Source organism: Triturus cristatus, chromosome 4_1 (assembly GCF_964204655.1).
Source record: "Triturus cristatus chromosome 4_1, aTriCri1.1, whole genome shotgun sequence".
In the NCBI taxonomy this organism is placed as follows: Eukaryota; Metazoa; Chordata; class Amphibia; order Caudata; family Salamandridae; genus Triturus; species Triturus cristatus.
The window spans coordinates 209,717,971-209,790,059 of NC_140585.1; positions in this window are offsets into that span (position 1 = coordinate 209,717,971).

A 72,089-nucleotide genomic window follows, 5' to 3' on the forward strand; every position below is an offset into this window, starting at 1 on the left:
AAATACTTTTACATATGCACTTCCTTCCACTGGTGTTTTTTCTAAAGTGCTCTATGTGCCCATATTTCATAAAATTTAAATAAACAATAACACATCATATAAAGTGTGTACCAATTATTCATGGTACCTTTATGTGGTTGTCAATCTGTAGCATGGAATAGTACTTTCACTCTACTGTGCACATCACCTCAACTGACATTGAGTTGCACGTGTCTTCCTCCCTAGTGGGTTTGGGTAACCACTAATAATCCACCAATATAAACAGCGGGGAAGTACATGTATACAAATAAAACAAATAGATGTCAAGGCAGGCATAGGGAAAACGAGCAGGACATAAAGCTTATTATCATCAATGCTGAAGTGAATTCTTTCATATTGAGTCCAAGCCTATAAGCATTTCACTTCTGACACCGCTGGAACTCAGGGTTTCCTCTCACATCTCTGGTTTAATCATTTCAGGGCTACTCACCACTACCTCTTGACACATTGACTTTGCTCGTCTGAAGGTGAGGAGAGGTTTGTTTAGTACTGTCTGGCCTGTCACTGGATCACCTTTAATGAGAGGCCAATGTCTCGCTAGGACTTCCCTCATTTTCTGATGTTGTGTATTGAATCACAGGATCACTTTCTTGTCTCCTCTAGCAAACAACAATTGTTCCCTTTCTTTTTGACTGGCTTTCTTCTTGGCACTGTCAACTACCTCACAACTGGATAGAGACTAGCATGAACAATAGAATTCCCCGACGTATGCTTCCTAAATGTCATCACATGGATTTTTTTGGTGTTTCACAAATATGGCTAGATCTAAGAAATAAACATACAAAAAATCCGAAATCTTGGATAGAGGACCTAGTAGTAGGGGTTGATTTTCGCTCAGTTTGAGCTAGAAAATCTGGTACAAAAGGAAAGCTGTCCTTTCTTGAGTCCTTTCACTCCCCGGGGTTTCCCCGCAGTGACATGCTTCATCATTGGTGCCATTTCAACCCGCTGCGGCTTGAGGCGTGCTACGACTTGTGTAATACATAGGAGCACGTCAGTGAGGAACTATGGGCCATATGTAGGTAATTTCTATTCACCGATTCCTAAATACCGAATTTTACCGATTCGGTATTTAAGAATCGGTAAATAGAATGTAGGTAAAAAAATCGGTAAATTTTACCGATTCGGTAATATTTGTTACTACCGATTCGGTATTTACCGAATTGGTAATAAGGCATACCTTCCCATTCATTCCTATGGGCCTGGAGGCCCATAGGAATGAATGGGAAGCCATTCACTATTACCGATTCGGTAAATATCGAATCGGTAATAGGGGGAGCATATTCAAGGGGGGCAGGGTGTCACATTGACACCTTGTTGCACCCCTGAATCGTGCATGTGTGCACATGTGGCGCACATACATGCCCTAAGGGCATGTATGTCTGCCACATGGCACTTTTAAAAAAGCACAAAATTGCTTTTGAAAAGGTATTCGGTATTTACCATAAACTTGTAGTTGGTGGTAAGTAACGAATCCTTAAACCAAAAATGCACTCACTTGAGTGCTCCCTACATAGGATTTAAAGATTCGGTAATTTACTGATTCGGTATTTTACCGATTTCTTAAAATACCGATTCGGTAAATTACCGAATCCTTAAAACCTGCCTCCTACATTAGAAAGGGCTAAATACCGGTCGGTAACGGGAAAATTACCAATTTTTGGCCGTTACCGGCCGGTATTTAGCTATCTACATATGGCCCTTAGTGTGGTGCAGTGGAGTATGTGTAGTGGAGTGACTTTAAAAATATCTAACTAGTGGGTGAATTTACTTTATTCTTGCTCCTAGTTGATATGATATGAGTAAAGAGGCGCTGTGAATCTCTCACGCCCCCTCCATTGACCATGAGGCAAAGCTCTGCCTTTTAATAAGTATGTCATATATATTCTATGTTGTTTGTCATGTACGTCATAACCGACTACCAGGAGGCTTAAATTTGCTTTTAGAATAAGTGTGTTGGGTATGTCAAAGGTTGTATATTCTAATGTTATATGTCATTTGTCCTTCATGCACGCCACAGCACAGTCACGAGGATCGACTTTTTTACTTTTTTACTTTGATACAGTCACCGCGCACAGATTCACAGCGCCTCTTTACTCTATTCAGGTTCATAGGCAAGCGGTGTGTCAGAAATTCTTTTCTTTTCAGTCTAGCATGGCGCAAGACACGGCGTTGACAACTAGGCACGCACCGTGAGGAATGTCTTTATTTTGCAGTAAACCTAGTACCCACCGTATTACGGGCGTTTTTTTTTATCCATAACCCATGTTTTTTTCCATTATTCCAGAAACTACATGACCTATTAAGTGTCAGACTACATGACCTATTAAGTGTTGTATGTATTGTTTACCTTTTGCTTATTACTTAGCATCTTCAGTCACTTTTTCACTGCACTTTGGAGTGGTACACGCAGGGCTGGACCCTGTGTAGTCCTGAAGAAGAGCATTGGGGTAGCTCGAAACATGTTGACCTCTACTAGGGACCCCTGACTCATTGAAACCAGGTACCCTAGAGACCAACCCCGGTTTTAACATATCAACCAGGAGCAAGAATAAAGTTAATTCGCCCACTAGTTAGATATTTTTAAAGTCACTCCACTCCACATACTCCACTGCACCACACATAGTTCCTCACTGAAGTGCTCCTACCTATTACGCAAGTCGTAGCACGCCTCAACCCGCAGCGGGTTGAGATGGCCCCAATGATGAAGCATGTCACTGTGGGGAAACCGCGGTGAGTGAGGGGACTCAAGAAAGGACAGCTTTCCTTTTGTACAGGATTTTTTAGCTCAAACTGAGCGAAAATCTACCCCTACTACTAGGTCCTCTATCCGAGATTTCGGACTTTTTGTATGTTTATTACTTTTTTTAGATCTAAGAAATGTCAGCTGTGAATAGGAGATTCTAATTGTTGTTGTTTAACTTCTGAGCAAATACCTTTTCTGTCAAAGGCGTGCCCTACCACAAAATCTAAACAATCATCTATGAAACGCCTCCAAAGGACTACGTTCTCTGACCATTCCAAGGCATATACTCTACTGTGAGCACCTGCCCATGTGGAAATAAGATTAGCTGGGGCAAAGCAGATGGCCTATGGCCATACCTCTCAATTGCCATTGTTATGCAGACCCCACTATGTTATTTCTAAAAGCATCTCAGTGTACTGAGGCAGATGGATGAGTTGCATCCTTAGTAAGTGTTTCATCGCTGTCAGACCATCTTGGTGGGGAATGGAAGTTACATCCATGGTCATAAAGACATACAGGTCTTCTAAAAAATCCCCTGTGTCCTGTATGTTGAATGGCAGGTTAAAGACATATTTTTGTAAGAAATGATTTATGAAGCTTGACGTGCTTTCAAACAAAACTAATGGCATGCAATAGCAGGTGTTAGAATAGCGCAATGAGGAGAAGTACATTTATTTCTCCTCGTTTTAGATCTTACTATGTGTGCTGCAGAAAGAGAAAAACGCCATTAATGATTGTTTATGTGCAGAAAGGTTCCCCTTCATGCACATAAACAATCAAATAATGTTGATTTGTTACTTCTATACGTGCAGAGTTCTACGTTTTGGAAATGTTGGAGCTCAGATTTCCAAATTTGGTGCAATGGTGCAATGGTGCCTGCATTGCATGGAATGATTTTTTCTTTGAAGGAAGGTGTCCCTTCCTGCACATAAACAATCAATAACGTTGATTTGTTTCTTATATGGGGTTGATTCCGATCCGGGTTGGACAGCTCTCCGAGAGCTGTTCGTAGCCTTACCTTGCGACCGACATGTTCCGGGAGCCAGTGAGTCCGGGCAATGAAGTACAATGCGCATAACTGACACAATTCCGACCGACACGTAGGCTGCGTTTCCAGCAGCATTTCCTGTACGAGCTGTACCTCCGATCACCGATTCGAGTCGCCCGGAAGCAGTTCTTACAGCAGTTTCAGGCCACACAAGTACGATGCGCAACTCATACGTCCCAGACGGGTCGCCATGTGCAGCACGTAACAGCATCCAGGAAAGCAGCATATCAGGTACGATTTGCACCAGAACACAATCCACGGCTATGAGACAGACCAGCCAGCAACGGGTATGAGACAAAGCAACAAGCAGTGTGTGTGAGACGAACACATCCTGAGTCCCATCGCGCAGGTCATACCAGTACTGTACATCTAGGACCGGATCAGGAACAGACGCAGACGGCGCAGACGGTAAGTCAGACACCCACCACACAAACAAACGACAAGTACCCGCCAAATGTCACACACACCCAGGGGATCCATATCCTGTCCACTAGCAACAGGACACCATAGGGGTTGCATGGCTATCACTACTGCCACCCCCACTCATAGGGGCTATGTTGCCTATCACTACTGCCACTTCCACTCATATGGGGTATGTTGCCCATCACTACTGCCACCCCCACTCATAGGGGACCTGTTGCCATTGAATACTGTCACCCCCACTCATAGGGGGTATGTTGCCTATCACTACTGCCACCCCCACTCATATGGGGTATGTTGCACATCCCTACTGCCACCCCCACTCATAGGGGACATGTTGCCCATCACTACTGCCACCTCCACTCATAGGGGGTATGTTGTCCATCACTAGTGCCACCCCCACTCATAGGGGACTTATTGCCTATCACTACTGCAACCCCCACTCATAGGGGACCTGTTGCCCATGAATACTGCCACCTCCACTCATAGGGGGAATGTTGCCCATCACTACTGCCACCCCCACTCATAGGGGACATGTTGCCCATCACTACTGCCACCTCCACTCATAGGGGGTATGTTGCCCATCACCCCTGCCACCCCCGCTCATAGGGGGTATGTTGCCCATCACTACTGCCACCCCCACTCATAGGGGACCTGTTGCCCATGAATACTGCCATCTCCACTCATAGGGGGTATGTTGCCCATCACTACTGCCACCCCCACTCATATGGGACCTGTTGCCCATGAATACTGCCACCTCCACTCATAGAGGGTATGTTGCTCATCACTACTGCCACCCCCACTCATAGGGGACCTGTTGCCCATCACTACTACCACCTCCACTCATAGGGGTTATGTTGCTCATCACTACTGCCACCCCCACTCGTAGGGGACTTGTTGCCTATCACTACTGCCACTCCTACTCATAGGGGACTTGTTGCCTATCTCTACTGCAACCCCCACTCATAGGGGACCTGTAGCCCATGAATACTGCCACCTCCACTCATAGGGGGAATGTTGCCCATCACTACTGCCACCCCCACTCATAGGGGACTTGTTGCCTATCACTACTGTCCCCCCCAATCATAGGGGACCTGTTGCCCATGAATACTGCCACCTCCACTCATAGGGGGTATGTTGTCCATCACTACTGCCACCCCCACTCATAGGGGACCTGTTGCCCATGAATACTGCCACCTCCACTCATAGGGGGTATGTTGCCCATCACTACTGCCACCCCACTTATAGGGGACCTGTTGCCCATGAATACTGCCACCTCCACTCATAGGGGGTATGTTGCCCATCACTACTGCCACCCCCACTCATAGGGAACCTGTTGCCCATGAATATTACCACCTCCACTCATAGGGGGTATGTTGCCCATCACTACTGCCACCCCCACTCATAGGGTGCTGTGTGACTATCAATATCAACACCCACACACATAGGATGGGTGATGCACCACACATCCATCATACACCAACATTAGGTATGTCAGCAAAATACATCCCCCCTAACATCATCACAACAGTGTGTAGTCTGTGACAAATGCCCACAACAGTGAATATGACTTCGAACATACAATGTGACTCCCATCACACGTGCGACGAAAAACTGAGTGTGGCCTACACAAGTCAAGCATCCTAATAGCACTGTGTCAATGTGCACTAACCCCCCTCACTGTGTAGAACAAAAGTTAAGTGGGGTGTTCCAAACTGCAGCAAATGTTGAGCATTGTGGTAATGGGGTCTAAACCCACCATCATTACAGTGACCAAAAGGTAAGTGTCATCATGTTAAAAGCTGCAAATGCCAAACAGCATGTATGATCCTGGTCCCAACACATGAAACACTTTTGTGGCAAAGTAGTGGTTGTGTCCCATACCCACAGAAATGTGGTGTGGCTACCAGTGCTGTGAAAATCTAACATACTCTCGGCCATGTGCAGACAAGCACCACCCATGGTGGCTGACATTGCATACAGTGTACAATGACAAAAAAGCAGAAGTGACCATCATAATGCATACCCACATCTCGAAAATAGACACACAAATCAATACATCCTGTGTAGACTGCAGGTGTCAGGTCACAAACTCCCATTCCATGGCAGCAATGGGACCTAACAACCAGGATGAATGTGCAGAATGATGAGATATGACTCACAGGGACAGCAGGAAAACTCACGCAAACAACATTCAGCCAATGGCCCACTTCAGCAATACCAATGCACTGGTGCAGATGCACAAACACAAACAGGCAACTTCACACTGCACATCTGACACAACGTGTGTGTGTGTGTCTCAGTATCCCCAGGCAACTACACAACACTTGAGGGGGGCTGAACCACAATGACACAGATGTGGACACAGTACCATACAAAGTAACCCATCAATTGGACACCCCTTAGTGGGCAATCAAGCATTGTGAGATGAAAGGGATCCCAACAGACACATGTGACACAAGCTGGAATGAACAGCAACTAAAACAGCAAGAGACTGACACACAACAGCACCACCCCCAGGGACCATACATTAGGGTGACACAAGCATGCATGACACCTCCACTGTGATGACAAAGGTAGATGTCGTACAAACTGTGAAACTCAGACATGTTTCCTGTGTCACAAACGTACATCACACCTACACAAACACAAATCACTCAGCATGGCCTGTCATCCAGGGACAAACGTGAGGTAGGGGCTGAGCCATGCAAACATTCACATCTGTCCACCCTCAACACCACACACCCTGAACTGCACCAATGTGCATCAGTGAAGCCCACATGGACATGTGACATTGCACATTCACCCATGACAAACACAGTAATGTTGGGAGGATCTAAGGTACACAGACTCATCACACAAGGACAGTCTACAACCCTGGTGAATGACAGACATACTGCACAGTATGCGGTACATGGCCATGACGTCAACGGTCCCGTAACCTTCGGAATACCTGACACAGTCCCAGGACAATGCAGAAGCCAAGGAGAACCACAAGGCACACATGCTGACACCTGCCAACATTGCAGCTCTGAACCTGACAAGTGGGAGCAGTCACACACACATACACATGTCTCAATCACCGAAAGGTACTACCTACGGACAACTATATGATATTGCGAACAAACAAGTGAGTGCCATGGGGACCCCTGACTGTGTCCCATCTGCGTCTGACCACATCATCACCACTCAGAACTGACAAATCCCAATGATGACACACCAATGAACAGTAGTGTGTCATGCACCCACTTATCTGGTAGGCCAGGACAAAGATGTGGGAAGAACACAGGACAACTCAGCAAGCATCAACAACAGGAACATATCAAGCGAACAAAGCCTGTGTAGAAAAAGGGATGTGGACACACACACACATGCTCACACAACACACACCATGGGCCCAGGCAATGTCATGGAACAACACACTTACTTGAGGGGACTCAACTCCTGTGGAAGCTCACCTGTGCCAAACATAGTCCCAGCAGGTCTCAGTCATGTCAGCAGAACACTTGGTCAGTCAGCCATCAGTTACCACCCAATGAAGGCTCTGGTCACATCAGCCTGGGTACGGGAGTGTCCCTTAAGTCATCTGCACATACTCAATACATAAGTCTAGCAAGTTGCACAGAGGACCCAGTTGATCCTACACCAGTGATGTCCACACCTGCATTTCCAGTGGAGATGTGCCCACAGTCAGGGAAATAGACAAATTGGACAATGGGAAGCACATCAAATGTGCATGGGTGCAAGCCACAGATGTGACCGTGCAAATTAAATGTTTACAGAAATGTGCACAAATTGTTAATCATGACACACCCAGTTTGCTGCAAAGGATGACATGGATACCGACCAGAATAGGATACATATCTCATGGACCACATGGAGTACATCACATCAACACCTCAGAATTCAACATTAAAAATTCAGCATTTATAACAGCAAGGTCATGATAAACATCATCAACATAATGTACAGCCAAATCAAATTCACATGGATAACTACAAATGCTTTATTCAGCAAATTTGAAATTCAAATGCAAAGTCCATGCAAAACAAAGGCCAATGGCCAGTCCATATCCAAAGTCAAAATAGGGTGTGAGTGACAACTGTCACACGTTGCTTGCCTGCACTGCTAAGGACAGGGGACATCCACTCGGAGGGGCATACATGGGGGCAGGCCAGGCACCGCAGGGACAGGATCAAGGATCAGCAGAAGGAGGCAGTGAAGGGGTGGTGGGTGCAGGAGAGTCACTGGCAACTGCAGTGGAGGTGTCTGACATAGTGGGTGCAGTCACAACTGTGGGGCACAAGTCAGATGGTGTGGGTGCTGGCACAACTGCAGTGGGCAGGTCAGATGGAGTGGACTCCATGGGAGAGGAATGGGAATCAGGTGAGGTCGGCAGTACAGGGGGGCCACGGTCCCCACGCCAGTGGCAAACACAGGCTGACCGGGGGGGTGGGGGTGGAAGAGCAAGTGGTAGGGAGGGAGGGCCTGAGCATTTTGGGGATGGTGTATCTGTGGGTGGGGGAACCTGTGGCAGGGTGTGGCGGGGGAACCTGTGGAGTGGTGGCCTGAGGGATGGAGGACGGAGACTGTGTCGTGGAGCTGCGGGCGGGAGTGGGGTCTTGCTCTTTTGTGCCCGGGGGGACTTGCGGGTGGGGGCCTCAGTCTGCCTGCGCCTGGGGGAGGGTGTCCGGGTGTGAGGGGCAGTCCCCTCTGTGTGTGGGGACTTCCTTTTCCCTTTGTACACTGGATCTGCTGGATTGGTGGGGAAGAGGCCAAGGTCACAGAGAAAGAGCTTCTGGGGAGATGGGGTTTGCATGTGAGGTAAGGGATGGGGTCTTAGAGGGAGAGGTATCAGAGGACTGCGGAGTGGTTGTGAATGCCTGTTGATGTGTTTGCAAACCATCCCCTGTCAGTGTGGTATCAGTCCCCTGAGGTTGCTTGTGTGCACGTCTAGACATTGGTTTGGGTGTTTGTGTGCTGCCTGTGTCTGTGGGTTTGGGTGAATGTGGTGGTGTGTGTGTGCTTGGGACAGGTAGGGTGTTAGAAATTGTGGATGGGGCAGGGGTAGAAGGGGTGAGGGACTGTTGGAGGAGGGACACTGCTGCCGTCAGGGAGGAGGCCATGGACTGATTGGTCCTCTGTAGGGCAGACATGCCTGATGACATGCCCTCCATGAACGACACCAGTTGAGTCAACAGACTGGTGTGTGCATGGAGGACACTCAGCATTGATGTCTGCCCTACATGGATCTGTTGAAGCAAGTCCACATACTCCACACTCAGGGCAGCAGGGGACACAGGGGCAGGGGGTGCAGTGCCTGGCACAAAGGAGATAAGCTCCTGAACACGGGAGCCTCCACGGACCTCTGGGACGGGAGCCGATGGGAGGGTGGTGATGGTGGTGGTGGTGGCGGGGACAGCCTCACTAGCTGGGGTTTGTTGGCTGCTGACACCCGCCTCCACAAGGGAGTCATCCTCTGAGCTGCTGTGGTCCTCAGCAGGGGTGGATGGTGCCGAGGACTCCTTGGGGTGGCTCCACTCACCCTCTGTGCCACTAGGTCCCTCCAACTCCTCGCTTTCTGTCCCAGTCTGGCTCTGCGGCACCTCCTGGTCCGTGGTGCTGTCCACTCCTGTGGCCATGGATGCATCTGGAAAGAATTAGGAAAAACAGAACAACATCAGTCACCTGCACTGACTGCACACACCACAGTATGTACAGCACATCACAGGGCAAGCCCTGGCATCATCATCTGAACACTGCTCAAAGTGCTCACACTGTTTTGAATAAGCCAATTGTCAGTCTGACCATCAAACATGGCACTCATATCACTCATGGACTTGCACCCATATGTCTGTTACATGCTGGATGCTAATACCCCTATGTGCAGAAATGCACAGCCTACACAGTCGTTGGACATGTAAGTGAACATGTAGAAGTTTGTCAATATACACACATCACATCTCCTGCCACTGACTCAGTACAGGTGTCGTGGCGAAGGGATGGCCAGAGTCTCATTTCACATGCTTGTGATGCATACCAGCAACACACACTGTGATGTTCTCATGTCCTGATAGTCAATGCCACAATGGGGTGCATGGAGCACATTTGACTCCAATGCAGGATCCCTCTCAGCAAGTTAAATGCCATGGCACAGGCATGCCTGAAAAGTCAGTCATCACTGTCTCCTGTCACAGGGGCAGGACATCCAAACAACAACAGTATGCACTGTGTCACAATCCTAGGTCATGGGTAAAGAAAACTCTGCAGCTGACAAGTGCACATGTCCATCCCCTGCAAACAACATATCCCGGACTCAGATGACCCCACATCATACAAATCAGACATATGAGTGACTGCGAACACAGCTCCCTGAACATGAGCACCTCACAGTCTGCTGTGCATGAAACACAGCTGTCTGAACTTCACAGTTGCATACACCATTGTGCACTGTCAAGTGATCACACACCTATATGTCATACAGTTCTTGTCTCCTATAGTATGTCCTGCTGACCCTCAAACTCATGAACACCCCAGTTGTCCTGAAAAGGAAGCCACACCACAATGACACAGAGGCAGACACCTGAAGGCACATGTCACTAAGCACAGTCTGTAAGTTGATACATGGGAGTGGGAGTACAGAGTGTTTTAAAATGCCCTGGAGTAGGCATGACTGCCCAGGTCTACGTGAAACAGTGTATAGCCCTGGACAGTAGGCAGGTGGCTAAGCAAGTGTGACACACTTGATATACATACTCCTGAGGCCCAAAATTTGGAGTCACCTGCTGCCTGGGTGTGTTTGAAATACCCCAGGCACATGTGGCGAGTCAGACCAGCAATTGGAACACATATCAAGGACACACACAGATCACATGTTAGATCTCAGGCATTGTGTAAACAATTGACCCACCCATGAAACATACAACGGAGTCACAGCAACAGATGCTGTCCGCAACCTTAAGCATAGCTGACTGCAGGGACACAGTGCACTAGTGAAACAAGCCACAGACTATAGGGGCCACACCTGTGGATCAGATGAGGAGGGTGCATTACACAATTGAGGGACATGAGTCCTGGACTACAAGACTGATGTAATGTGGAAGTGTGACCAGGCCAAAAGACTGCAAATAGCATGTCAGACATAGTTCACAGATTAGGCATGGACTTACCCCCTCCTTGCTGCTGTCTGGCCTTCATCTGCCCATCCAGGTCCGGGAAGACCACCACCAGAATCCTGAGCATGTGGGGGGTCATGGTCCGGTGTCCGCCCCTCCTGTGAGGAGGTGACTGCTTCAGCTGGACCCTTGCGATCCTCCGGGTCCATCCCCGAAGGTCCTGCCACCTCTTCTGGCAGTTGCAGATCCGGTGCTTGTAGACCCCCACTGATCTAACTGCCCGGGTGATGGTCAGCCATATCTCATGCTTCAGGTGGGCATCAACCCGTGAGGATGACAAAGTGAAAAGGCCATTACCACACATGCCACATATTTGTGCTGCACACAGTTGGATATACATCTAGTCATCACAAAGAGAAAAGAGGTACACAGGTAGTGCACCCATGGAAATGGACAATTGCCCTGCATGTCTGACATGTTAACATTGCCTGGGAAGTTAAAGCTTGCACAAATGCACTTTTGCTGCAGAAGACCTGTTCATCACATATACCGGTTGAAAATACTCAGTGAGTACGCTTGCCACTGGTCTACACACTGCTAGTAGTGCTAGTCAGACAACATGCACCATTAGGAAGGCAGTGGACTGCACACTCTCCTGTTACCCTGGTTTCCCATACAGCTTGCAGTAATGTGGAAGGAGCCCGTCCAGCAGGGCCTGGTTCTCCTCTTCAGTGAAAGCTGTGGCTCTCTCCAGAATACGTGCCATAGCAATAGCTAGAGGATACAGAGACAGCAGCAGTGGTAGCAGAGATGGGGTACAGTAGCATGTAGTGCAGGCAAGTGAACTCCCTGGGGGTCAGTTAGCCTTATATTTGTGCTGCAGAGGCAGAATCTGTGCCATGTGTCCTAAGTGATAGGTCCAAAACAGTTTCATTCTATGAATCTGGCCAATCCATGGAATTGTACAACTCGTACGCGTCTTCCGCATCATTCAAATTTTCACCTTCATGACACCCTAGAAATTGCAACTCGTACAAGTTTTGAATACGCATCCGTCTCCATGACAGTCCAATGCCACGGCTCAGTCAACTAACTGTACAATGCGTAGTTTGAAAATCCACACGCACTCGTCTCAATATGATTCAACGGGCTATGCATGCGCATGGCTCGGTCCATTCCTGCATGACGCGTATGCATAATTGTCACACGCATCGGTTCACATTGCAGTCAATGGCCAAGGCGTGTGCACGGCTTGGTTCATGCCTGCGCGACGCGTATGCATAATAGTCACCCGCATCGGTTCACATTGCAGTCAATGGCCAAGGCGTGCGCACGGCTCGGTCCAGAACTGTGCAATGCGTCTCTGTAGAAGTCACCCGCGTCGGTTGACATTGGTGTGACTTGTTGACGGATTCCACACACAATTACTTGCCAGGGACTCAGGTACACACCAACCACACCACAGCATGTGCCACACTGTATCCCATGGCATGTAAGGCTGCATTAGCTGTGTGTGTGTGTGTGTGTAGGGGGCAACATTTGGTTTGCTGTGCGGTACTTTGGTGCAGCCACTCCCAGGCTGTGCACGTGTTCATGGGGACAGAATCCTTTGTGTGTTGTGCACATTACCACTGTGATGTGCAACTGTACAGTTATGGGCATAAGTCATGGACACAGTTGCAGGTTGGATATGGTTAGGACATGTCACATACACCCTGAGTCCTGGGTGGGATGGTATGTACGTCACAGTGAGACCCATAGCCACAATTCTGATGTACACCCGCAGTCTGTGTGCATGTTGTCTCTCGGATGTGTCTGATCCCATGTGCCCAATGGGAGACAGTCTCCACATCCTTGTGGTTTGTGCATCATCATTGATGTTGTGTGTTTGTCTCAGAGACATCCATGTATGGCCTGCAGAGACAACATGGACCACTACCTGTGGGACTCATGGTTGTTTTGTGGCATGTACATGATACGCCATGTCATGCCAGTGTCCATGTGGCAATACAGGGACTCGGGGTATCTGCCTGTCAAAGAGTTGTGATGCCTGGGAGACATTAGTCCTCACTTGTCACTGTGGTGTGTGTTTGGAATGTGACAGCAGTACATAGGGACTGTGACACAGCCTAATGATTGGCCATTGCACTACATGTAAGTTATGTAGACATGTGGACTTGAGATGTGAGATGAAGGGCAAGTAGGTGACATATGTGTCCATACCCAACAGCACAAACCTCAGTACATTGTGTATTGTCATGATGTATCATGTGATATTTTGCTTGGTCATAGCCACATGGGTGGATGAATCGACAATCTTCCTTTGTTCATCTCTGTACTGCAGGGCACCAGCTGTCCATAGACCGATCCCAGACCTTGAAACCATGCAGGAACGCGACTGCATCCGACGGAAATGCTTCTCCAGGCCACTGATTGAGGAGTTGGCAGAGCAGTTGGCGCCACATCTGCTACCTGGCCGAACATACCCTACACCACTGACCCCAGAGGTGAAGATGATGGCAGCCCTCCACTTCTTTGCTACCGCTACCTTTCAGTACACTGTGGCTACTGCTGGTGGTTTGTCGCAAACTATGTTCAGTCGTGTGCTACGCAATGTCTTGGAGGGGATGTTGCATTTCCTTGACCTGTACATCACGTTTCCTAGCCCAGGAGAAGTGTGGCTCAATGGTTAGAGTGGCAGACCCTGATGCAGAGATCTGGCCCGGGACCAGGGTTCATTTCCCGCCTCGGCGGGTCTTGGGCTCACTTTCCTCGGACCTGACAATTCTCATCTTGGTGCCTACTCTAATCATGGGTCCCACTCTGCAACTCTGGGCAATAGCTTGCTTAATCTCCACAACGGACCCAACAGCGCTGGGGATGCCTGGCTTCACCTTGGAGGTGCCCAGGAGTGGACATTTCACAGGGAAAGCCAGGAAGGGTTCCACAGCGGTATGAGTACAAGCGCCAGGACGCCCCGTCGCTGGGGCAGCAGTGCGCTATACAAGTACAAAATTTCATTTCATTTCAGGTAAACTCACTGACATAAAGGCTGCTTTTTATACACTGGGGAGGATGCCGAACGTCATTGGATCTATTGATGGTACATATGTGGCCCTGGTACCACCACGGGCACATGAGCAGACATACCGGAACAGGAAACATTTCCACTCCATCAATGCTATGGGGGTATGTCTAGCGGACATGTGTATCACACATGTGTGTGCACGTTTCCCCGGTTCTGCGCACGATGCATACATCATGAGGAGTAGTTGCATTGCAACGCTGATGTCACAGATGCCAAACCAGCGTGCCTGACTTGTCGGTGTGTACTGACTGTTTACCATTGTGTGTGTTTGGCAATGTTATATTCCACCCTCTTTCAAAACTCAGCTAATTGTTCAATTGTTTGTATGTTGGTGACTCTGGATACCCCAACATGCCGTGGTTGCCGACACCCCTCAGAAACACTGTGACACCAGCCGAGATGCGCTACAATGAGGCACATGGTCGGACCAGGAGGGTGATTGAGCGGACATTTGGTCTCCTGAAAAGCCACTGTAGACACTTGTGTCTACAGTGTCTATGACAGTGAGTGGTGTGTGGTGTTAAGGATGCATATGTTGCAGAATGATGTAGGAGTGGAATGCAGCTCACAACAGCACCTAGTGTGAATGAGACCATGCTACGGTGTCAGCTATATTGGTGTATCCATTCCATTTACTGTCAGATGTCCCCTGTCAATGATGTAAATGTGAGTTCCTGTGTGTTTTGTTCTATGTACTATATATGGATCTCCACACTTGTCATCTGTAAGACACACATCTACAGCCAGGCCAGGGAGCACCCCTGGACACTGCATCCCCAGACAGTGAGTTTGAACATACGTTGCAATGGCTGTGTGTGCGAACGTGTTTGGGTTGGCCAGTGCATATGTGTGATTTGCAGCCACATCATTTATCAGGCCCATGTGTCAGCCATCTTGCCCAGGCATTTACTTTGTGAGTGACTGGTACCACGTGTGCAATGTGTTTTAGCAGAGAAGGTGTGTATGGCCAGCATTGGTGTTATTTGTTTTCAAGTCAGGACCTCCTTCTCCCCCAAGGCCAGTTATCCCATCATGAATCGTGCCACCATTGCAGTGGGTGCAGGTTAACTTTCAGGATGTCAGTCAGTGCAGTCCTGTTGTTTGTTGGTGCCCAGTTCCCAGCAGGGCCTTGTGCTCCCTACAACAGAGGCCAGTGTCAGACATCTTGTCAGTCCATTTCCACACCCTGTGAGGTGAGCATCGTTCAGTGTGAACTTGCTGGGTCATGTAGGTGGGTGGGGATTGTCTGTGACTGCAACTCCCATCATGCTCTTGGCTACACCCCCCGTCCCAGCATGCCCATTCTTCCTTCCTTTTGACTCTGCTTCCCTGTGAGAGAGTGTGACAGAAATGGCAAAATGGCTGGCTGTGCAGTCCTGGTGTTTGTTGGTGCCCAGTTCCCAGCAGGGCCTTGTGTTCCCCACAACAGAGCCCAGTGTCAGACATCTTGTCAGTCCATTTCCACTCCCTGTGACGTGAGCATCGTTCAGTGTGAGCTTGCTGGGCCATGTAGGTGGGTGGGGATTGTCTGTGACTGCAACTCCCATCATGCTCTTGGCTACACCCCTCTTCCCTGAATGCCCATCCTTCCTTCCTTTTGACTCTGCTTCCCTGTGAGGGAGTGTGACAGCAATGGCAAGATGGCTGACAGTGCAGTCCTGGTGTTTGTTTGGCTACAAGTCCAAAGAGAGCCCCTGTGCTTCACACAGCAGTACCCAGTGTGGTGTATCTTTGGGTGATATTTCACTACAGTGTCAGTCAATGCATTATCCCAGGTGAGTTGTGTGGAGTGTGTGTTGAGGGGTGTGTGTGTCTAAACATGCTGGTAAGTATGGTCAGAGCTGTCAGTCCTCCTTCCCACCCAGCCAGACATCCCACCATGAAACGTGCTTCCGTTGCAGGGCGTGCAAGTTGGCTTTCAGGATGTCAGGCAGTGGTGTCCTGCTTCTGATTTGAGCACAACCCCTACCAGGGCCTTGTGCTCCCCACATCAGGACCCAGTGTCAGCCATCTTTTCAGTTATTTTCCACTCCCTGTGATGTGAGCATGGTTCAGAGAGGTCTTGATGGGCCAATTGGAAGGGGGACCATTATCTGTGACTACAAACTCCCTCATGCTTTTGGATACACTCACTTCACCAGCATACTCACTATTCCTTCCTGTCAGTCAGCTTCACTGTGAAGTAGTGTGTTTGTGGTGGCAAAATGTCTGACAGTCTTTATTTAGATTTGTGCCACTGCCTTGTGTAGGAGAGTAGGGTCTGCAATCCTATGATCACCCAGATTTTTTGCTTTTGCTTCATTGGTTTACGACTTTCCCTGGCTGTGGGCCTGCCAATCAGACCCACAGCCTAGCTGTTCTCTCTCGAAATTAACACACATGTACATAAGGTGCATCCACTAATTGGAACTGGGCCGCCGTATCAGTCCCTGTATCAGCATACCACAGGTATCCAGGGCATCGGTGTACCCAGGGCCTACCAGGGGCTGCAGCATGTATTATGCCACCCCTGGATGGCCGCCCAAATCTGACACAACTGGCTGCGCGACAGCTGGGGCAAGGTGGTGTAATCACCCGTTGCTATAGGTGTAGTATTCCTATGCCTAACCCTAAAATGGACACATGGATTCCTGTCAGTCACTCCTATGGCAGGCCTTATCAATCCTGAGGGCAGAGTGCTGGGAATCATGTGGGATGGGGCTCTGGCACGAGCTGAGCCCGTCGACGGCTTGCAGAACCAAGTCCTAGTAGCCGTTCCATGGTGACGCGTGCCGACTACCTTAAAATGCATTATAATCCTCGCGGTTATTTGCTGACCTTGGCATCGCATCACCCACACATATCGAGTAAGGTGTCATACGAATTGGAATACGAACCCCTCGCCAATTCTGGTGACGGGGTTAGCATTCCCCCCTTTTAGAGGGGCACGACATGGAAGTAACCTTGAACCCCGGTTAAAAGTTGACTCAAGCCTCAGCATCACAAAATGGATGCTGCCACCAGACACAAGTCTGACCTCCTGCTGCTGGGAGACCTTCCAGCGGAGGGAGCTTGGACAAAGGGTTTCCTGTCGAGGGCGGTGTTAGCACCATCCCAGACAGGGTTTGTGTATCCCAGGTAGGCAGGGCTGAAAGGAAGGTGATTGCAAGTGGCACCCCGGTGCTCACTGTGCATAGCCCGGCTCAAACCAGTTTCGGGGGCAACCCTGCCCCTGAGCTGGGGCGAAGCCGGACAAAGGATAGGGGTGTAACCACCCCCCTCCTGGCCCCACCCATAGGTAGGACCTAGTCACGGGCCAGCCCCTTTTCTTAGAATAAAGGTAGGAGCGAGTCCCCTTCCCAAATTGGATAATTCTGAATCTTGAACTACTTTCCACAAAAGGAACTCTTGACTTTTTCTGAAGACTCTCCCTTGTGGCTAAGGAGTAGCCACCCTGCACCAGCAGGCACCACCTAAGCGCTTGCGGTTTGCTGTACGTCTCTCCTATGGATCAAGACTGCCCAGCTCGACGAGACCCGAGTTCCCTGCCATCTCTGACCTCTACCTACATCGTCAGCCCAGCTGAGAGTCGTAGGTGTGACGAGACCTGCGGGACCGGCTATCTTCAGAACCTGCACGACGCTTATCTAGCACACCCACCGAGGGACCCTCGAGTGAGTGTACCTAGGGTTTGAGAAGCCCTAACCCTAAGCAGCTCCAGCACCGAAGTCTGCCTCCCCAGCATCCCCGAGATCTGCGTGGGGGCCCTTCCGCTCCTTGCTGTTCACCGCGTTGTCCGGCCACTCGCCGACCGGCTGTGGCCCCCTTCACGACGCACCACGATAGTTTTTCATCACTGGTCTGGTTGCTCCAGACTGGCTCTTGCACACCTTCAACAGAGGAGTACCACGGACCCTCCTGGTCCACTCCAGACGCCATCTTGACTCCACCGCGTGGGCTTGCCACTGCCAAGACCTGCTGCCCCACTCCTGGGCCCAGCCTCATCGACAGCAGACACCTGCGTGGGACAGCTCGCCCTCCATCCTGGTCGCCGCCGCTCCTCCTGGTCCGAGGAACAGCCGAGTCCGACGTCACCCACTCACCTGGTCGAGGTGACTTCAGCCGGTACCCGCCTGGTGCCCACACGATCGCTGGCTAGCAGTTGAGAACTGAGTCCCCTCTGCTTTCAGGTTTCCTTCATCACCGATCCAGGCTTGGATCTCGCTGAATATCGACACTGGTCGCCTGCCAGCAACTTCTTCTTTCAGGCTCCTGAGACTACAACGAGGACTCCCGACATCTTGCCGAACCTCACGCAGCCGCAGCCTCTGGGCTAGGTAACTCGAGCATTTCGGTGCTCCATCGCAGGTTCGCTCTCCAAGTGTCCAGCTCCTTTTTCGTTTAGTCCCACTGATCGGATCACTCCGGAATCAGTAACTCCAGACTCTAACCATTCGCATCCCACTGTTAGTGTAGATGGTTTTTCATGCCCCTCGGACATTTGTGTAAATTTTGCCACTTGATGTATTTTCATAAGAGTTTTGTAGTGTGCTTCGCTCCCTGACTCATAAAGAGCCAGGGTAGTCGTGTTATAAATAAATACCCTTTATTTTCATAACAACTTGTGTGGTGTCCTTTCACGCGGTGTTCAAGGGGTAAATGTGGTGGTAAAACAGCTGGCTGAACACGCCCTCTAGAGTTTAGCCTAAAGACTGCTCTTGTCCATGCTACTAGGATAGCTGGTCTATAAGGTTGACTTACAACCAATCATCAATAAGGGTCGTTTGGAATGATACACAGTGAATAGTGAGCACTACATATCAGGCCAACTTCTCACATTGGTGAGCAGCGGTTGGGATTTGAGCTTGCTGTTGTTTTACCACACACGTATCCTAAGAATATCGAAGTGAAAGATCACATAAGTACCCAGGTACATATAACTTAACTTAGAATACTCTGAGTTCTACTGAACCAGCTGTTGCAGTGTAACAGGGCTTAGCACACCCTGACTACAACTCTTAGCAAGGGATCAGTAGGTAAACACATAGTGTAGGTAGGTGCATCACTTACACCTCACTAGAAAGCATGTCGGTCCACGGAGAGTCTGCGGAGACTCCCTTAGTGGTCAGTGACCCTCCACAGGTCGTGTCACGATATGCAGCCCTTAGCTTCAAGGAGATGAGACAACTGTGTGCCTCCAGGAAGCTAAACCAGGGTTCTAACCCTACCATCACATTTCTGATAGGTCGCTTAGAGACTTACGATGCTAGGAGGTCCTCTATCACAGGTCCCCCCAATGCTGATGGGAACATGCCTCCCTTAGAGGGAACCCTTGGTGACCCCGACCTCGACCTCCATACAGAGGAGGAGGACGAGGAGGAGTTATCAGGAGACGAGGCAAACAAAGGTCCAGTGGTAGTCAGCAGGCTTACAAGGACCAACTTAAGCAGGCATGAGAATAGAACTGGGGGAGCCCCGGGCCCACGCTCAAGCAGGCCTAACCTTGGGAACGGACGAGCTAGGTCTCTCTCCAGAGGCTCTAACAGATCTGTTCGTACACATGTCTCTCAGGCATCTTCTCAGAGAGGAATGACGTCCCCTCAGAGAAGGGAGCATGAAGCGAAGATGAGGGAAGTCAATCTGAGGATCGAGCGGGAAGAACTTGCCCTCGCGAAAGAAAGACTTGCCTTGGCCCGAGAGCAGAAATGAAGTGGGTTAGATCCCACTGGTGGCAGCATTCTCATTAGAGAGAAAGACAGGGGTATAGACACTAGACACCTGAGTAAAATAGTGCCCCCCTTTAAACAAGGGGACGACATCCACAAGTGGATAACTGCTTTGGAGAGGGCCTGCACTGTCCAGTGCGTCCCCCCGAGTCAGTGGGCAGCTATACTGTGGCTCTCCTTTGAAGGTAAAGGGCGAGACAAGCTCCTCACTACTAGAGCTGAGGATGCAAACAACTACCAAGTCCTGAAGAATACACTGATTGATGGGTTTGGCTTAACCACGGAACAGTACAGGTTGCTGTTCAGGGACACCCAGAAAATTCAGTCTCAGGATTGGACTGACTTTGTCGATTGTGCCACTAAGGCTTTGGAAGGCTGGTTGCTGGGTAGCAAGGTTACTGATTACAAAGGATTGTACAATCTTATCATGAGAGAACAGATTTTAAACAACTGTCAGAACCAATTGTTGCATCAGCACCTTGTCGACTCGGATCTGACCTCTCCCCAAGAATTGGGAAAGAAGGCAGACAGATGGGTCAGAACAAGGGTCAAGCAGAACCAGAACCAGAACCAGGGTGGTCAGAAGAAAGCAGACCAAAAGGGTAGTAACAAGAACGAACAAAATGACCAGAAGTCTTCGACAGGTCCCCAACAAACCAAAGAGGGTGGGGGTCAGGCTTCACAGAAGAAGAAGACTCAAGAAGGCCAGTCAAAAAGGTGGTGCCAATACTGTAAAAGTAAGACTCACTGGTTTAGTGAGTGCACCAAGAAAGGAGGGCAAACTCCTGCCACTGCAGCCCCTAAGGCACCTGCACCCCCTAGTACAGTCAGCAGTGGTAGTGCACCTCCCAAGGCATTAGTTGGGTTAACCTTGGGAACCGAGGGGAGTAACGACTTAGTCAGCACGCTCACTCAGGCCGTCCTTGTCTGTACAGGGGATATGGATATGTCCCCTGATGCCAGTCCCAATACTTTGGGCAAATACAGACAGACACCTTTGATCAATGGAAAAGTGGCTCAGGCCTACAGGGACACTTGTGCCAGTGTCACCATGGTGACGCCTAACTTTGTGGACCCTGGACAGATCATGCTAGGTACCGATTACCTAGTGACCAATGCCAGCAACGTCACTACCAATCACAGTATGGCAGTTGTTGATTTCTCCTGGGGAGGGGTAAGTGGCCCGAAAAAGGTTGTGGTTAGTTCAGACCTCCCCGTAGAATGTCTGTTGGGCAATGATTTGGAAACGTCACAATGGTCAGAAGTGGAGCAGAGGACTCACATGGAAATGTTAGGCTTGCCAGCACATGTCCTTGCTGTGACCAGGTCACAGGCCAAAAGATGCCCCACTGAACAGGTGCTGGATCCTGGAAGAACGGACCAGACACCTTCCAAGAAAAGGAGCAGTAAGGGTAAGGCTTCGCCTTCCCCCTTGCCCCAGGTCGTGGATCAAGTCTCTGAGGAGGCTGACCTTAAAGAACTGAGGGAAACTGAGCCGAAAGAGCTTGAACCTGGTCAGGTTGAGTTTCTGGGCTCAGGGGGACCCTCCAGGGAAGACATGGGGAAGGCACAGTTAGACTGCCCCTCACTTGAACCCCTCAGACAGCAGGCTGCTGCTGAGGCTGCAGGGAACGCCACAGGTACCCACAAAGTGTACTGGGACGATGGACTCCTGTACTCCGAGGCAAGAGACCCCAAACCTGGCTCGACCAGGAGGCTGGTCATCCCCTTGTCTCTGAGAGGTTTCCTTCTTACATTGGCCCATGAGATTCCCCTTGCAGGTCACTTAGGCCAGAATAAGACTTGGGACAGAATTGTGCCACACTTTCACTGGCCCCACATGTCCGAAGATACGAAGGAGTTTTGCCGCTCCTGTGTCACTTGCCAAGCCAGTGGTAAGTCAGGTGGCACGACAAATGCCCCCCTAATACCACTGCCGGTGGTGGGGGTACCCTTTGAACGAGTGGGGATCGACATTGTCGGACCAATGGAACCCCAGACAGCATCAGGGCACAAGTTTATACTGGTGGTGGTGGACCACGCCACCAGGTATCCTGAAGCTATTCCCCTTAGGACCACTACAGCACCTGTGGTGGCACGGGCCCTAGTTGGAGTGTTCTCCAGAGTGGGCTTCCCTAAGGAGGTTGTCTCAGACAGAGGTGCAAACTTTATGTCGGGATATCTGACTGCAATGTGGAAGGAGTGTGGTGTCAACTACAAGTTCACCCCACCCTATCACCCACAATGCAATGGGCTTATTGAGAGATTCAACAGGACCCTAAAAGGGATGATTCACGGACTACCTGAAAAGCTTCGGCGGAGATGGGATGTCCTGATACCCTGCCTCTTGTTCGCCTACAGAGAGGTCCCGCAGAAGGGGGTTGGCTACAGACCTTTTGAGCTTCTGTTCGGACATCCTGTAAGGGGACCCCTTTGTTTGGTAAAGGAAGGATGGGAGAGACCTCTCAGAAAGCCGGCATCAAACATTGTGTACTATGTGCTCGGTCTCCGCTCGCGGATGGCGGAGTACATGGAAAAGGCATCTAAAAACCTTGAGGCGAGCCAAGAATTACAAAAAGCTTGGCACGACCAAAAGGCTGTCCTGACTGTGTACCAGCCTGGACAGAAGGTGTGGGTGCTGGAGCCAGTGGCCCCAGCAGCACTCAAAGACAAATGGTCTGGGCCCCACACGATCATTGAGCAAAAGGGAGAGGTCACCTACCTGGTAGACCTGGGAACTCCCCGGAGCCCCCACAGGGTGCTCCATGTAAACAGGCTCAAGGCATATGTCGACAGGGAGGGCATGGGCTTGCTCATGGCCACAGATGAGGGACAGGAGGAGGAGAGTGACCCTCTCCCGGACCTGCTCTCTCAGAACCCTGACGATGGGTCAGTAGATGGTGTTGTCTTTTGTGGCAGCCTCTCTGGACATCAACAAAGGGATTGTAAACAGGTTCTTCAATCCATTCGACATATGTTCTCTCTGACGCCCAGTCAGACCAATTGGTGTACCCATGAGGTCGACACTGGGGACAGTCTGCCCGTAAAGAGTAAAATCTATCGGCAGCCTGATCATGTCAGAGACTGCATCAAGACAGAGGTGCAGAAAATGTTGGAGCTGGGAGTCATTGAACCCTCGGACAGCCCCTGGGCTAGTCCCGTAGTTCTCGTGCCGAAACCTCACACCCAGGGCGGTAAGAAAGAGATGAGGTTTTGCGTGGACTACAGAGGTCTCAATGCAGTCACTAAGACTGACGCCCACCCGATACCAAGAGCAGACAAACTTATCGACCGGTTGGCTTCGGCCAACTACTTAAGTACGTTTGACCTGACAGCTGGGTATTGGCAAATCAGGTTAGCTGAGGAGGCCAAGCCCAAAACAGCATTTTCTACCCCGGGTGGGCATTATCAGTTTGTGGTAATGCCCTTTGGTTTGAAAAATGCACCTGCCACCTTCCAAAGGCTGGTGAATCGAGTTCTCACTGGGTTGGACGACTTCTGTGCGGCGTATCTGGACGATATCGCTGTCTTTAGCGCCACCTGGGAGGATCACCTGGTCCACCTGAGGAAAGTGTTAGAGGCCCTGCAAAAGGCAGGCCTCACTATCAAGGCCACTAAGTGCCAGATAGGGCAGACACAGGTTGTATACCTGGGCCACCTTGTAGGTGGAGGCCAGGTTCAGCCATTGGAGAGCAAAATACAGGCCATCCAGGACTGGGCTCCTCCAACCACCCAGACTCAGGTTCGAGCTTTCTTGGGCCTGACTGGTTATTACCGGAAATTTGACAGAAATTACGGATCCATTGTGACCCCGCTAAACGACCTGACAAGTAAAAAGATGCCAAAAAAAGTTCAGTGGACAGCGAGCTGTCAGAAGGCATTCGATGACCTAAAGCAGGCCATGTGCACAGCACCTATCCTAAAGAGTCCAGACTACTCCAAAACATTCATTGTCCAAACAGACGCTTCTGAGTTGGGTGTGGGAGCTGTTCTATCTCAACTGAATTTTGATGGTCATGACCAGCCCATAGCTTTTATTAGCAGGAGGCTGACCCCCAGAGAGAAGAACTGGTCAGCTATTGAGAGGGAGGCCTTTGCTGTGGTTTGGGCCCAGAAGAAGTTGAGGCCATACTTGTTTGGCACTCACTTCAAGATTCAGACCGACCATAAGCCCCTCTTGTGGCTAAATCAAATGAAGGGTGAAAACCCCAAACTACTTAGGTGGTCCATTTCCCTACAGGGGATGGACTTCACAGTGGAGCATAGACCTGGCACTGATCATGGCAATGCAGATGGGCTCTCCAGGTATTTCCACTTAGAGCAAGAAGACTCACCTGGTCAAGGTTAGCTTATTGTCCCAAAGTTTGGGGGGGGGTCATGTAGGAGAGTAGGGTCTGCAATCCTATGATCACCCAGATTTTTTGCTTTTGCTTCATTGGTTTACGACTTTCCCTGGCTGTGGGCCTGCCAATCAGACCCACAGCCTAGCTGTTCTCTCTCGAAATTAACACACATGTACATTAGGTGCATCCACTAATTGGAACTGGGCCGCCGTATCAGTCCCTGTATCAGCATACCACAGGTATCCAGGGCATCGGTGTACCCAGGGCCTACCAGGGGCTGCAGCATGTATTATGTAAGGGTGGGCGTAGTGGGCGTAGTGGGGCTACGTGAAGCAGCACGTAGTGTGCCCAAATCTACGCACACTACGCGCTTCGCGTAGCCCCACTACGTGCCACCCACCTCCCGCCCGCCCTCCTTTTAAATAATATCAGCAATGTAAAATAAATTAAAGTAAAGAGACTTACCTTAAGCGCGGCGTCTCCGGGGCTCCCTCTTCTTCGTTTCTAATTTCTTCTGACAAATGCGCATGCGCGGACGCCCGCGCATGCGCATTTTTCGCAAGAAATGCGCGGGTGTCCGCGCATGCGCATTTGCCAGAAGAAATTAGAAACGAGAAAGAGGGAGCCCCGGAGACGCCGCGCTTAAGTTAAGTCGCTTTACTTTAATTTATTTTTCATTGCTGATATTATTTAAAAGGAGGGCAGGCGGGAGGTGGGTGGCGGGTGGCAGGCAGCTACGCTTCGCCCTCGGCGTGTGCGTAGCGCTGCCCTGCTTCGCCTACTTCGGAAAGTGCGAAGCAGGCAGCGCTACGTACACTACGTGGGCGAAGCGTAGTGCTACGCCCGGGGTTAGTATTATGCCACCCCTGGATGGCCGCCCAAATCTGACACAACTGGCTGCGCGACAGCTGGGGCAAGGTGGTGTAATCACCCGTTGCTATAGGTGTAGTATTCCTATGCCTAACCCTAAAATGGACACATGGACTCCTGTCAGTCACTCCTATGGCAGGCCTTATCAATCCTGAGGGCAGAGTGCTGGGAATCATGTGGGATGGGGCTCTGGCGCGAGCTGAGCCCGTCGACGGCTTGCGGAACCAAGTCCTAGTAGCCGTTCCATGGTGACGCGTGCCGACTACCTTAAAATGCATTATAATCCTCGCGGTTATTTGCTGACCTTGGCATCGCATCACCCACACATGTCGAGTAAGGTGTCATACGAATTGGAATACGAACCCCTCGCCAATTCTGGCGACGGGGTTAGCATTCCCCCCTTTTAGAGGGGCACGACATGGAAGTAACCTTGAACCCCGGTTAAAAGTTGACTCAAGCCTCAGCATCACAAAATGGATGCTGCCACCAGACACAAGTCTGACCTCCTGCTGCTGGGAGACCTTCCAGCGGAGGGAGCTTGGACAAAGGGTTTCCTGTCGAGGGCGGTGTTAGCACCATCCCAGACAGGGTTTGTGTATCCCAGGTAGGCAGGGCTGAAAGGAAGGTGATTGCAAGTGACACCCCGGTGCTCACTGTGCATAGCCCGGCTCAAACCAGTTTCGGGGGCAACCCTGCCCCTGAGCTGGGGCGAAGCCAGACAAAGGATAGGGGTGTAACCACCCCCCTCTTGGCCCCACCCATAGGTAGGACCTAGTCACGGGCCAGCCCCTTTTCTTAGAATAATGGTAGGAGCGAGTCCCCTTCCCAAATTGGATAATTCTGAATCTTGAACTACTTTCCACGAAAGGAACTCTTGACTTTTTCTGAAGACTCTCCCTTGTGGCTAAGGAGTAGCCACCCTGCACCAGCAGGCACCACCTAAGCGCTTGCGGTTTGCTGTACGCCTCTCCTATGGATCAAGACTGCCCAGCTCGACGAGACCCGAGTTCCCTGCCATCTCTGACCTCTACCTACATCGTCAGCCCAGCTGAGAGTCGTAGGTGTGACGAGACCTGCGGGACCGGCTATCTTCAGAACCTGCACGACGCTTATCTAGCACACCCACCGAGGGACCCTCGAGTGAGTGTACCTAGGGTTTGAGAAGCCCTAACCCTAAGCAGCTCCAGCACCGAAGTCTGCCTCCCCAGCATCCCCGAGATCTGCGTGGGGGCCCTTCCGCTCCTTGCTGTTCACCGCGTTGTCCGGCCACTCGCCGACCGGCTGTGGCCCCCTTCACGACGCACCACGATAGTTTTTCATCACTGGTCTGGTTGCTCCAGACTGGCTCTTGCACACCTTCAACAGAGGAGTACCACGGACCCTCCTGGTCCACTCCAGACGCCATCTTGACTCCACCGCGTGGGCTTGCCACTGCCAAGACCTGCTGCCCCACTCCTGGGCCCAGCCTCATCGACAGCAGACACCTGCGTGGGACAGCTCGCCCTCCATCCTGGCCGCCGCCGCGCCTCCTGGTCCGAGGAACAGCCGAGTCCGACGTCACCCACTCACCTGGTCAAGGTGACTTCAGCCGGTACCCGCCTGGTGCCCACACGATCGCTGGCTAGCGGTTGAGAACTGAGTCCCCTCTGCTTTCAGGTTTCCTTCATCACCGATCCAGGCTTGGATCTCGCTGAATATCGACACTGGTCGCCTGCCAGCAACTTCTTCTTTCAGGCTCCTGAGACTACAACGGGGACTCCCGACATCTTGCCGAACCTCACGCAGCCGCAGCCTCTGGGCTAGGTAACTCGAGCATTTCGGTGCTCCATCGCAGGTTCGCTCTCCAAGTGTCCAGCTCCTTTTTCGTTTAGTCCCACTGATCGGATCACTCCGGAATCAGTAACTCCAGACTCTAACCATTCGCATCCCACTGTTAGTGTAGATGGTTTTTCATGCCCCTCGGGCATTTGTGTAAATTGTGCCACTTGAAGTATTTTCATAAGAGTTTTGTAGTGTGCTTCGCTCCCTGACTCATAAAGAGCCAGGGTAGTCGTGTTATAAATAAATACCCTTTATTTTCATAACAACTTGTGTGGTGTCCTTTCAAGCGGTGTTCAAGGGGTAAATGTGGTGGTAAAACAGCTGGCTTAACACGCCCTCTAGAGTTTAGCCTAAAGACTGCTCTTGTCCATGCTACTAGGATAGCTGGTCTATAAGGTTGACTTACAACCAATCATCAATAAGGGTCGTTTGGAATGATACACAGTGATCACTAGAATAGTGAGCACTACATATCAGGCCAACTTCTCACACCTTGCTTTATTTGTTGGTAGGTTTGTACATGTCATGACACAGTTACAAGTCACTATGAGATGGCAGGTATTGTGTTTGTCTGACTAGCATACACATCTTGGGATGATTATCTATTGGTTACTGTGGCTTTGCTCACGGTGCATTGTTTCACTGTCCCCTTGACAGTGATGGGTGTGTATTGCCACACAATATTGAGTATATTGGTTGTGTACTCACCAGGCTCTGGTATGTCTGATAGACCATGGACGCTCTCTGGTGGTAGGATGTCCCGCACCTTCTCCTCCCAGGACCTGAAGTATACTGGTGTGGCAGGAGGGCCACCACCAGTGTGCTGACTCAAGACGTGATCCTTCTCAATGAGTTTATTGACCCTCCTGCGCATGTCATACCACCTGTTCTGGATGTCATCCTTTGTGCGCAACATTGGTGCTTGTGCGTTGACCTTGTCCACAATCCTCGCCCACATCTTTGTTTTCTGTGACATGGGTGTCCTTTGGACCAATGTACCAAACAAATGTGGCTCTACTCTGATGATTTTATCTACGAGGACTTCTAAATCACTATCTGTGAACTTTGGATTCTTCTTTGGGGGCATGGTGACGGGTGGTGGTGGTGAGTGATGTGTGTGTGAGGGTGCAAGTGAGGGTGGGTGAGTATCAGTTTTGCTAGGTGTATGTGTGAGTGCTTTTGGAGGGGTGCTAATGGTGTGAAAGTTGTGTGATTGGTAAGTTGTGAGTGTGTCTGTGGTTGCTGTCTGATGGTGTTCTCTGCTGGCTGTTCTCTTGAATTTGCAAAGGATCATGGTAGTGATTTGTGGCCTTTATATAGGTGGAGTTGTGGGTGGGTCTTTGTTCCAAGTTCTTTTGTTATATTTCTTGACTTTGTCATTGCTTGTTTAGTTCTTTTTTTGTATTTTTTCCTTTGTGGTTTTTAGGCATGAAGTAGACGTTCTGACCGAGACAGATGCTGATGTTGGCTCGTGCGGGCTTCTCCTGTCTTTCACGCTGACTTTCTTCTGTGTTTCATACGCGTCGGTCGCAGAGATCTCTATTACTTCAGATCCCTGTTTTCTGTGCGTGTCGGTCATGTGGCTTGGGCTCCGTGTGAGTCGGTCTGGTTTTACACACATTGCATCGTACTGCATGGGTCTGACATCTCGGGTACGTGTCGGTCGGGTTCATTTATGGTGCGTGTCGGTCGGTGAGAATCCCGTACCGTTTTCTGGCCAACCACTGGTTTCCCTACGGCTCGGTCGTACGGCTTGTATTTCGTACGTGTCGGTTGTAATTCACACGTGTTGCATCGTACTGCATGGGTCGTACGGTGCCAGTCCGTGTCGGTCGGTCTCTGTTCCCGGTCCATATTGGTCGGTACGATTTACGGCCGGAATCGGAATTGGCCCCTTTGTATTTTGCAGGATGCAGCACACATAGAAAAAGCAAACACGAGGAGAAATAAAAGTATTTCTCCTCGTTTCACCATCGTAAAGCCTGCTCTTGCATGGCATTAGTTTTTGGTGCTGTCTCAGATTTACAAATCCTTGTAAATCTGGGGCAGCGTCAAAAAGCAATGGGTGTTGTGGTGTAACACCCATTACATGCCCCTATCATGCATGAATCATTAAGCTCAATGCCACTTTGTAAATTTGGAGCAGGACAATGCGCCACAGGAACGTTGTTAAAAGTGACATTCCTGTGGCACAATGCCCTTGTAATATGCCCCTGTATTTGCCACCTCAAAATCAAAAATGCGGTCTGAATGGGAGAACACTTCATTTGGATGGGTAATTAATTAATGTGGTTTTCCTCAAGTAGATATTTTAGCATGGTTAGATGGATTTTGCTTCATTCAAAGGGAATCAATATTATCCTAATTGGGAACAGTTTAACTTGGGTACACCTAAATAAGGTAAGTGGAAATATGTCAAAATTCAGGAGGCTTTTTGTTCCAGCCACCTTCTTCGGCACCTTCTTAATAGAATGGCAGTGTATAATTGACATCTTGCTGTCTGGCAGTCCTCCAAATTTGACACTAAGGGGCAGAGTTTATACGCTTTTATGTATGCATTACTGCGTTAAGTGAAAGGAAGAGCACAGAACAGCTCCATATCCATGAATACATAGTGATGTTGCTCTCTCTCCTCCAGTGCTTGGTGCCTTGCGCTGGCGCATAAAGCATTGAACCATAGTGCAAAGGTGTGAGCAGGTATGATGTCAAGTATAGGTTTTGTATTATGCCTACTTCGAGGTGGTGTTACTATTTGGTGCAAAGTCCTCTCTACCTTTTTAGGTAAATAGGACTTTGCATTAAAATCCATGGGTTATTGTATTTGAATGTCCTTGTACCTCCCAAGGGCTCAAAGTAGTGCATAATAGAGTTAGGGCAACATTCTAATTCATATCAGGAGTTGCACTGGGAAGTAAATCCCAAAATACCATGCTGGGCCAAATATCACAAACTGTAAGTACATCTCCACCATGGACTACTGTAACTTCTATCTGATAAGACCTTGGAGAAGGCGGTTTTCAGTCAATCAACACTTTTGGGTGCATTGCTTTCGCTAACTTCCACTACTAAACCTAGATAGTAGAAAATCGTTTCCCACATTATTTGAATTTTATTGTCTTTCACAGTGATACATTATTTCACATGACATGTTTCTACTGGCCTATCTCCTGACTTGGGATTTTAACCCCCAGTGTTCATGTTTGTGCTTTCTTTGGAAAGGAAGGTGTAACATATCCACACTAACATAATATTTTATTCTTGCAACAGCAGAAACCGTGTGTGAATGCTTTGAAAGGAGGCAACCAGACCGGAATAATTGATTTTATCCTCATGGGACTCACCGATAACCATAGAATGCAAATTCCTCTCTCTGTCTTCTTCCTGATGGTCTACCTTGTCACTGTGGTGGATAATATTGGAATTATCCTCATATGTTACTTTGACTCTCATCTCCACACACCCATGTACTACTTTATAAGTAACTTATCTTTTGCAGATCTCTGTTACTCCTCCACGATCACCCCCAAGATGATTACTGGCTTCTTGGTGGAAAGGAATGTGATATCCAAAAAGGGATGCGCTCTACAACTTTATTTCTTCTCCACATTCGGCATTGCTGAGTCTATTCTCATCTCAGTAATGGCTTTTGATCGCTATGCAGCCATTTGTAAGCCACTGCATTACACAACCATAATGACAAGAACATTGTGTAACCAGCTGGTAGCTGGTCCCTATGTAAGTGGACTGCTATCTGGAGTAGTATACATAATTGTCACATTTAGGCTTTCATATTGTGGGAACATGATTCCCCACTATTTTTGTGACATGCTGCCACTCTTCAGTCTCTCTTGTGAGGACACCTGGCTCAGTGAGATGATTGTATTTATAATAGTTGCCAGTTTAGGGTCTTGCAATATCCTTGGATTGATAGTGTCATATGCTTGTATACTCATTGGTATTCTCAGAATTCGTTCGTCCAGAGGCAGACAGAGAGTCTTCTCCACCTGTTCAGCCCACTTTGTCTCTGTTACCCTCTTTTATGGTACTGGCCTTTACATGTATCTACGACCTGATGCCAGAAAGTCAGATGAAAAAGGCAAGGTAATATCCGTGTTTTACACCATCATAATTCCGATGTTGAATCCTATGATCTACAGCTTCAGGAACAAGGATGTGAAAGCTGCTGTCGGGAGAATCCTCACTATCAAATGGACTTTCAATGAAGGTTAATATGGACTTGCACTAACAGCGAATATTATTATTATGGTCTTTGCATAAGAACAACCAGCTCTGTGCCGAAAGCCACACTGTAAAGGATGGAGAAGCTCATTCGCTTATAAGACGCTTTGAGTTAGCTGATGGCAAGTTTTTCCATTATTTTCCCTTAGTAGGGAAGCAGTAGAATTGACCAAATGTTAGAAGGCAACTTGAGTTGAGGGAAGACCTTTTAGCAAGGGTTTCACAATTGTCTACTTCTACTCATCAGGGACTAGTGCTTGAGAGGGGGAGCAATTAAAAGTGTCAGCAGATGTTCTTTTCAAGAAAGGGGAGAGGTGTTAGTTCTGGGCTGAAAGGCATGGGTTGCATGGGGAGCCTGATGGATGGCTATATTTCTGTTAGCTGAGCTTCCATCTTTAAGATTGAGAATTTGATGTTGGATTTGCCTGAAGGAATAACTACGGCACAGGCATTAGGTAATGAGATATTTGTGTTCAAGATGGAAATTGTTTCCTAGAAGTACAATGAGAGCTTTTTACAAAGCTGTATGATGGGTAGCAGAAATGGAATCTCAAGGAAGCTAATTCAGAGACAATTCTAACAATTTCCCCAGAGACTTTGGAGCACAGGCAATGCAAAGGAATTAAAATAACTTTTTATGCTCCTGTGTTCAAGGACATGTGTTGGAGATAAGGCACTTTAATTTCAGCTGCATAATTCACTGTCAGGAACACTGCCAGGAACAGGAAGGGATCGATTAATCTATAGACCTAACATGAACTATGGTACAATAACTACTCCACCTCCACTTGTTGTCTCTCTCTGCCCTTAAGATTTAAACGTTGCAATGTAATGTTAAGTTGCAATATAAAGTTGCAGTTATAATACGCTCATATCAAATTGACTGACTACAATAAGCACCAAATGCTGATTAGGTTAATGCTGTAGTTGAGCCAAAGAGATAATATTAGCCAGACAATCTCTCAGCTGACTCCGTCAGGGAGGAAATTTACTTTAAAATTGGATCCTTCAACTTTAATAAAATCAGGAATTTGCGTTCTGTATGCCTATCCCTGAGGACTACCAGATACCTTGAGGAACAGGAATACATCCATATAATATCCAGGCTCACACTCAAACTCAAATCACAATGAGGGAAGGCCTTCTCTAATTGAGGCCCATATTTCAGGAATTCTGCTATCAAACATTACCCATTGTTTGTTTTGCTCCAAAGAGCACAAAGATCCGTCTCTCCAGGTAGTGTGCCCCGCATAAAAATATGTAGATGCCTTTCATCTAGTAGCTAGAGCATTTGCATTTGTTTCTGTTAGCTTGGTATGTTTTCCTCCTTCGGGCTCATTAACCATGCATTGTGTTACAGTCTATGCAAATGACCTGCACTCATCCATTTTATATTTTCAATGCAGTGCAATGGGGAGATGAGGTATCTCTTAGAACGTTTTACTCTATTTTTAAACTTTGGGGACATTGTCTTCCAAAACGAAATATTCAAATAAAGGCTTTCAGATAAACCATCCAAAAATTATTAAAACATCTTTTCTACAGGTCTGCACAGTTTATAAATTTTCTGACTGGACAGTTTTGAAATGTTTCTCATTTTTCACCCTTAGCAATACTTGCCACATTTTCTAGTTTGTCTCTTTCAAACATGCAGGTGTCTCTATGAAACGTGTATGCAGTCTTTATCGCTGCATGTTTACCAGGACTGTTTGTTAGTGTTAATATTGATAAATGCAAAATAATTTACCACAAAAGTCATTATTTTCACAAAAACATAATGCTTAAACTTTACAAATGAGGATGAGCATCCTGTTTTCATATTTATAGATTCTCACAAATCTGTTAGGGATTCAAGTGCCATATAAGGTGAGCACACCATATCAAGTCAGTACTAGGCAGTCATATATATAGAAAAAAGGTTACTGTCATAGAAATAAATTGAATGAAAAATAAATGTATACATTTGCACTACTTCCCTGGGATGTCTAGGCACTGCTGCTCTGTGAGGAGAAGAAAAGAAAACCTAAGAAGAAAAAAGCAGATCAACTGCAAAAAGGATCATAGAATAAAAAGCCAGGTTTTTAGGGATTCATGTATGGAGAGTAAATCTGACTTATTTTTAGGATCCCACGGCATAGAATTTCACAATCTAGCCGTGCAGGTAATGAAACTTCTTCCTCCCTAGTTATTTCTCCTGAATGACAAGATTGAATGCTGTGGAGGAACGGAGAGGTCTGCTAGGGACATATCATTGAAAAAAAATGTTTCTAAAAGTATGGTCCCAAGTCATGTAGGGCTTTAAAAACCATTCAAAGGGCTCTAAATGCAATCCTTCTCTTAACTGGTTGTCGATGTAGGAGTGGAAGATTATGGGATACAGAATGATATTTGGGAATACCCAAAAAAAGCCAGGCAGCCGTATTTTGTAAGATCTGCAGTTTGTTTAAAAATCTTTTCGGAATATTGGTAAGTGTACAGCAGTAATCAGTATTTGACAGAACGAGAGCAGATGTCAGTGCCATCTGCAATTCGGGGGGGTGTAGGGAAAATTTTTCCTATGGGCTTTAAGTACAAAAAAGTCTGCTGAAGTGATGTGTTGGACCTGACCCTTTTTGCAGGGTCATCCCAGAACTTTTTGTCTTCCTCCTGTATTTTTTATGACCTGTCTTTGGTGGTTTTATGACTCTGGGCACTTTATCACTGCTGATCAGTGCTAAAGTGCATGTGCTCTCTTTGGTAAACATGGTAAGATTGGTCTACAGCTGTTTGGCATATTTAGTTTACCTATCAGTCCCATGGTATCCCGTATACCCAGGGCCAGTAAATTAAATGCTACTGGTGGGCTTGCAGAGCTGCTTGCGCCACCCACCAAAGTAGCCTTTCAAATCTATCTCAGGCCTCTACCACTGCACCGCAGTTTACTGCCGCTGTGATATGGTACATAAAGTGATTGCCACATCTGTGACTCCCCTTTTACCACATAGCAGTCACCCCTAAGGTAGGCCCTAACTGGCCCTATGGGCAGGGTGCAGTGTAGGTAAAAGGTAGGGCATGTGCATTAACTGTGTGGCATGTCCTGGTATTTACAAACAGCCTATTTGGTTTCTCACTGCTGTGAGGCTGCTCTCTCATAGGCATGCATTTGGGATTCCCTGATATGTGCTTCAGTGGTAATTCCTTACATGAGAGGGGTAGCGTGATCAAGTTTGGTATGTTTGGAATAGTAGTGAGAAATTCTGCGTATTGGTGTTTGTGGATTTATCATCACTATTTTAGAAAGGCCACTTTTAAAAGTAGGCATTTCTGTGTGCTATGTGTCTTTATGCCTGCCTGTTGTGTATTAACTGTCTGGCCTTTGAGTGACAGGGGCTGGGGAGATGCAGTGGCTCCAGAGAATCTGGATGAGTCAGCGCTAGGCTTAATAGGCCTGGTCTGTATTTGGAGTGATAGGGGGAGTAGTACCAGCACCTGAATAGGGCTGTGCCTGCTTTACGATGATGGCTGCACCCCCCTGTGGTGTATCTCGGGCCGGGGCTTACACTTACAATAGGGAGTGTTGTGCACTGTAAATTATACTTTTTAAGTGCCACTTTGTGGAGTATAAGTATTGGGGCTGTGACTCTATGTTTTTGGAACTGTGCTTACTTGGAGCTGGATGAGACTGCGTGGGGTCAGGGGTTTGATATGCTGCCAGGGGACCACCATCTGGACTTTGCAGGTGTGCTGGCCTGAGCCTGCCCCCTTGCTCGGTGCCCCCAGTCATTCCTACGGCTGTGTGGCTGTTTCTGGGTGAGTTCATCCCAGGGTGTGGGGAGCGCTTTAGATTTTGTGCTTTTCACGTTGGATGCCCAAGTGTGGGCTCCTGCTTCAGAGGAGTGCGTGGAGCCCTTCCTTACTACGGTTTCCTGGTTTTGGGCGGGGCTTTATTCAAGGAAACAGAAAGTCACCTGGGTTGCAGAAGCAGTGGGAGAAGACTTGACAGTGTCAGATGCGCACTACGCCTCATTTGTTTGCCAGAAGCCAGGTGGCTGTTGCATGGTTGTGGGATGGGCTCACAGCCACAAGCCATCCAGGGCAGAAGGTAATCCGACGTAGGCATCATGCCATGTTTGGAAGACCGACCTCAGGATTCTGACTCCCCCCGGAGGGAGGGTGAGTCTGAGCATTGCGGGCAGCTGCCACTGGTAGAATTGTCTCAGCAGGGGGTGGAGGGAGACATAGTGAGGTCTTCCAGCCCTATGGGGCATTGTGCTGCCTGTTGGTGGCATTGTGGGGATTACCCCAACCTTGGACCCGAGACCGGGAGAGGTCTCCAACATATGTGGCACCAGCAGCTGTGCCTTGGAGAGTCGCAACAGCTGCCAGTTGAATGCCCTATTAGGGGCCTCTTTTTGTTCCTCTGAGTCCAAAACGGGCCCCGCCTCAGTTACCACGGCAGCTGCACCACGGGTGGTGGGCAGCTGCCTCTCACTAGTGGGGCAATTTGGTGTGAATTAATGTCCTAGTGAGCACTCACTATGATGCCCTGCTGATGATATATATGCATATGTGCTATGGTAAGTGTCGTTATTTGGTTTGTGCTTGATGCTTTGTGCTAAGTGCCATATTACCAGTAGTTACTGGTCACCCTAACTAACTGTGATTGGTGAGGATTATGACAATGGCCCAATTGCCCAAGTGATTTATGTATTCCCTGTAAATTCATGACAAGCGCCAGGTGGCACAGTGTATATATGTCATGGTGTTCAAATGTGTTTTTATGGATAATACAAAGGCTATTTTTATATAACCTTGTGTGGAGTTACTTTTGTGGTGTGCCTAGTGTGTCGCTGCTGTTTGAGTGTGCTGCGTAAACGCTTTACACATTGCCTCTGGGATAAGCCTGACTGCTCTGTCAAGCTACCAAGGAGGTAAGAAGGGGTTATTTTCAGTGTGTAACTCCCTTGCCCTAACTAGAGTGATGGTTTCTGCCTGGCTTAGGCGCATGCACTGGCCAACCAGAAATCCCATCTCTAACATGAAATTAATGTGGCCTTCAAAGGAGAGTTTATTGTCAAGATAAGCCCCAAAGTATTTTTCCTTTAGGAACTGGGGTAAGTAGATGCCCCCACCCAATTCCTGAGGCCAACACCTAGGAGACCAAAATGATGCATTAGACCCAAAGAGTAGAACCTCAGTTTTTGCCAAATTTAATTTTAGACAATTGTTGCCCAATCTGCTTCCCAATTTGGAGCACGCAATCGTGAATCTTATGGCCATATCATCAGGATTGCTAACTATCAATACCACAAATTCGGTGATAGGACAGTACTGCAAAGCTAAATGATCTTATGAGGTTGGCCAGGGGAGTCACATACAAGTTAAAAAAGGGTCAGGCACAAAGACAATCCATGAGGGTCCACACAAGTCAAAGAGAAAGTGGGAGATTTGAAATTATTAGGCTCGACAAACTGGTCTCTGTCTGAGATAAAAAGAATTGAGGAGCTTAAGTGCCTTCCTCTGATGTCAGTGGTGAAGGGATGATCAATGAGATGTCTGTGGTTAACAGTGCCAAATGTTGCTGAGAGGTATAATAAAATCTGAGCAGCATTATTTCCTTTTTCCAGGGTCTGTCTAATTTGCTCAGATGCACTAATCAATGCTAATTCGGTTTTGTGTTGGCTTCTAAAAGCGAACTGCACAGCATCAAGAAGTAAATTGTTGGTAAGAAATTGAGATAGCTCCTGATTGGCCTGCGATTGCTGGGGTCATTGCTAACTTAGATAGCTTTTTTAGGAAAGGCAGGATAGAAGCTTTTTTGCATTCCTTTGGAAAGTAACCCCAAATAAACATCCTGTTACAGATGTCCTTAAGATAAGAAATAACTGCTGGCGCAAGTTGAAGAATCCGAACCAGACATGGCTTGGCACATCATGTACAGGACAGATTCCTCAGATTGAGGGGAAAAGGATGTTAGAATAGATTTCCCAGTGGGATCTGAAGGAGGGACATCCAGTAAAATGGTAGATGAATCAGACGAGATTACCGCAGAATCAGAAAAGCGTGAAGGACGGTCATCTATTGAGTCACTGTTATTAATCTCATCAATCTCTGTGTGTAGAGCCTTGACAGAGTGATTAGCAGAGAACATGCTGTAGACTGCTTCTACCTTATTTTGAAAGAAGATGGCTAATGTGATACACAATGCTCGGCTGGCTGACTTACTTTTAGATTCTGGAACATTACATGTACTGTAGCAAAAAGTTCCTTTGGAACATTCGAAGAGGATTTAATTTTAATCATAAAATAGCTGGATTTGGCTTTGAAAAACATGTTTTTGTGAAGCCCTAGATCCTGTTTATAAGCCAACTGCTCACTAAGGTTATAATTAGAGCCCCATTTCCGTTCTAGATTTCTAAAGGCTTATTTTTAACTCTAAGATTGTTATGGAACCAAGGTTCAGAGAGGGAGTTTCTGTGTTTTTTTTATTTATTTTAGGTGGAGCCAGCAAAAAAATGCTAGAATCAATGCATCTAAGATAATTTACGGCAGCTTGATCGAGGTCTGACGTGATTTCTGCCCTAGATTGCCCTTAACATAAATTGAATGCTTCCAAGTTGATTTTAAGTCGGACCAAAGCAGTGGAAGAAAGTAAGTCACGTGGAGAAAAGGATTGTTGGGAAAAAAAACTTCAAAAGAATGGCCAGCTGAATGCGTGAGTCTGTTGACCAGTGTGAAAGGCCTAAGTTAGACATCAGGTCGAGGGGCTGAGAGGATTTTTTATCTGATGAGTTCTTGAGCTGAAAAATAAAATCACGAAGAATGGTGAAATCTGAGTGGTTAGCTTTGCTATCCCACAACTTAGAAGTGGGGGTCTCTAGTTGGCAGAGGCATGTACATTTGTCCAAATAGGGACCCTTGCTTCTAGTCAGGGTAAAGGGGATACAAACTTAAGATAACCCCTGCTCACCCCCTAGGTAGCTTGGACCAAGCAGACAGACTTATCCCTAAGGCAATGTGTAAGGTATTTGCACTCAAAACACACAGTAATACAGTGATAACACCACAAATGGACACCACTCCAGTTTAGTAATATCAAGTATCTTTATCTAAACTCAACAAGACCAAAACTACCCAAATCTGACATTCATGTAATAAAAATATGATTTTAAAAATGTTTCAAGAAACTTGGTCCTTAGATAACTTCGGATGCCGGATTCCTCTCAAAGTACCTGTAGTTGTGAAAAAATTCACAAGGCCGAACAGCTGCAGAGATGAGAAGCATTGAAAAACAAAGCTGCGTCAGTTCCTGAGACCATGGGGAGGCAATGCGACAGTTCTGCTGCATGCAGGAGAAGTGATGCATCAAATCCAGTCTGTAGGGGGAAGTGATGCATCGATTCCAAGACGGCTCTGTCTGCAGGTGATGTGTCAGGAAAACTTGCCGCACAGGTACGATGCGTGGAAATCTGGGATGCGTCGCAAATTGATGCGGCTTTGTTGATCGGTGCTATATCAATTTCTTCAGCCGCGATCCCTCGTTTCGTCGATTCCTGCAGCGTTGACAGGCGCTGCATTGGTTTAGGCAGCGGCACGGCGATTTGTGGAGATTCTTCTTGCACATCAGTACTGCGCTGAAAAAACAGCCGCAAGAAGAGCGATGCATCGAATTTCTTGTAGTTGCATTGCATTTCCAACTCCCAACAGCAGGGACAACCTCCAGAGGCCCAACTCAGTCAAATGCACTTCTTGGCCGGTCAGAACTCCCAGAAGGAAGTTCAGGGGAGCTGGAGGTGAAGTATTTGTGTCCCTGAGACTTCGGAACAGGAGTCAAGCTCTACTCAAGCCCTTGGAGATCTTCCTCAAGAAGGGGGGCACAGCACACAGCAAATTCCTTGCCCTTTCCTTGGCAAAAACAGCTACTGCAGACGAATCCCAGACAGCACACAGCAAAGGGACAGTACTCCTCCTCCGGTTTCCCCAGCTCTTCTCCTTCATAAAGGTTCCACTTGTTTCGAGAAGTAGTCTATAGTTCTGGTGTTTTAGGTAAAATACTCCAAAATATCTTTGTTCTCTTTGTGCAAGGGTCTCTGAGCCTAGTCTAAACCAGTTCTGTCCTCACTGCTGCAGTATGAACACCAGGGGTGGAGCAACATTGTGCAACGGAGACACGCCCTATTCAGGTGCAAGGAAATCTCCCCCTACTCTAAATTCAGCCAAGGTTTATTCAGCTCAGCTCCGAGACATCCAGGAAGGGCCAGGCACATCTCAATTCCCCCGTGTCTGTCTACAGTGAATGCAAATCCCCAGCCCCTGTCACTCCAAAACCAGACGGACAATAGACAAACAGGCAGAATCACACAGAATGGTTAAACAAGAGAATGCCCTCTTTCTTAAAGTGGCATTTTCAAACACAAAATTTAAAAACCATCTTTACTAAAAATTTGCTATTAAATTCTGAGTTCCCAGAGCCTAGACTTTAATTCTCTATCTTGACCAAATGGGAAATTATACTTGTAAGATGTTACAAAGCATTTCTCATTCTATCCTATGGAGCAAGATAGCCTTTCAATAGGGAAAAATGAAATTGACAGTATTTCACTATCAGCACATCTCACACACATCAGTACATGTCTATCCTTTCACATACACTGCACCCTGCCGAGCGGGGTACCCTTGGCCCACCATAGGGGTGCCTTACGTGCAGTGGCAGGTCTGAGATACCTTTTCACGGGCTACTCATGTGGGTGGCAAAATCAGTGCCCAAGGCTAGCTAGTAACATTTGATTTACAGGCCATGGCATACTTCAGTGTACTTTACTACGGGCTTACCAGTAAATCAAATATGCCAATCAGGGAGAACCAATTGTGACAACAATTTACACAGGGAGCATTTACACTTTGACACTGATCAGACTGGCAAAGTGCCCAAAGCATCTAAGCCAGCAAAAATGAAATCCAGCACAGCATAAAAAATACAGGAATTAGAGACAAAAAGTCATGGGAAACCACACCAGAGCTGCCAAGTCTAAAACCTGTCCCCTCCAGCTGAAAGGTGGGGATAACTACCCACTCTCTTCGGAGTTCTTATCACTAAGGAGGAAGAATCTGGACAGACCATCAGCATTGGCGTGTTTTGTACCCGGGTGGTGTTCCACCATAAAGTCCCTTCCCTATAGAGAGATGGACCACCTCAACAGTTTTGATTCTCACCCCTCATCTGCATTAACCAACTGAAGGGGGGGGGGCTATGGGACTTCCAAGATTACTGAAACCCTTTCAGATCGTGCTCTTACTATGGAGCCAATGCTAAATATAAACTACCAGCTCTGGATGTTTGAGGTGAATTTACCTCAAGACGACCAATACTAATACTGTGGATCATTGACTTTGGAAATTTTCTATGCATGTGGGATTTCGTCACATGGCACTTCGCTTCCATTTGCCATAAAGAATTGAATTTGCCTTAAAAAAGTTCCTGTGTGGAACGAAACGCGTTAGCTGAGTCTTTTAAAGAAAATAAAAGGGAATACTAAAGATACCTGTTTGGATTTGGACTTCTTTTGACTGGTGCACCTTCCTCTTTTGTTTTCTCCATCTTCATCTGACCTTCAGTGGAGTTGTCCTACGGCGTACTCCGGAAGATTTGTGCACAGGAATTGAATATTAACCTTGAGACTTTGGGATTTTAAGTGCTAAACTAGTAGTCAGTCGTAGTTTCTTTTTGCACAGGGGCTGGAAGTCCCTGAACTGGTTTGAGCTGGATTATGCACAGGGACACCAAATGTGCCCTCAGTGCAGGACTTCAAAGCACTAAGAGAGTGCTCCCACTCAGCCCCAATTCACATAAGCCTGTCTGGGAGGTGGTTACACCTCCCAGTGACAGGAAACCTATTGTCCAGGCCTCCCCTGCCGGAGTTTCGGTCAGCAGTAGGAGGTCAGACTTGTGTCTGTGGCTGCAGCATCCATTTTGTGATGCCAGGGCTCTATTAAGTTTGTACCGGTTATACCAGTGCTGCCATGTCTCTCTCCCTCTAGAAGGGTGGGATCATACTCCCACACCAGTTACTGGTGTGGGGGTATGATTCCAAGATGTTTGACAACAAACACAGCATGTTTCCGTGCAGCCAGTCCAAAGTTAGCATTTACCGTTTGGTTATAATGCGCTTAAGAGTATATGGTCAGGCTGCACCACTGAAAACCCCGGAGAAGAGATTCTGAAGGCTTCAGAGGGGTCAGCTCATGCCTGGGCACCCTCTCACATATAACCAACCACCATGCCTTCAGGATTGATAAGGCCTGCCATAGGGGTGACTGATAGGTTACTATGTGCAGTGATAGGTGAGGTATAGTGAACCTATACCTCAGTAAGGGGTGCATGCACCACCTTACCCAGGCTGCAGTAGCAGACCTGTGATGTCATTTTGGGTGACTTTCCAGGGGTGGCATAATACATGCTTCAGCCCCTGGTAGGCCTCTGGGGTACCTATGCCCTGGGTACATGTATACCATATACTAGGGACTCACAAGGGTACCTCAAGATTCAATCTGTGTTGTACCTAAAGTACAGGGAATCAATTTAAAAGAGAAAGCAGATAGGCTGGGGACTCGAAAAGCAGGTTCCCAGCCAAACTAAGTCAAAAACCATCAAAACACCAGGAAAAAAGTGGGGCAACCATTCAGTCAGATTCCACCTTCCTACAGCATTTACAGCGCCAGTAGCTCTAATTGTCGCAAATGTGAAACCTATTACATTGCAACCACTTCTTTAACTAGTAGTCAGGTTTGCAGAGTGGTGGAGAAAGGGTGCTGGGCCTCTGACCAGCGCTCAGGAATTCCGCTGCATAGGGCTTACAGGAGGTACCAGGAGGGCTTCTGGCCCCCAAAGGCCCTCAAGAGTAAATTGGACTTCATCCCCATCCCATAGTCGGCCAGGAGGCGCGTTTGAAGAGTGGTGGAGGAATGGGTGCATGGCCTCCGAAGACATCTTAGCAATCCCACTGTGTGGGTCTTACTGGAGGTAACAAGAGGTGTAGCTGGCCCCCAAGGACCTTAGGTGGCAACTATCCCTCCTATTACCTCCAAAAAGTCCCACACAGAAGGATTGCTAAGTTATCAGAGCAGGCCACACCCCCTTCACCCACCACTCTGCAAACACGCTCCACGGCGCAGTATTGGGTGGGGATTGAAGTCCCCTTCGCTGCAGGAGGTCCTTTAGGGGCCAACTAACCTACCTCTTACCTCCAGTAAGCCCCACACAGTGGGATTGCTGAGAGGTAGACAAAGGCCACACCCCCTTTCCCCACCACTCAGCAAATGCGCACCCTGGAACGTTCTAAGTTGGGTTATTAAGTCCCCTTCATTCATGAGGGTCCCTGGGGGCCAGCTGGCCCACCAGGTACCTCCAGTAAGAGCCACACAGCTGGATTGCTGAGAGTGGTCTGAGGCCACGCTCCTTTTTTACACCACTCTGCAAACGTGGCTCCCGGTGCACTGGGATACCTCTTCTCCTGGCTTCCTGTATCTCTAAACTCTACCAGTAAATGTATCCCCAGCTCCATTTTAAGTAAGTGACATTCCTGGATTACTATAAACTGCCCTGCTTGGCTTAAGCTGGGTCACTTTCAATCAATCAATCATTCAGGTGGCTTGTAAAGAATGAATATTTACCCGTAAGGGTTTCAAGGCACTGGGGGTGCTGCTGGTCCATTAAAGGCGATGTGGTTCCGTCGAAAAGCCAATTCTTGAGGTCCTTCCTGATTTGAGGCAGTGATGGTGATTGCCTGAATTGGAGAGGGTGTTCCAGGTCTTTGCTGTAAGGTAGGAGAAGGATCTTCCTCCAGCTATCGTTTTGCAGGTACGTGGGATGGTAGCCAGGGCCAGTAGGGCAGAGCGAAGGGCTCTCGTGGGTGCGTGGCATGCGAGGAGGTGGTTGAGGTACGCAGGTCCTGTGTTGTGTAGGGCTTTGTAGGTGTGTGTGAGGAGGTGGAAGGTAATTATTATGTTGACTGGGCATCATTGGAGGTCTCTCGGGTGGCTGGTGATGTGACTGCAGCAGGGAATGTTGAGGAGTCTGACAGAGGCATTCTGAATCCTGAGGAGTTCCTGGGTGATGCCGGAGTAGAGTGTGTTGTCATAGTTGACTTTGCTCCTGATGAGTGTGTGGGTGATTGTCTTTCAGGAATCGGTGGGGATCCACTTGAAGATCTTTCAGAGCGTAGCGTGTGGAAGGAGAATGATGAGATGGTGTTGATCTGGCGACTATTTGTGAGTCCAGGATGATGTCGAGTTTTTGTGCATGGTTTTGGGTGAATGGAGGTTCCAAGTGCTGCGCGCCACCAGGAGTCATCCCAGGCAGATGGGGTGGCACCCATGATGAGGAATTTGGTTCTCTGAGTTGAGCTTGAGGCACCTCTTCTTCATCCAGGTAGCGACAGCTTTCATTCCATCGTGGGAGTTGTTCTTGGTGACTGTGGGCTCATTGGTGAGGGAGAGAATCAGCTGGGTGTCATCGGTGAAGGAGATGATGTTGAGTTTGTGGTTCCTGATAACGGCCATGTTGATGTTGAAGAGAGTGGGGCTCAGGGAGGAGCCATGAGGCCCTCTGCAGCTGATCTCTGTAGGTGCTGAGAGGAACGGTGGTATTGTGACATTCAGTGTTTGGCCGATGAGGAAGGAGCAGATCCATTACATGGCTTTGTCAAGATGCTGGCATCATGGAGTCTTGTGCACAGGGTCTGGTGAGAGATGGCATCGAAGGTGGCCGAGAGGTCCAGGAGGATAAGGGCTGTAATTTTGCTTTGGTCGAGGAGGATGCGGGCATAGTATGTGGCGGCGAGGAGGGCAACATGGGTGCTGTGGTTGCATCGGAAGCCAGATTGGGAGAGGTCCAAGATGTGGCTTGCTTCAATGAACTCAGAAAGTTGGGCATTGACGGCCTTCTCAATGACCTTGGCTGGGAAGGGGGAAGAGAGATGGGTGTGAAGTTCTTGAGGTTTTTTTGGGACGGCATAGAGTTTCTTCAGCAAGGGGTTGATCTCTGCATGTTTCCAGTCTTCCGGGAAGGTGGTGGAGTTGATGGAGCAGTTAATGGTGCAGCAGAGTTGCCATGGTGGTGCCTGCTCTGTTGAAGATGTGGTGCGAGCAAGGGTCCAAGGGTGCTTCCGAGTGGATGCTCTTCATGATCTTGAGGGTCTTGTACATGGTGAGGGGAGTCCAGCTGAGTAGGGTCTTTTGGGGTCTGGTGATGTTGAGTGCAATGGTTTTGGGTGGGGTGTTATTGAGGCTGGGAAAATTGTTTATATCTCCTTAATCTTGCAGTGAAAAAAGGTGCCGAGGTTGTTGGAGAGGCCTTGGGACGGTGGGATGTATGCTTGATCTGGCACATTTTTTGACCACAGTAAAAAGTTCTTTAGTTTTGGGTGCATTGGCATTAATCCTTTCTTGTAGGGCTGCTTTCTTTTTTCTTCTGAAGAGATGGTGGTGTGCAGTGACAGCGGTCTTGGAGTTTCGTTTGGCTTTGGGCTTTCTTCAGGGGAGACAGAGTGACGGAGCAGTTGGAGATCCATCGGTGTAGTCACTGGGTGAGAAGATGTTGTCCAGCATGTGACCCTGAGTGGGTTGGGGAGGTGACCAGTTGTTTGAGTCCACTGGGGAGGTGACCAGTTGTTTGAGTCCAACGGTGATGAGGTTCTCCAGCAAGGATAAAATGTTTTTGTTGTTGGAGTTGTCAAGGTAAAATTTGAGGTCACCTAGGAGGATGTAGTCTGTGGAGGCGAGATCGTGGGGTGCTATGAAGTCAATGATGGAATCGCTGAAGGGTAGGCTTTGTCCAGGGGGTCTGTAGATGAGGGTGCCTGAGTGGGTAGTGTTTAATTTGGTCTGGACCCGGAAGTGGAAGTAGAGGTGCTCCATGGTGGTTGTGTTCATCCGCGTAGGTGGTGAGGCGGAGGATGCTTTTGTGTATGATGGCGATGCCACCCCCTGGTTTGTTGATGTGGTCTCTGTGAATTAGCTTGTAGCCATCCGGGATGGCAGTCGTGATGTCCAGGGAAGAGGTAGAGTTCATCCAGGTTTCCGCAGGAAAGGCAATGTTGGGGTTGACTGAGTCAAGCAGGTCCCAGAACTCCACAGCGTGTTTATGAAGGGAACGTGTGTTGAGCAGGATGCAATTGAGTCGGTCAGGTACTGTATTAGTGGCTTGTGCAGAGGGTGAGGCAGGTGTGAGGGGGCAGGTGAAGGTGCAGCTGCAGTTCCAGCAGGAAAAAGGGCCCTGAGTGTCATTTGGCGATGCCTGGCTGCAGACTACCCTTCAGGGACACCATACTAATGTGTAAGCTGCACTGGCATATTAGACCTTTAGTCAGCTTCCCACTTTTCTCTATTCTCCTGTGGGTAAAGTTTTCACAAATATCCATATTCTGTTCAACCTTCCCAGATGCAGACTATCCTATTCTGAATATTCAAGACATAAATCGAAGTGAACCAACTTCACAGCCCCTTCCAAGCACTGCCTAGTTACAATAAAGCAGACAGGTTTTGAGGCAGTAAAATTGAGATTGGTTTGGCAATTAGGGAGGACTCCTAACAATAAGAATATGAGTCAAGTCCTATTAAAGAGTTTTCTCTACAGCAACAGAAGCCGATGTGTGTTTCGCGACTTGTGAATAACCATGTCGCTTCATCAGGAGAAAGTCACATATAAACAGTTTTGTTTAGGGCAAATGGTCCAGGACAATCTTGATGAGGAACTCATTGAATACAGACTTCGATGGTTGCACTAAAAAATGACTATGAACAAATTGAACTATTAAAAGACACTGCAATGTTGTGTGAAAAGGTAAAGTTATATGCATTATCCTGAGGGCAATTTGGTAATTCAATAACGATTTGGCTGTATGATAGCAGCTGCTTTACAAAAACCTGGCCTTGTGAACTTCATAATTGAAGGCTGTTTTTGGAGGTTCCTTTCCATTTGTCTTGCAAAACCTCACTTTCTACCAGTTGTGGCTATTATTATGGGTGCTTCCCCTCTATCCTGTTACTACTGTCAATACATGTAGCTCACTGCACTGTTTACTGCCCATGACCCTTTTGCTGCTGTCTGCAGTACCCTTCAGCATTGAACTTGGCCTGGAGCAGAGTAGCCTAGTTTGTGTATGTGGTGATTTGACAGAGCCCATCGTATTCTGCTTACCAGATTCCTACAGAAGTGCAGTAACACTACAGCCAACTATTTTCTGTCCTGCTTCAGACATAGAGCTTGGATACCTGTCTGAAGTGGGACATGAGGCAGTAAGTTTTGCCACACATTCAAAGTCACCATTTCCAACCTTTTTTGCAGGCTGGCATGAGCTCAGCTACTTTGCTTCCACCACCACAGCCAATGGTGAGAAATAATGGAATGAAAGGAATGTCTCCAACACCAATATCCTGATTATATGGTTCTGAGTAGTGGGTGGGAATTTCCTCCAAACCCTCACATTGCTGCACCCACCTCCTTCCCAAACTCATAGCCATACAACTTTCCATATCCTGAGCCATGCACTATTTTGACACCCATGGAAAATAGGGCACCGGGGTCCGCACACCCAGAGGACACCACAAGGCAGAAAGCTGTAGAAACATTATAGAGCTGTAGAGGTGTCAGGTTGTGGTCACCTTGAAGGTAGATAATAGATACGTTGAGCATAGGAAGGAGCAGAGACTTGAATGTATGTGTGTGTAAGCCTGTGTGAGTGAGAGTGCACATGAATGTGTATCACTATATGTATATTTGTGTGTGTGTGCATTCCGGTCGTTTTAGGCAAAATACTGTCTATCTCTCACATAAAGGTGGACTCTTTTTGTTAAATATTTGTGGGCTTTCTTGGAGAAATCCTGCCTAACCCTTCCAGAATAGTAGCCATTTCATGACCTCCTTTCTGCATTGTCTACAACTGACACAGTGGCTTCCTATCAATGAGGTTTTGTGAGCATTGTAGGTGGCATGCTGGCTATGATTTATATAAATGCTAATGGATGCTGTTAGACTTGGTCTTTGCTGCAGAGTAATCCCAGATGTTGCCTTTCTTTTCCTTCCCTTGCTGCACTCGTTTTTCTTGTCTTTTAGCCCTTATAACCTGTGATAAAGTGCTTGTGGTCTCTCTCTAAAACATGTTCAAATTGGCCTACACCTGATTGGTATATTTAACCCCTTCAGTGCCACGCCCTTTCCCCCTCCTGTGCCGGGCGTTACATTAGCAGGCGGGGTTCATGACGAGATAGTCTCGTCATGGGCACAGCGCAACCGTGCTCCATGACGAGACTATCTTGTCATGGGCACAGAAGCGGTTAATTTGATCTTGTCAGTAAATTACTTCCCTTGCAGCATAGTTCCGCCTGGTAGCTCTTGCCCTCTGAACTTTCCTGGTGCTGTGTTCGAGACCCCTGATCCCTGGTGGTCCAGTGCATTTTTGCTCCTCTGCTCTTTTTTCACCTTCTTTTTCATCTACCTGTTGCTTTTCTTATCTATTATTGCTTTCTTTCTCTTTCTGCTAATTCTTCTCTTTTTTGCCTTTTTTCCCTTTCCGTGCCATAGCCGCTGCTCGTCCCCCGCCGCCTGATGCCCTCCAGTGCCATTTTCTCACTTCCAGCTTCTCGCCTCCTGCCTACCAGCTGTCCAGCCCTCCCAAACACTACTTAATAGCTCCCACTGAGCAGTGAAGGAGCAATCTTTCTAACCATATCAGTAATTTGCTTCCCTCACTGCACAGCTCTGCCTGGTAGCTGTTGCCCTAACTCTACCAGGCCCTGTGTTTAAGGCCCCTGAGCTCTGGTGTCCAAGTGGGGAGCATCTCTGCTCTGCTGCAATTCTCTTCCCTCTGTTTTTCTGTTTTCTGCCTATTTGCTCTTTTTTCACCTTCCTTTTCATCTATCTTTTGCTTTTCTTATCTATTATTGCTTTCTTTCACTTTGTGTTTTTTCTCTTCTTTTTTGCCTCCTCCAGTGCTATTTTGCCACTTCCTGCCTCCCAGCTGTCCAGCCTTCCCCAAACGCTATTAAATGGTGCTTGATTCGCAGGCATGCAGTGGGTGCAGTTAGCTGTCGTTGCTGATGTGTCAAACATGTGCCAAAGGCAAGCTCTTCTGTGCCCGTCCATGTCTGGGCCGGCCAGTGCCAAACACCCTGGTTCCTGGACCATCTACCACTACGACTCCCGCACCCTCCATGCCAGTCACATCGAACCACTCACCGCCTGCCACCTTGTATCACCGAAGAACACCAAAGGCCCAACTGCAACTGCACCTTTGCCAGCCTACACACACCATCACTACCAATCCCACGACCTGGAGGAACTGGACCCGACCTTATCAGTTGCATACTGCTTAACACCTGTACCCTCAGAAGACAGGCCATGGAGAACTGGAACCTGCTTGACTCAATCTCCCCGACGTTGTCTTCTTTACAGAAACCTGGATGAACCCCACCTCAGCTCGGACATCACAACCACCATTCCCAAAGGCTGCAAAATCATTCACAAGGACCACGTCAACCAATTGGGAGGAGGTATCACCAACGCACACAAAAACATACTTTGCCTCACAACCAGTACCAGCGACCACTCACCTGACATGAAACACCTTCACTTCCAGATCCCGACCAACCTGAATGCCACCGTTCATGGCACCCTCATCTACAGACCTTCTGGAGCCCGTCACCCCTTCAGCGAAGCCATAGCCGACGGCATTGCTCACCATGCTCTCACCTCATTGGACGACATCTGCCTCAGCAACCTCAATTTCCACATGTACAACCTTGACAAGCACAACACCTCATTCCTACTGAAGAACCTCGCCACCTTTGGACTTCAACAGCTGGTCATAATGCCAATCCACTCAGCAGGACACATGCTCAATCTCATACTTTCTCCATGCAAAAACATCCCCTTAAACCACACCTCTGAACCATACTGCAGCGATCACCACTGCTTCCGCTTCTCCTTCACCAAACTCACCATATGTCACTACACCCACCAAGATCCTAGCAGACGCTGGAACAAGGTCACCAAAGACCAGCTCACCACCTGCCTCAGCAAAATCCCACCACTGACATCCATGAACACCAACACCTCAGCACACAACCTCCACCACTGGATATCAAACTGCACCAACAAACTAGCCCCTCAGGAAACCTTCCGCCAAGCAGACCTCCAAGAAATCCAGTCAGTTCTCTCCCTCCCTCCAAGAGTCCAGCCGCAACTGAAGACAACTTGAGAAAAGATAGAGGAACAGCAAGATCATGGCCGACCATGCAGCCTTCAAATCTGCCGTCACCACACATCACCACCTCATCAGAGCAACAAAGAAAGCAGACATCCAAGAATGCACCAACGCCAATGCACACAACAGCAAAGAACTCTTCACCATGGTCAAAGGGTTTGCCAGACCCAGCACAGAGACAGCAGGCATTCTGCCTCTCAAGACCTCTGCAACAACGTCACCACCTTCTTCCACCACAAGCTCAAGGAGATCTACAACAGTTTTGCGACCCAAGACTCACAACATCTAATGGCTCCAGACCTCAGCAGACCTTGGCCAACTGGGCCACCCTTACCTCGCACAACACACTCAGGATCATGAAGAGCATACACTTCAGACCCACCTCCGATCCCTGCCCTCACCACATCTTCAACAGAGTTGGCACCTCGATTCCACCTGCACTCTGCAGCACCATCAACTGCTGAAGAAACCCTCTGCTAACCTGATGTACCTCAAGAACTACAGATCCAACTCTCTGCTTCCCTTTCCAGCCAAAGTAATTGAGAAAACAATTAGCGCCCAACTCTCCAAGTTCATCAAAATGTACCGCATCCTGGACCTCTCCGAATCGGGCTTTAGAAGGAACCACAGCACCAAGACCACTCTCCTTGCCACGACAGATGACCTACGCACCATTCACGACACAACACAACTGTTGCCCTCATCCTCCGGGACCTCTCAGCCGCATTCGATACCCTCTCCCACCACACCCTCTGTGCAAGACTCCACGATGCCGGCATCTGCGACCAAGCCTTAGAATGGATCCGTTCCTTTCTCACCAGCCAAACACAGAAAATCAGACTTTCACCGTTCAACTCAGAACCCAGAGAGATCAGATGTGGGGTGCCTCAGGGATACTCCCTGAGCCCCTACCTATTCAACATCTACATTGGACCACTTGCAGCCATTGCCAGCAGCCAGGGACTCAACATTGTCGCCTATGCCGTTGACACCCAGCTGATTCTCTACCTCACAGACGAACCCACAGCAGCCAAGAGCAACTTCCACAATGGACATCTGCCTCAATCTTAACTCAGACAAGACCAAAGTCCTTATCCTCGACACCACCCCCTCTGCCTAGGATGACTCCTGGTGGCCCGCAGTGTTTGGAACCCCTCCACACCCATAAACCAGTCATGAAACCTTGGCATTATCCTGGATGCCTCACTCTCAATGAACCACCAAATTAACAACGTTCCGTCCTCCTGCGTCCACACCCTCTACCTGCTTCATAAGATCTTCTGTGGATCCACACTGAGTCCAGGAAAACTGTCACCAATGCACTTATCAGCAGCAGACTTGACTACGGCAACACACTCTGTGCCATTACCACCCAGAAACTCCAAAATAAACTGCAGAACATCCAGAGCACCTCATCCAGACTTATCCTGAACATCGCACACCGCAGCCAGATTACTGGCCTCTTGAGAGAACTCTACTGCCTTCATATCAACAAAATAATTACCTCAAGCTCCTCATGCATACCTACAAAGCCCTCCACAGCGCCAGACCTGCATACCTCAACGACCACCTCTACTTCTACACTGCCACCAGATATCTCCGCTCCATCCAACTGGCCCTAGCCACCATTCCACAGATCCGCAAGACCACATTTGGAGGAAGAACTTTCTCCTACGTCGCTGCAAAGTCCTTGAACTCCTTGCTCTGCACCTCAGGCAAGCACCATCGCTTCAGACCTGGGTGATCGACTGAACCGCAGACCCCTCCTCCCAGTCATCGCCTTGAAAGCTTCTCAGGTGAGTAGTCATACTTTATACAAAACCTGATTGATTGATTGATTAAATTTACTGTTATATCCTTATAATATTATAGTATGTGCACCAAGGGCCTGTGAATTAAATGCTACTAGTGGACAGCAGCACTCCTTGAGCTGCACTCTTGAGAAGCCCTCTAAGACACTGCTCATGCCTGCCACTGCAGCCTTAGTGCAGTTTTAAACTGATATTTCGATCTAGAAAAATAAACCTTATGCTAGGCCTAAACTCTGCTTCTTAATACTTGTTAGCCAACCCTAAGGTAGTCCTGTAGTCTCATAGGTCCAGGTGCATGACATTTAAAAATTAGGACATGTTGGATTACGTTTTACATGCCCCTGCAGTGAAAAATTACGTAAGTCATTTTTCACAGTTGGAAGGCCTTCTCACCCATAGGCTAACACTGAGTTGCCTTATTACACTTAACAAGTGCTAACTTCAGATTGGGAGCAAATAGAGAAATTAAGTATACAACTGAAATTAATGTTATGCAATACTCTTTGATCGTAATGTCAGATTTTAAGTTATCATTTTGAAAATGCCCCTTTACTAAAGTTGGCATTTTTCTGTCAGAACCATCTGTGCCTTTCTGCCAGTGTAATACGGTCACATGACTTTAAAAAGCTCTGCTGTTGTGAGTCGTGTATTGCAGTCAGACAATGAGAGAAAACGGAAACTAGGTGTGAGGGGAGAGGGTCTTCCTGACAGGATGGGTGGGAAAGAGCTGTACCTTGCCCTGAATACATTTCAAAGTGCCCTGCCTGCAGCAAAAACAAAGGAACCTGATACTATGCCTGCCCTTGCCGTTGTCACCAAAGTCAGTTTGGAGCTCAGACCATGAGAAGGGGAAAAACTCACCAGAATCATTTTTGGGAGTGATCTGGTATTTCAAGCACACAAAGGCTGACAACAGGTAGAAAAAGGGGACATTTAGAACATCTCATCAAAACAAATCTGGACCTGGGGAAGATTCAGAAAAAAGACTGCCGTGCTGCGTGAAGGATTTCCTTGCTGTCTGAAGAAGGAAGATTGGACCTGCTTACCTCGAGCCGAGGCTACTCCAAGGGTCTTTTGTCCGACCTCCTGTGTGAGCTAAATGACACCACAAGCTACCAGATGCGTCCCTTCAACTGCCCAGCTGACCAGCACCAACTGAACTGCTAACCAGATATTTGTGGTACCGTAATGAGCGCCTGCGGTGCTTGACTTTTGTCCCAAAAGACTCATCCTCATGGCCCCTTCCAAAACAAACTGAACTTTTAATTTCAGACTCGAGAAGATGACTCTTCAGCGGGTCTAACGTGTTTCATGATTCCAACCCGTCAACCCATCAATCATGGATGGAAGAAGCTTGTGACTTTCTTTTGGTCTAGTGGAACCAGATAGGCGCGCGTGCCGCTTTCTGCTTCTTAGTGCTATCTTCACAAAAATATTCCAGTTATTTTGGTTGAATTTAATTAGTTTTGGTGTCATTTTATGTATTAGACTATGTTCTATGTTTCTAGATTGGTTTGAGATTTTTCTTGTGTTGTTTTTTCACTTTATTATTGTTTGTGTGCTGCATACATACTTTACACATTGCCGCTAAGTTAAGCCTGACTGCTTTCGTGAAAGCTAATAGGGGGTTATGCCCTGGTTAATTTAGTGACTGTTTTTATTTCACCCTGACAAGGATTGTGTTTATTATTTGAGTAAGTCTTTCACCCCATTTTACAGCATTCCCTCTGTTTTTAGCTGAATGTTTCAAACTGATTTTCCAATACTGAATTAACATAACAGCGAATTGAGAAAATAATGTTTTTTCTCACTATTAAATATGAAAGAATTGAATGTTTCAAGAAAGTCTACCGTTCATTAATTGTTAGCAACAGTAAAGAAATACCTAAAAAGATAAATTCAACATTTTCAGTTCTATGAAAGGTACTTAAAATTCAATCATAGACAATGTGTATGTCAAGTATGTTCAGCAATTACTTCACAATGGATTTCCTGACTTTATATCCTAGTGCAGGCATCTTTCTGTGATGTGTTCTGGAGCAAAGCCTGTTTGGTAACCTTCCATCTCCCCAAATTGAAAGACCAATTATTGTTAAACACTGGCACCTCCAAAGCCTTCCAAATGCTTCAAACACTAACAGCAGATCTGAGAGAGCGCAACATTTAATGTGAGTATAACACTCAGACATGGTAGAACTCAGAGGGAGATATTTACAAGAAAATGCCAGGGCACAGTGTTAACTCAAATTTAGCAATGCCGCATGTTGACCTTTTTAAAACGTAAGGATGCATTATATTTACTAAAATACGGGGCACCCCTGTGTTTCCCCAGGCACTGGTGCTAAAAAGATGCCTAGCCAAAACATAAGGAGAAATTTATAATTTCTCCTCGTATCACCATCCTAAAACCACATTTTACCTGGCCTTAGATTCTGGCACTGCCCCAGCTTTGTAAATCTGGGGCAGAGTCAAAAAGCAATGGGTGTTGCGGTGGAACACCCACAGAAACAACCATTGCCCGCCCATTTGCTACAGCGGACTGCTGCAGAAAGGGGGATTTTTACAAGGTGGTGTTAAGTCACATTAAGTGGTTCAGCACCACCTTGTAGATATGGGGAAAGGTGCAACGCCACAGGAGCATCAGAAAAAGTGATGCTCCGGTGGCGTTAGGGACTTATAAATATGCACCTCAGTGTGCAGAGAAAAGTGTGGTATTACTTTAGTTTACCATTTTGGGCTAGTGTGGTTGCAATTTAGAGTAGTTAATGAGGAATGGCCACATATGTTTATGTCTTATGAGCCTCACCATAAGCAGAAAGTTCAATAGTAGTCGTTTGCTTATTAGACCTGAGTCATAAATTAGTAAATACACACAGTGTTGATTTCCATAGGTGCATTTTGTTACTGTACCTGGTCGTTATCCTTCGGATTGTAGTCATACGGGCATTCTTCTGGATAAGAAATAGGGGCCCTGCACAATTTTAATATTCTTTTTTTTCCCGGTTGAAGAAATCTACACCCACCACCACTTAAATGATCTGATGTGTTTAAATGACATTTACAGTCTAAATGGACACGTGTCCTAACATTTTATTTAAACATTAGGATAACTTGAACAGGACATGTCATGTTTAACACTGTGGGAAATACAGATGCCTGGTGATTTTTTCCCCACTTATTGACCTACAAATAACAACAGATGAGAACATGGGTACTTTCACAAATTTCACATACGTTTGAAAAGATTTTATCGCAAAGTTTACGCACAGTTTTGTAGTTCAACATAGTTCTAATGGCACATATATTTACCCTGGTTCTTTTCTTTTTTCTTTTTTTGTCCTCATCTTACCAAGCTTTTCTATGCGGATCTTACAAAGCCTTTTTAACACTCTGAGGGCCTCCTGGCTTTACCGCAATCACCTTGGTCTCCGACCAAACCCCTTAGCTTAGGGTAGCTTGATGTAATCATTGGACCAATTCTATTAACCGGAGACTACGTCCCCAACAAATAAGAGGATACCAGACATTAGATGGCTTGTCTGCAGCACTTTCGTACTCCAAACGAGCCATACTAAATGAGGCCCTGAGCCAGTTCTCCCTTGTTGGTGGTTGGGGGTCTTTCCATTTCTTGCAGATCTCTCTCCGGGCCAAGAGAACCAAGTATAGCAAGGGGCCTCTCTGTAGTGGAGTGACTATATGACTTGTTTAGCCCATCGTCTCCAAAGAACACGAATGACAAATTAATGCTAATGTTGATCTTAAAAATATCTTGAAGTGAATCTCCGACCTCTTTCCAGAAGTTCTTCAAAACCGGACATTCAATTACTGGGTTGAATCCGTTGGGTTACTCTGTTGCCATTATTTCTGTTTCTGAGAGTGCACTGTCAAATAATAATTGCTTTTGACGATCTGTTAGAAGTTGATATAATGAGGTTGTGGTATGGCCACAGTTTTGGAGATGTCCAACACCGGAACCTTCTGAGGTTGCTGAAGGGTCCTGATGGTGATTCTTAACATGAGAAGCTAGAAGCAATTTTTGCTTTTTCGAATTCTTTTTAATGCAGCTTTCACATCCTGGTTCCGCAAGCTATAGATCAGAGGGTTGAGCATGGGGATGATGATGGTGTAAAAGACAGATAAGACTTTGTCAGTTTCATCTGAACCTCTGTTGCTGGGGCGCAGATACATATTGAGGCCGGTGCCATAAAAGAGAACCACACAGAGGAGGTGGGATGAGCAGGTGGAGAATGCTCTGCGCCTCCCTGCGGATGAATGGATACTAAGGATGGTGATGGCAATATTGGTGTAGGATACTCCGAAAGGTATCACATAAAAAAATCCAAAAATTGCTATTGTTGAGTATACTATGATCTCATTAAGGGAAGTATCCAGGCAGGAGAGCTTAAACAATGGGAAAATATCACAAAAGTAGTGAGAAATGTACTGCCTACAAAAATAGAGCCTAAATGTTATAAATGTATACATCACTCCATATATCACACCCCCTGCATAAGGTACAGCTGCAAGCTGGTTACAAAATTGATCTGTCATTAGAATTGCATAATGTAATGGTTTACAAATCGCGGCATAGCGGTCAAATGCCATGACCGAAATGAGGAGGGGCTCAGCAACAACTAGGCTGATGTAGAAAAATAGCTGAGTGGCACATCCACTCATGGATATTACATTCTTCTCAACTAAGAAGCTCATCAGCAACTTGGGAGTGATGTTTGAGGAGTAACAAAGGTCCACAAAGGAAAGGTTACTGATAAAGAAGTACATGGGTGAGTGAAGATGAACATCGCTCCAATACAGAAAGATTATTCCGATATTGTCCACCACGGTGATGACGTAGACCAGCAGGAAGAAGAAAAAGAGAGGAATCTGCATTTTAGGGTCAGCGGTGAGTCCCGCAAGGATGAACCTCATCACAGTGGTCTGGTTTCCAACTTCCATGTCATTGGTAAATAAAACCTGCTGGGATACACTACGTCATATATATTATCAATTTGTGATAATTTCTAAAATAAGGCACACTTTTCTATATGAATTATGAGGTTTATTATAGCAAGTGATAAAAATCAATATATTACAATCCAATATTTGCATTTACAAAAAAAATTAACTCAGATAGGACAAGTACTATTACTAGGAACATGAACTCACCTCAATGTAGAAACTCAAAGCACCAGAAAACCCGTGTCTAATGAGAGAACTGAATTGTAATTAGAATTCTAGAAAAAACTACATACATTTAGGACAGACGTACAGGTTGTAACTCTCTCCACATTGTGGGTATTCATGAGATGATGTCCATTGCCTTACTGAATAGTGGTAATCAATGACAAAATTGAGGCATCCATGGGATGATGCCGAATTGTCTATCTCTGGTAAAAACAAGGCCATATATAATTGTGTAATTCATGGAAACGTGTGGGCATCCTTGGGATTATGACCATTGCCCAGCATGGTAAAATAATGGATTTGAAATGATGGCAGCTTGTGGATATCAATGGAATGATGCTCATTCTCGTCCTGGTAACATGCTGGCCTTGACACAAGGGTAGAAGTCTGTGGATGTCCATTGCCTACCTGTGGTAAAATGCTGCTGCTTGCATAGTTCCTTGTTAGAAAATCACTACTATCATTTCACTTTCAACATTACTTTATATTCCACTGGCATTTTTACTTTACCTTATATGTTTCTTGCGCCTTCTGTGAGCTCTCGAATTGTTTTACTTACAGGTAAATGTGAGAATATGTATGAAATAGGCATTTACACCTTGCCATTTATGTCAGGCACACATCTCAATGGTTGTTTTCACATTGTCCCATTTGTTTAGCACAATCAGATATTGAAGTTTTCACATTGCTCTTTTTGTGATGCACAAATGACCTTACTATTCCATATTTTCCTTCAGCTCTACTTTGAACATGTCTTAGTCCTCTGTGTGGCCTGTCAGTAAAGGACATATTATCCCTTATTGGGCTTGCAGCTTTCACACAAGTGCTCAAATAACAGCTTTACTTTCTGGCCTCTGCTCACCCATTTTCAGTGAGAGAGGAAGCCATGAAGATCAACAGCCATTATTTGGAACCACAGTCTATAATTATGTGGTAAAGAAAGACTGTGTGCTTAGTGCACAGATCCCCTCTAGTCCGAGGCATACAAACATGACAACACTACATATCTCACAACATTCATTCAAGCTTTGGCTGGGTTTCACTGGGCATATTTGTTTTGCACTCTGTCAGCAGCTCTTGCACTGCATCAGCAAACAGGCTTTTGCAAAGCCAGGTGTTCTCCCAGATCGAATGTCACATGTCACTGCTAAAACATATCAGTATCTGTCAGAGGGAATGATTCACAAAGGTATGTGTAATACTACACCTATGTGAGTGATTTGCTATTCACTATTCCTAATTGTAGTTATTCACCATTTCTGAGTGTAGATTTACACCTATGTATACCACTACCATATATCCACACTGCCTACAACACAATTTGTATTTATTACTATCCGTAACTTTCCACCTGCAGGTGGAGATCAGAAAATAGCAGCTATCGTAGTAGGCCTCCTCACTATCTTACTGACAGCTTCCCAAGGCTTGGAAAAAAGCATATATCTTTCCATTGATAACAAATCTTCTCTGGTCCCCAATGAGGCCAAAAGCTATTGTCCCATCTCACGTCTTCCAATGACAGCTAAAATCTTGGAAAGACATCTAAATTATGAATTCTCAATTATCTTAGGCACAAATTGTGCATTGCACGGAACACAATATGGATTCAGGAGAAACCAACATACTGAATCAGTACTTATAGTCACTACTGATGAAGTTAGATCAATTGTGGAGTATGGAGGAAAGGCTGCAGTGATCCTGTTCGACCTATACGCAGCCTTTGACACAGTAAGTCACACGGTGCTAGTGGCCTGACTCAAAGCCATGGGCATTGGGGGTTCAGCCCTCAAGCTCTTGCACTCATTTATCTCAGACTGAGAACAATCCATCTCTTTGATGAATTTACAGTGGAACCTTTTTAACTGCTGTGTGGTGTTCCTCAGGGTTCCTCCTTGAGTCCCACCCTTTTTTATATTTTTGTTGTTCCTTTGGCTTGTTGATTTGATCCTTTGGTTTTTCCACAAACTAGTACGCAGATTATATAAAAATTCTGTTGTCTATTTCAACTGATGTTGATGACATTGCTCAATGTTTTAATAACTGCATGACCAAAGTAGTTCGATGGATGAGCAACGACTGTCAAATTCAGAGAAAGTGGACGTTCTTCTGTTTGGGAAAGACACTTCCTATTGGGATATATCATGCAGTGACAGCCAGTGCAGGTGAGAGCGGTGGGCAGTGGGGAGCGCAAGGTAAGTGTATTTCCTTTTAATTTTTTTTTATTTTCCCTCATCACTGTCTGTCGATTCCCCCCGCACCATCGCTTTTACCTGCACCGTCCGTCACAGCATCTTGGTGGCCCCAACATCTAGGCCCACTCCCAGTGCCGGTTCACCAAGTTAGGAATCTGGGGTAATCTCCAAAGCTAAACCTACCTTCTCTGGAAAGATAACTAAATTCAACTCATCCTGTTTCTTCTTGTTAAAATCCCTGATGAAGGTTCACCCATTTATACCATCCGATATACCGAAATTTGTAATCATTACCTTTGGGCTTTCCAGGTTAGATCACTGTAACACTCTTTATATGGCATCCACCAACAATATCTGAATAAATTGCAAATTGCAAATTGCAAATTTTACAAAACACAGCAGCCCATGTTCTAGTAAATTCCCTAAATTTAAATCTGTCTCACTTGTCAGAATTACACTGACTTCCTTTTAGGATACGAGTAGCTTTTAAGACTTTAGTCATGGCTGGCAAAGCCCTTGACGATATATGTGCTGAGTACCTTAAGAAGAATTTCAGATGATACACTCCAATAAAATCTCTTCAATCAACCATGTCAACAAAAGTAGAAGTACCCAAAATGATTTAGACATCTTGGGATGCCAGAAGCTTTACTTTCTCAATGTGCAAGCTTCTGAATAGAATGCCTCGGCATCTAAGAGCCTAATCCAATGACAAAAACCTGGCTTTTTTATCCACATGCTTATTTAGGGCCCACATAGTGTTACTTCTAGCTGGAAATGAGCGCCAAGACGCCCCTTGGCATTCGCACACTTTAAAAACATTTAGAATTTAACTATTCGTGCAGGGTCAAGTTTACTGCTGAACCTGTGCTCCTCCAAACATTAGGTTTAATGTTTCTGTTGTATGACCAATGAGCAGTTGGTCATTGGAAAAGGCAACTTGTGCTTGGAATAAAGTGATAACTTCAGGTGGTGCAGCACCAGTTTCCCTAGCTGCCACAATTGGTTAAAACACCTCCAAAAGTTCCTGAAATCTGTCCATGCTTGGAATGTATGGGTAGAGGAGCAGAAGTTGTCCTTAATATGTAAACCTATGAATACTAGTTTTATGGTGTGCTAGATGTCACTGCCATTTACAAGTTAGATGAAGTTCAGTTCTTCTTAGGCAGGTATGCCTTGGAGAGTTGTCCGATATCTTCCATGTTAATATATTTCTTTATTGTGAATATCTTGACGCTTAAAGAGTTGACCTAATGTAAGTATTCCACTTATATACCTCTATATGTTGTGTTTATTCTGTCCATCATGGTCTTCAGCATGTCATTTCTTCATTTATGTCTCCCCTCATCCTGTTGATTGAGTGTGTAGGAAATGTTTTCTCTTTTGCTTGGGAGAGCACCTTGGTCTTATATTGAGATCTGCTTTGTGCATATAGTCGATTGTAGTTCATTTTCAGTTGTAGTCCTTTCATGGGATAATGTCTGTCCTGGAGCCCACCTGTGAGCTCAAGTATCTTATGTGCTGGTATTATGAGTGGTGTCTACATGGGGTATGTAAAGCATTCATCAGTGGAACTTTCCTATTTAGGACTGATATGTGTACTTGCGCAGGACTTTGTTTAATGTGTTTTTGCTCAACAGAAGGAAAACTGCTTTTGAACTTCAAAATCTAGTTGGTGGATTTGCTCATCTTCTCTGACTTTTGTGGTTTGGTTGATCGCGGTTGATCAGGGGCGTTGTATTCGCCAACTTCCACATACTCAATCGCTAATGACGTTAGAGCAGATTTAATAATTGAAATGCTAGCCTTCCTGTGTGGATGTTTCAGTTAGCATGACCAGTCATCACGTCGATGTCGCTAGGTCTTCGAATACCAGTAATGCTGGTTTATACAGACAAATTTAAAGCCCTGCCGCAATTATTTTCCATCAACTAGAAAATAGTTGAAATAGGATTTGTTTTGAAGTGCGACTTCCCCTTCTGTATAGAACTTGTGCTTTGAAAGAAGCCATGATGGAGACGCTCCTGTAATCTTGCAAATGGCCAAGCCTGGTGCTGATCTCAGTCCCACCCATTTATTTATTAATTTATATAAATTATCATTTAGTAGAGCAATGCCTTTCCCCTAGTATGTAGGCTAACAGATACATTATATTATTAATATTTATTCAGTCGCCTGTTTTACAAAGCACAATGTCCAAAATACTCTCTGGTTTATGGGATGTAGCTTTATTAGTTCAGTCCTCGGAAACTACCCACCTTACGCTGAGAGCATTCTCATTCACTCCTCTGAACTATAAAAAGTACCTATTCTGGGATGAGTGCCACACTTTTTGAGACTTTTATCAAGCATGTCCTTATAACGGACGGGTATTTGATTTATATTATTCATGTGCCTTCATTCTTGCCTTTAAATTGAGCAGCCCCTATGTTAGTTTGTTATTACATTCTGTACATTTTTGATATTTTGCTGCTTTCATACTTAGAATCACTGTATTGAACTGTTACTTGATTATGTACTTAAAATATTTTTTATTGCCAACGTTTTTTGTCTATTCTTCATGTCAAAACCTTTGCTTGTAAGCTATATTGATGCTGATTTAACCTGACTAACTAACTTCCTCTTGCTTTCTGTGGTGATGCTTAAATTTTAAAAACACCTTCATGGTTTTAACTTTGAATAGAGCCCTGCATTAGTTGCGGTTATTTGTCTTGGGCCCTCATTCTTTGGGACTCAGACGGCACCAATCCTGCATATCAGCCCTTTTATAAAATATTGATGGAAAGGGCCAACAGCCCCTGAGCAGCCCCTTTCATTAGAGATTGTGCATTTCATCCGTACAAATTATTATGTAAATAAAGAATGTGGTATATGTTGAAATGAAAGAACATTTTGAGTCTATAATAGAAACAATAGAAATGATGGGGGCTATGTGACTAGTCCTAAATGAATGCCAAGAGCATTTTCATTTCTAAAATGTGAACCCCTCAGGCAACTGTTAATCAAATCGATATTACGGGTCTTAGAAACCACTTTTAACCAAAGATGTCAGCGTATCTTATCTTAGAGCCTTATTATGAGTTTGAACTGCCCACCAGATTAGGAGTTTTCTCCTCTCCAGCGGGCTGCTCTTTGGTGTTCACAAGGCGGTGCTTATGAAATAGGCACCGCAATGGGAACTTCAAAGTAAGTACCTGCATGGCATTACCACTGCAGTGCATGCCATGTAGGTACTGGTGTGTATGCAAACAGGAGGTCACATGCTGTGCCCCCCTGTCTGCATCCACATGACATGAGGCACCAGCGGGCCCCATGGTATTCGGAACTCCATGAAATGTGTGGGGGTGAGAAAACTCCTAATATGCTTTGCAGGTCGCAGCGGCCCTACCAAGCATATGCACCCTCAAGACCACCACTCCACCACCAGGGATCTCTGATCCCTGGAGGTTGCGGTTGACCCAGATCAGCCTGACCGCCCTGGTCATAATGGGGCAGTGGGAAGATTGCCACTGCAGCGCACCCGCGAATTTGGCGGTCTGTGAACCGCCAGACTCATACTAAGGCCCTTAAACAAACAGACTTATCCTAATTTACTGTTCTGAGAACCTTACATTAAACCATAAGTGTAACCAGTCTCCTGCATTATTCATCATAAAGACAATGAAAAGCATGTATTAAAGGACTATGGCTAATTAACACATACTACCATTAAAACAATCATGTGAATAACACAAATGACCAGTTGGATAAGGATAATATGTGCAAGGGCATATATTGCACATTTTTTATTTTATAACAAATGGCATTAATATAGGTGATGTCAGTGATTCACTTCTTCTAACCCACACAACACTTAAAATATGAAAAAAGTGTCAGAACCAAAGTAGTCAAAGGATAATGCTATATGTAAGACACATTACACTCTGCAGGACAAGCAATGGAAAAATGAATCAATAACTATTGTGCACAAATAAAGGGAAATCGGACCATTCACCCACCTCTCTGTTAATCAAAATAATAATCTGTGTAATCTCAAATAAAACACCATGAGCTACAAATAAAACAACCTCACCTAGGTCACAGATGCATCTGACCCACAAACTGGTCTGAATACATCTTTGGTACGGCTGTGTCATTTAAATATGTGCCAATTTCCTTGTGAGACGTAATATTCGCTAAGGTACCACTGCTTCTGTGTTATCAATGTTCCCAATGGAGCCAATTAAACATGCTACAAATGATACCCTTTGGTTATGAACAAGCCTTGCAAATCATAACTCAGATTGCCATTTTTATGTCTTCCCTAGAGAAAGGTGTATGTGCCTGGCAGGAATTCATGTCCTCTCAAACACAACAAACACCACACTCCAAACACAACATGCAACATATGCATACAGAAAGGGGCTTTAGGACTCCCCATTGAGCGAATGACCCCAAAACAGCTATTTCCTTCATGATATAATTGAGACATGCTATTGTTATGATCTACACAACCCTGCCATAGAAAACCAATTATTAAAAGAACGAGAGATGTTTGTGCATAGACAAGTACAGTCAAACTCATTGTCTGGACAGAGGGGCTCATTTAGGTTTCAGTGAGCAGGACACTGTGCCACAAACAGCAAGAGCACTATGTACGCTAAACTCACAGTCTGCCACTCTATTTAGAGTTAAGTGAACCATTGAATTTCCATCATTGGAGGCCCTGATGGCATAGCTGGAAGAAAACAAGCAATGGCCAGATGGACTTTGGCTGTCAGTGTGTGTCAGTTTAGACAGTCTGCCCTATTTAGGCTGGGCGTTTCATGTACTTAGAACAGTACTTAGAACACTTTCCCCATACTCTAGAAAAAAATGCTGGTAGTGTCAGGGTCAATAGGTGTGTGTTTTTCCAAAACAAACTCATGCTTTGTGGGTTTTGGTGCATTTGTATAAAGCATGACAGAAGCTCAGCAAGAGGAACCTCTGTGACAGAGGCGTCTTTGAAGGCATAGAGCTCTTCACAATGTAGGCAAAGATTGCTAACTATAGTGGGCTGCCATGCAGTGATCAGAAAGAGTTTGGAGGCTATCATCTCAGCTTGTTGGCTGGCCACCGATCATTCTTTAAATGAAGCTCAGAGTCTGACCACTCACCTGTTGGGCTCAGACCAAAGTTCCAGAAGCAACTGCTGGTGGCACTTCACAAATTTGACTATTGATAACCTAATAATCAGATCAAAGATTACAGAGGTAAAAACAGGGTATGGTACTCCAAATGAAAGATCTGTGGACAACCTAAGAACCAGGTAGGAAGCACTCAGACTGATCATTCGGGATGCATGTATTCCGAAGCAATTAGGAGCTCAAAATGTGATCTCTTCTTAAATTAGAGAACAGACTGGAGACCTATCCCTCCTAGAAGCCCCAGTGTAATACTACAGAACTTTATGGGAAGGTATATAAAAAAAAGATTGATGGGTACATATGCTGTTCCTAGATATTTCAGTTAGTGGGATGACTAAGGAACATTTTTATCTATATAATACCTTGTGATTACCATAGAACTACAAGCATGCATACTTTGTCAAGATGTCTCTGCATGGAGCCAGAGTTTCAGAACTTAAGGACTTCTGCTGTCAGTGAATGCAGACAATACAGAACTTTTCCAGGGACTAGTTGTCCCATCTTTCACCTATATTTTGCAAACCAATTAAATTTAGCCCACTGACAGCCATTATGTTAAATTTGTGGTAATCAATGATATTTCCATTGACATCCAAAAGGATACAATTTGTGTTGTGATGTGCACAGCATCAGTCATTAATGCGCACTGGGAAATAGACTGTGTTGTTAAGGGCATGAACAAGCAGAATCAGTAGAAATCTGAATTCACCTGCCACTGTTGATAGCAAGGAAAGCCTTCAATAACCTTGTTCGTAGTGCCTTAACCTCAGACTGACAATTTTTCATCAACATGAAATCCTTTCGTAATCAAAGTTGATTAAGTGCGTAAAAAACAGCACATTAAATGAAACATGTTAACACAACCATTTAAAATCATAGGTTTTACAGCAGCATCAAAATGTGAGCTATCCAATTTGGGCACACAGGCACCCTGTGCCACTACTGCTTTCATCCTCTCCCGTTTATACCACATCTAGAAGTAGAAGTAGACATTACATACCCATTTACTTTAACCATGACACTAGATCACCTTTTAAGAAGCCCAGAGATGTATCCAACCCACTGGCCAGTACAGGATTGGAGTGCCAAAAAATAAACAAAATAAAGAGAAGCTCAAATCTGTACTTGCCTGCCCCACATGTCCTGGATAGTCCTTCCATAGCAGATTTACTAGAAATTAAGGCAAAAAGACAGCTAATGAAATTATATGAGATATCTTTAGAATTATATTCCCTGATGGTACATTTCTACCTTAAAAGATAACATATATTTTTGGAAAGAGGTCCTAATTATAAGCTAAATGTCTTCCCTTAATCCTACCTGATTGGTCCTGACTCACTAGAAAGGGTACAAGACTCTTTGAGGTTGGTGGATAACTAGAGGTACTAACACCATTACTATGTATAGATAGTAGACAGCTGCTTGTAAGAAAAACTCCTTGGTTTGTTTCCGTGACACAGTATGTCAACAAGCTTCCATATGGCCTGGCTTTCATACTTTGCCAATATCTCAATATTTGCTTGGAAGTTGTCTTTTATGTCTCATTACTAAAGAGGTCAATCAAAATATATGGCTGTCAGGAGAATTAGCAACTGTGTAGTCTAAAATCAAATAAAGTCACATAGATGATCAAATCATGAATGGATTTATGGCAAAACTAGACCCATATTTGAATTCCAGCCCGCTCATTTGCTGCATAGCAGAATCATTGAACGTTGTACCGCAAGCCAACCTGGAGATATAATCACAATTCAACCTATAAAGTGTAAAGTGAAATATTAGACATGATATACCTTATCCGGAACAGTGGTGCCATTCCTGCCAGTCTCCTATAAAATCATGCTAATTTAGGATAGGCTGCCTTCGGTCCCAGTGCTATCCACGCCCACATGCCTGACTATCTCAGGTAGAGGTTTTTATGTGTCAGCATACGTTAACGCACAACCTCCCTAATCCCTGTATCCCAGCGATTCACAGCTGCTTATCTCATTTTTCATGGTGGGCATTGAAGGTTACAGCTCAAATCTGTCTTATAAAGAAAGAATACAGTGGGTGAGATGCCATTAGTTGGCTCTAGCTCACAGCAGAGGTTCAAAATGTTTTAACAAATGTGTGTTTTAATGGGTGGAATTCACTTCCTTAAGGAAACCTACAAGAGACAGCATTAAATAATGCAGTCATTGTGTAATAATGCAAAAGCAATAATAATTTACCATACTATACATGAGTTGGTCAATAAGATATCCGTCAATGAGTAATCAGTAGTTACCATTTCGTCTAACCTGAACGACTGACACCAGTACAAAAAGCAGACTGTTTTTTAATTCAAACTTTTTTACATATTTTTGTTCAGCGAACATGAAATGCTTATGACAGTAATTTAATTTCACTTTATTCTAATTGTTGCATTTTCATTTTGTGGGAAATTTGTAAATGTTTTTACAATATGTCGACAAGAGACGATATTTTTTCCCAAAAGAAGCAATTATATATTACAAGTGTGGTTCACTGTATACATTGATGAATATTTGTGGGCTTTCTTGGTGAAATCCTGCCTAACCCTTCCAGAATAGTAGCCATTTCATGACCTCCTTTCTGCATTCTTGGCAACATATTGTCTACAGCTGACTCAATAGTTTCCTGTCTATGTGTCAGGATCCCTAATACCCTGTCGGCCTTCTGCACGTCCGCGGAAGGAAAATGCTTTGACACGCAGCTGAATTGTTCGTCGATCGATGGGCGGGTCCCATTTAATCTCAATGGATGAGAGATAACTAATCATTGTGTTTTGTTGTGTTTTCTTAGCAGGGGATTGTGGGTGAGATGAGGCAATCTCATACAACCTCTGTGACGTATGATCAGAGATAAATCTGGGTAGGTCAAACAAAGAGCAAGGGTCCCATGGGGACCGGGGCTACGCAGATAAAACCTGATAATAACGCTGTTTTCTCCATCTTAGTGTTACGTGTATGTTCTGGAGTACTAAGAGGCCTTGTCTGACTGGTCTCAGGTTCTTTGGCAGAGAGCGTGATCTGCACCTAGGAGCCACACATATCCTTCTTTTTCTTTACAGGTGATTACCCTTAACACTGGCACTCACACACGGGGTCAGGGTAGAGACAGAGTGGTGGGGACACTAGGATTATAACGTTGTTGTTTTCTTGTGTCTTTTCAGGTCTCCTTCCCCGCTGTCCCCTCCCTTTCCTTCCCTCGCTCGATCGCTTCACTGATCTGCGCCTATAATAGCCCTCAGACTTGAAGCTATCGAGAGGGGGACCATATTGAGCATCGATCCGATCCCGAGGAGTCGAAGAGCACGACACTATGAGGTTTTGTGAGCACTGTAGTTGGCATGCTGGCTATGCTTTACATAAATGCTAATGGATACTGTTAGACTTGGTCTTTGCTGCAGAGTAATCCCATATGTTGCCTTTCTTTTCCTTCCCTTGCTGCACTAGTTTTTTCTGTCTTTTAGGACTCTGTGCACTTTACCCCTTCTAACCTGTGATAACGTGCTTGTGGTCTCTCTCTAAAACATGTTCAAATTGGCCTACACCTGATTGGTACATTTAATTTGACCTTGTCAGTAAATTACTTCCCATTGCAGCATAGCTCCGCCTGGCAGCTCTTGCCCCCTGAACTTTCCTGGTGCTGTGTTCGAGACACCTGATCCCTGGTGGTCCAGTGGGGTGCATCGCTGTGTTTCTGTTTTCTGCATTTTTGCTCCTCTGCTCTTTTTTCACCTTCTTTTTCATCTACCTTTTGCTTTTACTATCTATTATTGCTTTCTTTCTCTTTCTGCTAATTCTTCTCTTTTTTGCCTTTTTTCCCTTTCCGTGCCGTAGCCCTTGCTGCTCGCCCCCCGCTGCCTGACCCCCTTCAGTGCCATTTTCTGACTTCCACCTTCCTGCCTCCTGTCTACCAGCTGTCCAGCCCTCCCCAAACACTACTTAATAGCTCCCACTGAGCAGTGAAGGAGCAATCTTTCTAACCTTGTCAGTAAATTGCTTCCCTCACTGCACAGCTCTGCCTGGTAGCTGTTGCCCCTAACTCTACCAGGCCCTGTGTTTAAGGCCCCTGATCCCTGGTGTCCAAGTGGGGAGCATCTCTGCTCTGCTGCAACTCTCTTCCCTCTGTTTTCTGTGTTCTGCCTTTTTGCTCTTTTTTCACCTTCCCTTTCATCTATCTTTTGCTTTTCTTATGTATTATTGCTGTCTTTCACTTTATCCTTTTTCTCCTCTTTTTTGCCTTTGTTTTCCTTTCTGTGCCCTAGCCGCTGCTTGTGTCCAACATTCCTGCCTCCTCCAGTGCTATTTTGCCACTTCCTGCCTCCCAGCTGTCCAGCCTTCCCCAAACTCTATTAAATGGTGCTTGATTCGCAGGCATACAGTGTGTGCAGTTAGCTGTGCGTTGCTGATGTGTCAAACGTGTGCCAAATGCAAGCTCGTCTGTGCCTGTCCATGTCTGGGCCGCACCCAGCGCCACACGCCCTGGTTCCTGGACCATCTACCACTATGACTCCTGTACCCTCCACGCCAGTCACACTGAACCACTCACCGCCTGCCACCTTGTATCACCGAACAACACCGAAGGCCCAACTGCAACTGCACCTTTGCCAGCCTACACACACCACCATTACCAATCCCATGACCCAGAGGAACTGGACCCGACCTCATCAGTTGCATTCTGCTTAGCACCTGTACCCTCAAAAGACAGGCCGTGGAGAACTGGCACCTTCTTGACTCAATCTTCCCGATGTTGTCTTCTTTACAGAAACCTGGATGAACCAGACCTCAGCTCGGACCTCACAACTACCATCCCCAAAGGCTGCAAAATCATTCACAAGGACCATGTCAATCAATTGGGAGGAGGTATCACCAACGCACACAAAAACATCCTTTGCCTCACAACCAGCACCAGCGACCACTCACCTGACATGAAACACCTTCACTTCCAGATCCCGACCAACCTGAACGCCACCGTTCATGGCACCCTCGTCTACAGACCTTCTGGAGCCCGTCGCCCCTTCAGCGAAGCCATTGCCGACTTCATTGCTCACCATGCTCTCAACTCATTGGACGACATCTGCCTCAGCAACCTCAATTTCCACATGTACAACCTTGACAACCACAATACCTCATCCCTACTGAAGAACCTTGCCACCATTGGACTTAAACAGCTGGTCATAATGCCAACCCACTCAGCAGGACACATGCTCAACCTCATCCTTTCTCCATGCAAAAACATCCCCTTCAACCACACCTCCGAACCATACTGCAGCGATCACCACTTCGTCAGCTTCTCCTTCACCAAAGCCACCATATGTCAATACATCCACAAAGATCCTAGCAGACGCTGGAAGAAGGTCACCAAAGACCAGCTCAACACCTCCCTCAGCAAAATCCCACCACTGACATCCATGGACGCCAGCACCTCAGCACACAACCTCCACCACTGGTTCTCCAACTGCACCAACAAACTGACCCCTCAGGAATCCTTCGGCCAAGAAGCCCTCCAAGAAAGCCAGTTTGTTCTCCCCCTCCCTCCAAGAGTCCAGCCGCAACTGCAGACAAATTGAGAAAAGATAGAGGAGCAGCAAGATCATGGCCGACCATGCAGCCTTCAAATCCGCCGTCACCATTCATCACCACCTCATCAGAGCAACAATGAATGCAGACATCCAAGAATGCACCAACGCCAATGCACACAACAGCAAGGAACTCTTCGCCATGGTCAAAGGGTTTTCCAGACCCAGCACAGAGACAGCAGGCATTCTGCCTCTCAAAACATCTGCAACAACCTCGCCACCTTCTTGCACCACAAGCTCAAGGAGATCTACAACAGTTTTGCAACCCAAGACTCACAACATCTAATTGCTCCAGACCTCAGCAGACCTTGGCCAACTGGGCCACCCTTACCTCGCACAACACCCTCAGGATCATGAAGAGCATACACTCCAGACCCACCTCCGATCCCTGCCCTCACCACATCTTCAACAGAGTTGGCACCTCAATTGCACCTGATCTCTGCAGCACCCTCAACTGCTGAAGAAATCCTCTGCTAACCTGATGTACCTCAAGAACTACAGATCCATATCGCTGCTTCCCTTTCCAGCCAAAGTAAATGAGAAAACAATTAGCACCCAACTCCCCAAGTTCATCAAAACGTACCGCATCCTGGACCTCTCCCAATTGGGCTTTAGAAGGAACCACAGCACCAAGACCACTCTCCTTGCCACGACAGATGACATCCGCACCATTCTCAACTGAGACACAACTGTTGCCCTCATCCTCCTGGACCTCCAAGCCGCATTTGATACCGTCTCCCACCACACCCTCTGTGCAAGACTCTGCAATGCCGGCATCTGCGACAAAGCCTTAAAATGGATCCGTTCCTTTCTCACCAGCCAAACACAGAAAATCAGACTTCCACTGTTCAACTCAGAACCCACAGAGATCAGATGTGGGGTGCCTCAGGGATACTCCCTGAGCCCCAACCTCTTCAACATCTACATAGCCCACTTGCAGCCATTGCCAGAATCCAGTGACTCATCATTGTCTCCGATGCCGATGACAACCAGCTGATTCTCTACCTCACAGACGAACACACAGCAGCCAAGACCAACTTCCACAATGGACATCTGCCTCAATCTTAACTCAGACAAGACCAAAGTCCTTATCCTGGACACCACCCCCTCTGTCTGGGATGACTCCTGGTGGCCCGCAGTGTTTGGATCCCCTCCACACCCATAAACCAGTCATGAAACCTTGGCATGATCCTGGATGTCTCACTCTCGATGAACCACCAAATCAGCAACGTTTCATCCTCCTGCGTCCACACCCTCTGCCTGCTTCATGAGATCTTCTGTTGATCCACACTGAGTCTAGGAAAACAGTCACCAATGCACTTATCAGCAGCAGACTCGACTACGGCAACCCACTCTGTGCCATTACCACCCACAAACTCCAAAATAAACTGCAGAATATCCAGAGCACCTCCTCCAGACTTATCTTGAACATCCCACACCACAGCCAGATTACTGCCTCCTGAGAGAACTCTACTGCCTTCATATCAACAAAATAATTACCTCAAGCTCCTCACGCATTCCTACAAAGCCCTCCACAGTGCCAGACCTGCATACCTCAACAACCACCTCTACTTCTACACTGCCAGCAGATATCTCCGCTCCATCCAACTGGCCCTAGCCACCATTCCACAGATCCGCAAGACCAGAGTTGGAGGGAGAACTTTCTCCTACGTCGCTGCAAAGTCCTTGAACTCCTTGCTCTGCATCTCAGGCAAGCACTATCGCTTCACACCTGGGTCATCGAGTGAACCGCAGACCGCTCCCCCCAGTCATCTCCTTGAGAGCTTCTCAGGTGAGTAGTCATGCTTTATACGAAACCTGATTGATTGATTGATTACATTTAATTTTATATCCCAATAATATTAAAGTATGTGCACCAAGGGCCTGGGAATTAAATGCTACTAGTGGACAGCAGCACTCCTTGAGCTGCACCCTTAAGAAGCCCTCTAAGACACTGCTCATGCCTGCCACTGCAGCCTTAGTGCAGTTTTAAACTGATATTTTAATCTAGAAAAATAAACCTTATGCTAGGCCTAAACTCTGCTTCTTAATACTTGTTAGCCAACCCTAAGGTAGTCCTTTCGTCTCATAGGTCCAGGTGCATGACTTTTAAAAATTAGGACATATTGTATTACGTTTTACATGCCCCATGCAGTGAAAAATTACGTAAGTCATTTTTCACAGTCGTAAGGCCTTCTCAACCATAGGCTAACACTGAGTTGCCTTATTACACTTAACAACTGCTAACTTCAGATGAGGAGCAAATAGGGAAATTAAGTTTACAACTGAAATTAATGTTATGTAATACTCTTTGATCGTAATGTCAGATTTTAAGTTATCATTTTGAAAATGCCACTTTACTAAAGTTGGCATTTTTCTGTCAGAACCATCTGTGCCTTTCTACCAGTGTCTTGGGTCACATGAATTTAAAAAGATCTACTGTTGTGAGTTGTATATTGCAGTTAGACAATGAGAGA